This window comes from Chlamydotis macqueenii, chromosome 5 (assembly GCF_036417535.1).
Source record: "Chlamydotis macqueenii isolate bChlMac1 chromosome 5, bChlMac1.mat, whole genome shotgun sequence".
Lineage (NCBI taxonomy): Eukaryota > Metazoa > Chordata > Aves > Otidiformes > Otididae > Chlamydotis > Chlamydotis macqueenii.
In genome coordinates this window covers 16,829,836-16,901,924 of record NC_141560.1, presented here as the reverse complement: position 1 = coordinate 16,901,924, position 72,089 = coordinate 16,829,836, and the positions used below count along the sequence as shown (strand labels likewise).

The following is a 72,089-nucleotide window of genomic DNA, read 5'->3' as shown; positions in this document are numbered from 1 at the left end:
GTGACACTTGAAAGCATTCTTCTGATTGCTGATTGGTTTCATGGTAGCATTTATGTTCTCTGAGCAATTTTGTCCTGCAGAGAGATGTGCCATCTTCTCGTACCGACATTCTGTCTTTGATTTTAGAAAAATAAACTAATTTCTTCATCGCCACTGTTTCCTCCCAGTGCCACATACACAGCTAGCAGAGTTTTGTGGCTAGAGGGCTACAGAAAGTAAGCAAACTCACTGTGGAAAGGCTAAAGGAAGGGAAAAGGAGGATTAAATCTAAGACATGGTGAAACAAATTAATTATTTTAGCACCATGAAAGAAAAGGTACGATAGCCAAAAGGTAGCCAAACAAGTCTTGAGGCAGTCATTACAACACTGTGTTCCCTTCTGTCAGGTCAGAGAGCCTGCAGTTGCTTATCAATTATGCTCTGCTCTGACTTGTCTTGGGAATCACTCAAAACCCTGCTTTATGAAACCAGGACATTGTAAAAGAGGAGGTGATCTGATATTAATCTTTTTTTTTCTTAAAAATAATGATGTGTCCTCAAATATAGTAATCTATCTGCCTAGAGTTACCTGGTCTCAAGTTTGTTATCCCATTTGCAGACAGTTTCCTTGGAGAGAGCATCTTCCACTTGCTTCATCTTTCCATCATCAGGCAGAATGAGCAATGCTCGTGCAGTGCCCAGGTAAGGCAGCTCCAACACCTCGCAGGAGAGATCCCGGTCATAGTAACTGTCATAGCTGCTGTCACGCTGCATCATGTTGACTCTAACAGATGCATTTGTGTTCACAAAAAAATCATCCTCATATGTACGCAAAGGATCAAAAGACTTTTCCCAGGCAGCTAATGAGGGAAAAGAGAAGATATCGCACTCAAACACATGAAGATTATAAGAAATGGCTGATATAAATCAGACCAACTTAAATGTTAGGATGCTGGAGGAAAGTTTATGGGAGAGGAGGTTCACTAAATTACTTCAACCTCCTGCATAACACACAATAAAACATTTTAGCTGTGCAGTAAGTTCAGCATAGTTAGTGTAAGTCCTGTCTTGCTGAAAAGCAACCAAAGGTTGATGAGGACCAACTGAGAGAGTCCTGCTTCTATTGTTGGTGTTGTTCAGCCTGGAGAAGAGAAGGCTCTGGGGAGACCTCATAGCAGCCTTCCAGTACCTAAAGGGAGCCTACAAGAAAGCTGGAGAAGGACTTCTGACAAGGGCGTGTAGTGATAGGACAAGGGGTAATGGCTTTAAACTGAAAGAGGGTAGGTTTAGATTAGACATAAGGAAGAAATTCTTCACTATGAGGGTGGTGAGGCAATGGAAGAGATTGCCCAGAGAAGGTTGTGGATGCCGCATCCCTGGAAATGTTCAGGGACATGTTGGATGGGGCTTTGAGGGACCTGGACTAGTGCAAGGTGTCCCTGCCCATGACAAGGCGGTTGGAACTAGATGATCTTTAAAGTCCCTTCCAATCCAAACCATTCTATGATTGTTATGGTACATATATGTTCACATCATTTGTGCCTTTTATACTATTTAAATTCAACCACTTAAATATTCAGACACAGGATCTTGCTATGCCTTTCCTGTTAGGCCATACTCAATGCAGGCTGACTGCACTCAGCCTGGTGAGGAATTCATCAGCAGAAAAAAAGGATCCTAACATTCAAGCAGGATCCAGAAGCACAGGCCCTCAAAATGCTATGTCCCAAGTTTTCATGCAGCGTACCTAGTAGATCTACCATAATACTGCGGACCCTGGAAGTGCAAGGATGTTAGTCCACTAAGTCTGATTGACACATACAGTCAGCATAGAGATCTTTGAAATATCTTTAGTCATTATGCCCTCAGACCAGCAAGACTGTGTGCAGTGGGTTCCCGTGTATGAGCCAGTCTGCTAAAGTGGGACTTCTCTATCCACCTTTCAGGCAAACTCAGCCAAAATCGAGCAATCAATGTTTCTCAACAATCAGATTCTCTGCTTTCAGCCAGATTGAATCTTTACTTTGAAGGTCCTGCTCAGTTTAGCTCTTCCCTAAATAGCCACTCTGCTAATAAATCATCAAGAGTTCCCTACAATTTTTGTTTTGCATTAAAATAATCTATTGGAATATTACGTTAAATATCTTACCTTTAAAATAAATGTAGTTAACAAGAACCAATACAGTATTTGGATTAAGATGACTAATTAATTCAGGAATTTTCCCCTTGGTTTTCTCCTCTACGTATTTATTGATTTGCTTCTTAGCTTCTTCTGGGTTATGGAAATTGATAGAAAAAACATCTGCATCATAGAATTTGTTGATATTTTGTAAAAATGTCTCCTGTGGTTCATACCCAATAGCTGGGAAAAGAGCATTCCCTATATTTAATGTTATGTTAACATCAGTACAGTTCAGTACTGCTAAAACTTTATGAAAACTTTCATGTATATCATGTATGTGAGCCTCAGTCAGACTGCCAAAGCCCAGTCCTTCAAAAATCTGAGACAGGGTAGTTGACTTAGCACCAAGAGCCAGCATGGCAAACGCAGTGGAGATGCTCAGGGGAGAAAAAAAAACATTTTCATCAGCTTCTTTTGATATAACCTGTTTGTAAAATCTAAATACAAAATCTGCATAGTTAGAGCCTTGCTTGTCACAGTTATGTGTTAATAAATTCTCTGTTCCATCATGCAGATTAGTATTACTGACTTCATGGCAAATGTCTTCAAGGTGGCAATGGGTTACAGCACAAAGAACAGCAAGAAGTAAACACAGGAACAGGAGATACTTCATCTTCTTTTCAAATTGTTCTTTCACAAAATAAACAGTCATTAGATGAGCAGATGGTAATGATGAGCTTGGTAGAAAGAAATAATGAACAGTTTGTTAGCATAAATATTATATAGTACAATTGTAAAGATCTAATGTACATAGGATATTTAAAGTGCCCATGGACACAATGTCAAATGCCATTAAAAATTAAACCAAATTATAAATTAAAATATCAGGCATCATAAAACCATAATATTCCTTTGTAACTGCCCTGAAAAGGCAATTCTCTTCTTTGTTGGCAATGAAAGTATAGAGCCAAAGTCCATAATAATCTCTATTAACAGTGACATTATCTTCCCTGGATCATTGCCTCCTATGGTGTACATCTAAACAAGTTACCATGAGGTAAGACAGGATGTGGGTTTCAAAGACTTCAAATACTCCACAGTGCCTACCCAAATGCAGTTTGGTAAATGTGAGGAAATGTGAGGCAGCTCACTGGAAGTGGGATAAATTCCCTTACTTTCATCCAGGCAGCAGCACACGGACAGACGGCTATCACGGATTATCTGGTCTTGTTAAATTCACACCCCTGTTTACTTCATGGTTACTTACTCACATGGCCAATCATTGGCCAGAGCTGATAAATGAGGGATGAAAGTCATTACGTAAACTTCAAGGCAAAATTCAAGGCAAAATTCAAGGCAAAAAGCCTGGAGCATCCTGTGCCATGTGGGAAGCAGCAGGTTTGCACCAGACAATGAGGTGTATGTTTGGAATGAAGGGACTCTCCTTTCAGGGGCTGCAATAAGTGTTTGTAAATTGATAAATGGTGTTTTGCCCTTCACCATGGGTTGACCTGCGTGGGATGTGTGGCTCCTTCTAGAGTTTAACATTTCATGGATTGTTTTTCTTTAGTTATTTGAGATACTGTACACTTCGGTGAAAAAGAGGACGATTTTTGTCTATCCATAACCACTTCCTGTGTCCAAACAGAGCTTAGCCTAAATTCCAAAGAATTTCTGAAGCAAAGAGCATGTTTTTTCTGCAGCAAGCTTATATTAGACATGACTGTTTTTAGCTTCTACTATAACAGATCAGTCAAAAAACTTCTCTTAGTTTCACAGCTCACTACAGATGTATTATAGAAATTCACCTACCAGAAGCTGGAAAACAGTGAATATTGTAATCAAGTTTTCCCCACATACTTTTCCCTTTAGAGATGTTAACCACATAATTTCAACATGTTGAAATTAGAAAATTTCAGCCACAAATACTTTTTGTTACCATTTCAAAGCTAAGGAAACTGGAAAGGCTTTATTATATCTGGACTGTATTTTTAATATGCAAATTGGAAATTCATAAAATAATTCTCTGCCAGACCACAGATTAGTCTGTCTATGGGAATAAAAGGTAATTAAATTTAAGTTGTGACTTTCCAGCCACCTTCTACCCTCACCTCAGTCTTAATTAGAGAGCCTGGCCTTAGAAATTCAATGGTTGTTTTATACATTAAGTCACCAGAAGAGTTTTATAAATTGGACCTGGTTGTTCAGTCAGTAGTGGGATTATGCTAATTTCAAGTCACCGTGAAGGCTGTTTCCAACCTAAGAGGTGATTTCATCAGATTCTGCTTTAAGAGCTACTTAATAAGTCCCCATTACTCCAAATGTTATTTTATTCTAATTTCAGGCTAAGCATATTCCCCCAGAACAGCAGGTCCCACTGGTCCCTTGCATGTTTGCTTGATTAATATTTCATGGCAACATCCGCACACAGCCAAGGCGTAAGCAGACAAATGAAATTAACCTAACATGGAAGTTCCACCGACCACAGAAAACATCATTTGCAAGTCTCTAAGAAAAATGCATGTATGGTACTTACAAAATCAGAAGCCCTTCTGGATTCAGCTGGCCATGCTGTTATCCACACCCTTACTTATACTGCTACATCATCTTCTGCTTAATTTTCACTGTTAAACATTAAACAGACCTGATGAAAATCAGAGCTTATAAAAAAAAAAAAAAAGGAGGAAATTGAGCAAATATTGATGAAACAGGGTTTCCAAGGATGATCTCCACAATTCAGCCAATGGAGCTGACAGTCTTCAGCCATTTGAAGAATAGCTGTGACTTTCTGTCTGTGGCCTCTGACTGCCTGGAGGAGCTTAGCGCAAGCATTGTGTAATTAGGACCCTACGGGAAACCAGGAGGTTGTGCCTGGAACCACTGGAATGAGATGCTAACTCGTGGTGCCAGAAGTCAGGCTTTCTGTGCCATGCTGAAGCACACATGGAGCTGACAGCCACACATCACAGCAGCTGGGCGCTCTTCCAAAGCCTGACTAGAGCCAAATTTTCCTCCTGATCCTCAGCCCGAATATGGACTCTGAACTGATTGCCTGTACCTTCTGAATCTGACTGCAATTGCATGCCATTGAAAGCATACGGGATAGACATGTCTCCCTGATGGGTTTCCAACTCTGACTGACATGGTCCCTTCATATGTCTCAGTTCTGGGTGCATCTGTGTTACTGCCCTGGGCAAGCGGTGGGAATACGAGTAAGCTGTTTTCTCTGCTGCCACACGTGCAGTGTGTACACACTCGCTTCTCCTTGCCCCTCTTGCACAAAGTGAAATTGTTGGAATGAAAGAAGAGTACTGCCTGTTTCTCTTAACTTCTTCCAACAGGAATAAAATGCCAGTGGACCAAGCTGGCCAAATTTTTACAGCTAACAACAAAGACCATGACTGAGCAGTGACATGAAATAATGTTTCCCAATTTGTGACAACTCTTTTTCCCTTGTTCTCATTTACCTACTTTTGTAATTTTATTGTTGCAAACATAGATAAACATGGAGACAGAACGTATATAAACCTTATCTTGACAGTCCTCTCCTTTATTTTCCTCTTTGTTTCATCTCCCCTTTCCTTTTTACTTGTTCTTTCTAATTCTAGCTGTAAAAGGTCACAAACACAGTGATTATTTTACACATCAATGCCTAGGTGAATGACAGGTCATGGTGGTCAAGAACAAACTGTGTTACAAAAGGGTTATAAGCCTCTTGTTTTCTTTTTCATTTCTGAGGCCTTGTAATTACTATTTTGTTTTTAATACTGTTAAGCTACACTTTAACAAGGCATTTCCCTAGTATTTCATTGCAGCACCAGTAAGGTGCTACACCAGCTTTAAACTAAAATGATGAACGGATGCACGTGTGCCAGGTGTAACATGCACTGCCATGAGCCATCTACAGTCCCACCTCTCTACTGACCACAATTTCAACTCTAAAACTATATCATGAAACCACATTAACTAGAGTCATACTGGTCATTCATCTACTGAACCAGATCTTGCTTCTCCACTACTTACTTCTAAGAGAAATAGAAGTCCAGAATACTGAAGTAACCAAACAAATGTGATTTATTATTTCTGATAACTAAGACCTTGATCAGCTGGTGACAAAGTCTACATTACCTAAGTCTATGTTACTGCTATGTACTTCATGTAGCTCAGTATCTATTCCACACCTCAACTCACATTTTGACTTCTTTATAAGGAATAAACCCATACTATATTTCATACATTTACCAACACTTTACCACCAGTTTGTTTTGTTTTGAACAAATCATTCTGAAATAGGTTTAAAGAGATCTTAATTAACTATGGGCTGGTATATTTGATGATTACAGAATCATTCATCTTGTCCAGTGTTTTTGTTATGCTTCTACACCTTAGGTCAGGAAATTACAGGTTTTGTGTCAATTTAGCAACAATAACTGCACTGATCTTATGGGACACACAGGTTACTTCAAATATAAAAAAAAAATCTTTACCCCTATAGAGCTATCATATAATAAGTAACACAAAGATTTGTAAGTGTAAAGTACGTGAACCACAAGTATACAGACATAGCAGCAATATGAAGGAAATGGAGTGTGGAATTAGGAAGGAAATGGACGTTGCCTTCCCCTCCCTTCCTCGCTGATAGTTTTGAGTAATTTAGTAGTCATTGGGAAGGATCAGGCAGTCAGAGTGCAGCGAAAACTGTTAAGATTTAAGATCTATGCATGTCTGGTGAACTATGGTTCTTCTACTCTGGATGAGGTATATAATGAAGAAAAAAGGTCCAATCCACACACAGTGGTCATACAATGCTTTCAACCCTTCTTGGAGAATCTACTCCACTGTCCTGCCAGGAAGGCAAAATTCATTAGTTTAGAAAGGAAATGTGAAATGGGGATGAAATACAGCCTATATATAGTGATGAGAACATTCACGAGGAGGGGGAAGTTCTGCTCACAGAACTATTTTTCATTTGAATTAGTATCACTAACAATATGGGCAAACTAAGTAAACAGCAGGGACTAGAATTTTTTACAAAAGATACTATACCAATGGCAATGGACAATAGTTAACACCCATCATGACTTTTCGGGTGGAAAACCAATGCCAGCTACAAATTACCTACTAAAATGTAGCAGATACATTACATGTATGGTGCAGCAATAGCAACTAAACCTCCTACTGCTACTTCGGAAGTGCGCAGGTTGGCAGATATGACACAGAACTTAAGCCCTCCTGAAAAAGGGGCAGAAGAGTAGGCAGGTTGCTCTAACATTAGAAACTTTTATTTATACACCAGTATCATTCAAAAGAAGGCATGTTTTCCATTATTTCTGCTACAACAGCTTCACCATGGAGTTTCTTTTCAGACTTGAGTGTTTCTGTAATTCTAGTGCTAGTAACAAAATAGCTTTCTGAGATTTTCATACCTGAATGACTTCCAGCAGAGGGTCTTCTGTAGAATAGTATGCATTCTATTTCCTTTTCCTTTTAACCCCCAAAACAGCTGACAAAATAACCATGTTGCAATCTTATTGACTATAAAGATCTCCAAGAATATCTTATATTTCCTAAATACTGTTCAGGATACCAGAATGACTTCAGGATGCGATGGACTGCCTGATGAGAGAGCCACTGGGTTGAAAATTCCGGACAGATTTCTAGCTCTGTTGAATAGCTCAGCTTTAACCTTGGGAACATCACTAACACTGTCTGTTTGGTTTCAGTTTTCTCATCTGTAAGATAAAAATGACACATCTAACTTTCTCGCTGAGTTAAGATTACAGGAAAATGTTACTTTCAATGGCCTTGAGCATGATTTCAGTTCTCTACTCAGTTTAATGAAGACAGGATCCTCTTTTATCAGTTTGATACCATAGCACCTCCCTCAATAATGGCAATACACAATTTGAAAATCTGTGGTCTGCAGGGTGCAAAGTTATACAATGAAATTAAAAATGTTCCTTGGGCGCAAGGTTCCACAACAAGTCCTCTGGACCTTACAGAAAGGATCTTCTTTCCTGCTGTGCTTAGTACTTACATCCAAGAGTTTCTAGCTACTTAGGTACATTACAGCATGGAGAGAGGTGATTAAGCACACATAAATTGCAAGTATTAATAATCTGCATGCACCACATGACACTGCCTAAGCCAACGCTTTAACTAGAACTTTTTTTTCTTTCTTGACTAGAAAATGCGGTTGCCAGCACCTACAACACAAGAATCTTGTACAGGAAAATAGAGAAGGATAAGATCATTGTGCTCACTAGAAAGTTCTTTTTAACCTTCCACTTTGACCCAAGCACCATGCCAGCAGTGATTGTTTCACCTGAACCTCTTCATCTAGTGCTAGTCCAGTGCTGTGCTTTTAAAATAATACTATTTACCTATGGTAAGGCACCTGAATCCTGCTCTGATTATTTAAACAAAGAAAGGAAGGATGATCATCCTCAGTGGATAGCTATAAGCAGACAGGAAGTTAAGTTTATATAAAGTTAACCTGTGACTGAGCTGGGAATGGAAGCAGAAACTCCCAAGTCCCAGCCCAGTGCTGTGTAACTACTGGCCCATCCTTCTTTCCTAATAATGTTCTTGCGTTAAAGAAAGAAAGAAATTAATCAATTAATTATGGGTTTCAAACAGCAATATAGTACTTAAAATTGTAATAAATATGTGTCTATACAACATGAAAATATAGTTAACAAGAACCATCCCAATGAGTAATTCAAGACTTAAGCAACTAACATTATTTTGAAAGCCTTCATTAAAAAGTTCTTTTTCACCTTCCCATTTGGTCCACTGACCCTGCTATCTTTGGCCATCTCATCCGAACTGCTTCCTTTACCTCCTCTGTACTCCTGAGAGATACCAAAGCGAGTGCCTACCTTTAATCATGCAGCTGATCAAGTAAGGCTGATCAAAGTGGATTGAAGTAAACAGTAATGACATTATTCTGTGACTCAGAAGCTCAGCTGCCCAAGCACACAACATAGATTTTGGCTAATCCTCAAAGAAAGACCCAGAAAATGGTCTTGCAAGCCACAGAGGCAGTTTACCTTGTTTATTACTCCCCGTCAGTCTCTCCACTCACAGAGAACAGCTCTGTTCAAAATGAGAGTACAAACACAGGAGTCTACCAGGGAACAAACACAGAAGGGAGGCAGGTTCTAATTTCATTTTGAATAGATATAGTGTAGATTAAGCTTTGTCTTGGCCACTGCTTTTGACTATGTCGGGAGAAGATTTAAGTGAACACTACACAGCTTTTAAAAATCCTACTCTACATCAATATGCAGACAAGTAACAAAAGCCATTTTTCCATGCAATCAGCCATTACACAAGTATCTCAGATTTGTGAGTTTTAACTGAAAATTACTGGAATTGTGACTATTTCAGTGCAGATAAAAACCCTACCCCAAACTAGTCAATATCCTGTCTGGTGTTGGCTGCTACATATTGATATCTGTTCTGACATTCTTTTTCTGTCTTCCTTCACATCCCCCACAGTCACTTGCAAACCACTCTCATCTCCTCAGCACACTATGCCTCTACCCACTGTTTCTTCCAGCAGCTTGGAGAGCAATGGCCAATAGAGCCTGTTGAAGAATCATGGAGGAAGACATCCCCAAAAGAATCACAGTAAGATCCTTCATCAGAAGTCAACCTTTAGGGACCAGGGAAAGCCCAGATGGATTTTTACAGAACACCCAGGTGTCTTCTTGCATAAATCAGCAAAGTGTTATGGCACTCCTAGGGCTGGGGTCAACAAGAATGGGGCTCAGCTGTAGAGAGCAAAAAGGTTAATCAGGTCACAGGAACTTCTAGGTGATGATGTCCTGCTCTCAGGTTCATTGATCAGGCAGTGAGAGTATTTTTTTTTCCTTGATGATGTAACATTTTTAAATTAATGCCTTTGGTAGAACTTAGGTGGGTGGGGATTTTGAAAACCAGTTTGAACTGGTCTCTAGCCTTTGTGAATGCTCCAGCTCTCCTACTAATGATGATTGAATTAATCTCTTAACAAACACGTTTGTTTTTCTAATTCGCCTCCACACTCGTAATTGCTTTAACTCCAAACCCAACACCCAAATATTACAGCACAGATGACACTTAGCATCCCCTGCTCTTCAGAGATCTCTGAACTATTGAGATCCCTCCTGAGGCAATTTGTGAAGCACAGTGACTAGGATCTCCTCACCAGAAACAGAATCCTGCAAGCCAGGACTAAGCCTAAGAGGATTCACTGTCTCCAAAGAAGGCATTTTTTTTTACCAGCACATTCAAAACACACTTTCTATCATAGTTTACTGTAAAACCAGTGATTTCTACTACTGCTCCATGGGCACTCAGTGCACAACCAAAGCTAAGAAGTCCATTATTCCTCTGAGCTGGAGGTCCCACTCCATCCTGCTTCATCTTTGATGGTAATAGGGTTATAATTGAGCTACAACTTCAGCATTGTTTTTCTGTATATGATAAACTTTCCTAGGTTGTGCAAGTACCTAGATTCTTCCTCTAGCCCTTAAGGTCCCCCTTAAAAATCCTGTCTCAGAAAAACTTCTTGGAAGTTGTCTGAAAGAGCAATTTCCATGTAATAAAGTAGAGTCAGAAAAATCAGAACATTTTCAGGAATGCATTGGCTTTGTCAACATTTTCAAACAGTCATGATGAAAATATTCCTCATTAACTTTTATTTTATAAGATACTATCAAGTGATCAACTTTTCTACCATTTAGCAAGAAAATGGAAGAAAATGCCAAAAATATATTCAGGAAAATTTTTGAGATTTTAAATTTTTGTCACAAATTCAACATATTGAAATTTCTCTTGGGAAATACATGTCATTTATTGGATGTGAAGATTAAAAAAAAAGACTGACTGGAAAGAAAGTAATTGTTTACAATAAAGTTTAGGTCAAGGACTTATTTCTTCAAGTCAGGATGGAAAAGACTTCTTCATCAGTTGTAGGGGACCTGAACAATGAGGAAATAATTATTTTGCCATTCAAAGTTTTATTCTCATTTGCCTTTTTTTCATGGACTAAAAATAGATTTGTCATATACTGCAAGGTCATAGATGTAGAGGAAAAATAGTTTGGAACTGGTATACTGAGAGCTAATTCACATTAAAAAAATCTAAACAGGAAAGTTTGGTATGACTCTGATGGGAAAAACAGGCTACTAATGAAATATTCCTATTTAAAAAATAAATATATATTTTATAGAGAAATAAAAGAACAAAATTCAGAAACATTAAAAAAGAGATGTGATAGATCTGGTACACTGGTAAACAGCAAGGCATTCATGTGATTGTAAGAAATATGATCAATGATTGTAAAAAGACCAAAACTGCAAATAAGCATACAAATGTAAATTCACCTACTTCAATCATTCAAAGAAATTATAAAAAGACCCTTGTAAACTACCCCCAAAAAATGCACTTCTTTTTTTATAATTAATGTTTCTAAACTACAGTCATATAAGTTGGCATTGACTTTTAGACATTTCCTGCTGAACCTCTGTGCTGATAGAAGTGTTGCTGTTACTTAAGGAAATAAAAATACTCTTAACTACTGGCCTCATACTGTTGTCTCAGACACCTTCAGGGACAGCAAAAGGAAAAAACACCTCGGCTTTGGCTCTGATTTGAGCCCATAGATACACAGCATATGCAGAGATAACATTATCCCATAAGCCATATAAATGGCCACATTTAGCTTAGGCTAAAGGTTGATCTAGTTCGGTATCCAGCACTGCACATAGTGTTTACGGTGTGGGCATACCATGGCACAGGGGCTTACTGATGTTTCCTTTCTCTCTCTTCCTTTCTTCATATCTGCCACTGCACGGTTTCCTTTTTGACCAGTACTGAGCATGGAGATGACATATCCAGTGGCCTATCCAGCATCACTGCAAAATCTGTACTCTGAGTGGCAATGCCTAAGACATCACCACGCCGTATATAAAGCAAGGGCTTCTTCCCTTGTATTCTTTGCTTTGTATTTGCTGGCAGTGATTTTCCTCTGCCATTTTATCAGCCAGTCACTTACTACTGTGAGATCCCTGCCCATGAACAAGGTGGGATCACCAGCAAAATGTGTCACCGCACAATTTATTGAATTCCCACATGATCTCTGACTTCTCTGAATAACACATGCCTGAACGTATTGCTTATAAAGGATCTTCCTTCTCCTATGAGCTCAGGGTTGTTTTTTTTTTTTACTTTCTTGAGTAATCTTATATTTTTTTTTCTGGACTATGTGATATATATCAATCAAATCATTGTAATCCACAAATATATCAGCTCTTTCAAATAATCCTTTGGTAAAGTTGTGTTAGTTCTTCAATATTTTGTCATACTTATCCATACAACTACAAATTCTACAGTTTCCAAAATACCAAAGTTGGACTAACTGTTCTGCAATTCACTGCATGCTCACTTGCATCTTTTTAACTTACGTCACATTTGTCACTTCTTATTACTCTGGTACAGAGACCAGTCTAACTGATGCACGACAGTGGAAAGATTAACATTTTTATTCCTGAGACCGCTAAGAGCTCTTGCATGCATACTAAACAGTCTTGGCAATATATTGTTACTTGCTTTTTGATTTTTTTTCCCAAAAACTCTTGTATTGTAGTTCAACTTGAAATAGTTGCTCAGGCTGAACCACTGCAAAGGAAGTACACATGCAATGGATGGAGCTTTTCTGTTCTGTCATTACCCTCCTTGAGGACTTCTTTTACACTTTGAACATCTACTGGCACCTCAGGCTCTCTGGTAGGTTTCTTTGAGAAAGAATATATTATTATATGCTATGACTTCTGCAAGTCTGGGGTTTTTTTTCCTCAAAGTGGCCCTTGTCCTCTCTTACTACAGTTTTAGATTTAATGTTGTGGAGTTCTTTTTGGCAGGGGATGTTCACTGAATAAATCATGACTTCCATTTTCTGAAGTTTTTCCTCATAATTCTAATTCACTTTGCTGTGTAAAAATGCCTTTCCCCCCGCCCCCTTTTAAAATTAGGTTTTTAGGATTTACATCCAAATGCATGGCTATATATTTTTACAGGACAGCAAGCTGGTTATGTCAGAAAACTGTTTGTGACCTAGTAAGATCTGCAGTACCTCTAGATTCATATAAATTACGAAGATCTGTAAGAACCTGTAGAAAAATACCCTCTGTCAAGGTTTGCTATGGATTCAGTGACATAGTGTAAAGAAAAATGAGAACAAATTGAGTACATCTAGTTCTCAGTTTGGGAAATACTAAATTTATTCTTCCTTATTCCCTGATTTTAATGGCACACAGATAAGTTTTTCTTCACTGTGATTTTAATTTGGAAGTGGGTTCCTCTACAAAAAGCTGATTGATCGCTTCTAAGTCCTTTTTTTGTTCTCTCGCCATAATATATTTTTAAAAGTATGATTCAGATGCTCTGTATTTTGGTTATGGAATAACAGGAACCACAGCTCAAAACACATGCCAAGACTGGTAACATGGCTATTACAGGGAGTCAAGAGAGACTTTTTTACGAGAGAGATGATGAGAGACACATACGAGGCAATATACTTGGGAAGAGTAGAAGCTGCAAGCTGTCTGTAGCCTTTGAAATAAACATCTCTGCATCAAAGAAATGCCCAATCTTCCCAAAACATTCTCCTCCTAATGGATATAACCTACTATGTGGTGAGCAGGGATTTATTGCTCTGGCCAAAAGCAGAGGGCTTTCTAAAGCTCAGTACTGGCATTACCGTGCTGATCTAATGTACATGAGCAGTATATTCGTAACTGTTTGTTGACATCAGTCAAAAAAACCCACTTGAACCATACTTAAGCCTTAACTCTGAATTACAGAAATAAAATAGCAAAATTAGAAACTTTTTATTGTCATGTTTATTTATTGTTGTTCTTATACTGTAGTACATTTGTCTGCATATTTCAAGGCTGTACAAAGACCGGTGTTAATGCTTAATACCTATTAACAGACTAACCCATTTTAGTCAATAATTTACCCCTCCTGCAACCACAGATCAGATATATACCATGAACATGAGCAAAGAAATAGAATACTGATAGATACTGTGAAAAATAAAAGAAAAAATAGGTAGGAAAGTAAAAAAGAAAAAAATAAATAAGCATGTGCATTATGAATGTGACTTTTAGTATTGTATACCTTAATAGTGAAAACAGATCTTTATAATATTGTGGCTATACCATGAAGCAGATGAGAAACAGAGTACCAATGTTGTGTTACTGGACAGTCTGGGAACAGAAGGGGTTATGTCAAGAGACACAGTGTCACTGATGGGGTACAGGTGTTACTGGCAGGGTGCTTGATCCTACAAACAATACTGGAATGGTGCTTACTGCCATGGGTAATCTCCCAGGGCCAGATGGTAATAGCACAGGCAGTGGCACCAGGGGGGGATGGCTTGTGTTTCCTGCTGCTCAGGGCCTTTGAGGAGCTGGTTTAGGTGCAGGTGTAGACTAGAAGTAGTCTTCTGGCTGCTCTAAGCTGTGTATCTGATTCACAAAGGTCAGCTCTAGGGCACTGAACTGCAGAGATCTGACCTACTCCTTCTTTTCTTAGATCAAATTCTTAGACTCCCTAACATTTGCCCTGGAATGAGTCTGGATTGTAAAGTTCCACAGAAACAGTGGACAGGCCAGTATATATCTGCAGGGGAAAACCACACCTTCTTTGTGACCTCTTTGCAACAGCCTAGCTGGGATGACAGCTGAAAGGCAAGGGTGTCACAGACTCACGGGACAACAATGGTACTATGCAAGGTAGTAAGCATGATACGTGTTAAGATCTATGCTAGAGTTGAACTTCATGCTGGTAGGAAAATGGGGACAAGTAGTAAAGTGCCGTAACTTGTACCCATTTGTCAGTCAACGCAAAAAAAACGTGAGAAGACAGCCCTGACGGACGAAGTAGGTTTACACAACCCTCTCCACCCACGTGCTCCTCATCTTCCCTGGTAGAAGATATATCTATGCTGTCAGTATCACACAGGCCTTAATGACGGTTCTGCCTGAATGCAACCTTCTTTCAAAAAAAAGAAAAAACAAAAAAAACCAACAAGGCCCAAACAAACATGCAACTATGACAAGTTAAATTGATGAAGAGTCTCATCTACAAAAAACAGTGAATAACATCAGTTAAGAGGAGGAGAACCCTCTGTAGCCATGCGATACTCATCAGGTCAAACACTTGATTTAACAGCGGTGATCACCGCATACATAATGTGTACATCAACTTATTCTTTTTTCAGAGGGTTCACAATTTTTCCCATAAAGAGTATATTGCTCTTCATAGTTATGACCACTAGGAAGGGCCTATTGAATGTAATGGTAACCGGAACAGACATAGGCACTATTTCCATGCCTGTGGCAGCTGCTGCTTCGGTGCCAGTCTCATCCACCTTTACCACAGCCTTATGAATAGCCTGTGAAGAAACAGACATTTCACAAATCAGAAAGTACAAGACTAGTCACCTAAATAAGAACTTGAGCTAAAAGTATGGGAAGAAGTTATTGGTAAGAAACAAGCATCAGATGGGCAGGTGTGAGTCCACTGCATAAAGACAGTAAAACTGGAAAAAATTTCAGCAAGCTACACAAAGCAAAGCTTTCCTAGCCCCAGAGAGGAAAGTTCACCCGTGGTGGAGGGGCACGCCCCTGCTAGCAAAAACATTCGCTTGGTTTCTTTTTTTATTCCCTGCTCACGCTCGTGCAGAGCTGTGGAGCTGGACTAAAGGTTGAGAGAGCAGGATCACTTTTAAGTGTCTATTACAAGTTCACATAGTTGAAGAATTAAAATGCAAATTACCACATTGAATAGCATCCTGAAATTATGTTTCCCATGTTACTTAATGTCTTGGAAAAAATGGGAACAAAGGAGAAAGGCTAGAAATGGAGGGCTAGAGCAGAGAGATATCTAAGTTTTAGCTTGCAAAATCAAGACATTTACAGACCCTAATTCACCAGCTTCCATCTGAGGTCATGAGGGTAGTTGTTTTGTTCATATTAGACAACGAAATTTGCACTGATTGTCAGCTTTAAACTGTAGGTTTATTGAAGTATGACTTATCTGCAGCTTTTGCCTGGGCCAGGCAATAATGAGACTCATTGCTCATGTGCTTGAAGCCAAATGTTTTTAATAACTGCATTTTCCTTTCTCCCAAGCAGTTTAAAAGCAAGCACTGTTTTTCCTCACCCTTCCATAAAACACAAGCAATGATACATCCTACAGCTCCCTGCTTGCCCACAGCCAGGCTAAAGAACGTAGATGCAAACAGAAGCAGCAACATAATGACTGTAACAACACTCCATGGGAGGGTACTAAGGTGTGGAGAGACAATGATTTGGTCATATCTGTTTTATAAGGTTGTCCCACACATATCAAAAAGGCCTCCTAGATTAAAAAATTACAGACCTGTAACCTGCTCCAACTCAATTGCATCGACAGCATAACAGGTGAAGGACTCTGTATGCCAACAGCTGCCTTTTCATGTGAAGCAAAGCCTCTTTACATGAGTTCTTCATCATGAATAGTTGTAAAGAGAGTGATTTAAGTACCAATAACCAGTCCATAAAACAAAAAGCAGTATGATTTACCTGAGAAACTCTGTGCTGGGGCTGCCCAGTGATCCCAGACAGGTCAGCCTTATCAGTGAATACATCCATAATGCCCATTTTATATAACACATTTTTTAGGTTATATGTCCCATAAAGAGTGAATTTTGGAAGATACAAATTTGCTGAGCTGCAAGAAAAGAAGTGCAAGAACGTGGTGAAACTTTTGATCAGCTATCACAGTATATCACAGACTCCTGAGAGACAAACTCATTTTGCTTTTTCAAAGACATTTTGCTTGCAGACTCTCTCTAGCCTACACATCAGATGTATAGTGACATTAATTTGAGAAGACAAGAAGGTTTATAACAATGTTGGAAGGCTGGTTGAGAGGCTAGGCTTGTAGGTTGCTGACTCAGTCTGCAGTGAGCCAACACATGAACAGTGAGACTGACCCAGCAGAACAGTACAGCTGTACCTCCCTCAGGATCTTCACCCGACAGTTTCAGAAGTTAGTGATATTTTGTGCCTTCTGCTGGAACCACCGTAATCGTGTCCTGTTACTGAGGATGCAGAGGATGTGCCTTGTGAAAAAGTGATTCTTTTAGGTGTCTCAGGCTGGGCACAAAAATAATCCAACTTATACAAGTTTACTGTTTACTTTTGAGGGGAAAAAAAAAAGTTTGCCTTGTATGTTTATCATATAAATGAGGATAGAAAAGACAAAAAGATATAGCAAAGGAGCAAGACAAAATGTGGTGGTGGTTGTATGGATGACAAAGTGAAAAAAACAAAGCGCATTGACAAAATCTAGATACTCAACAGGTAATTCCTTTTCTATGTCAAGTCCAACATCTGATTTATCCAATTTTTTTTTTTTTGGAAAGCAAATAGTTTGCTGCTTTCCATAAATTAATCAAAGCTCCACAATTCTGACTTATTTCTTCCTTCCTCTTTCAGTAAGGATGTTTCCTTTTCAAAGGTTAAAACCAACATTTATAGCTACAAGTAGCACAATGAGACAGAGGTTAATGATAACGCTGACAGTAGGTACTGTTTTCTGGTGAGAAATAGGGTTCCAGGTCAGAGACATATGGAGCGCTTAAACAGTTGGCCAAAGAGCAGTCATCCAGTGGACAAGTGGGAAGGAAAGGGCCCATGCCTCTAGCGTAGTACAGCATCTAATGTCAAGTCTGGCTGGTGCCCAGAAATGAGAGTGCTAGTGGATTGATAACAGGTTGCTGATCTCTTACTTCTGCCTAATTTCTGACTGTGCTGATCGCTGTCTCAAGTGAGGATGCAACTCTAATTGAATCATTTGTCTTGCTATTACATAAAGAGACTCATTCACAAGCCCCCACTTGCTTTCAACATGCAGGAAAGGGAAAGCCGTAGGCACACAGCAACAATCCGACCAGGCAGGAAGCACTGGGATGCACTTTCCAGAAGAGAAAGTGATGTTTTCTCTACAGTTCGGCCACTAAATAGATCTCAGTTGTCTGTACTGCTAATACTTTGGCATTATTGTCCCTTCAGCAGCCAACAGTAATGAAAAATGTTCCTCACAATGCTTCTGCACCTTCTCTCAACATCATTTTGCAGACAGAGAAACAGGGACAAAAATAGTTTGCCCACAATCCTTAAATCATTCCATACCCTACATCAAACCCATCTATTAAGACCTCCCAGAGTCTCCAAATAATAGAAAAGGCAATCAGTTGCTTAAAAAAAATAGACGGAAAAGAAGGAGTTCGTGTCATTAGTTTGCAGTTTGCAATTCAACACATTAGTTTCTCATTAGTTTGTCACGATGCCAAAAGGGGAGCTACATGAAACAAGCTCGTCTTCAACAGCGATGCCTTTTTGTATTATATGTTTTACATCTCCCATTCATGGCTTTTAGGCAGATTATACTAGTTTGGGGAGGGGAGGAGAGGATAGGAAGAGGAAATACAAATCCCCCCAATTGTATTTAGTGTCTTTCTTGCTGATTTTAAAGACAATTGTGTTTCTTTGTCAATAGCTATTCATAAGTATCTTGATTCATCAACTTATTCATCCTATAGTGATTTTAGTCACCACCCACATAGATGTTCCTAGAAGCTTCAAAACTGTGAAGGTGCACCAATAATTACACCTTCCTGTCTTTTTTTTTTTAAATTGAAAAAGTTTTCAATTCCTTTGGTAAGATTTAACAGTGAATCAGAGTTAAGAGCATGACAGTGTTTTTGGTTTTCTGTATTAGGATGTCATTTTTGTCTTGGCAATTGATCACCTAAAATAGGATTTTAAAATGTGTATGTGTGAAGGTCTCTTAACGTGACACATCAGACTCATGAATGAACACAAGGGCTTGATTCTGTAAAAATGTTATGTCTATGCTTGTACACATATTTTGTCCCATCAAAGGCTACTACTACACATGACACTGAATGGAAGGAGTCTAAAGTTGTTTTTAGAAAGCATATAAACTTTCTGCCTTTTAGTCTCAAAGTTGAAGCAAGTGTAACTTATTCCAATTTTGCCTTCCTAGGTCTTCAGAAAGCCTGAATATAGTGGCTCTGCAATGTGCCAGCTGCTCTGTACCCTTACCATTGAGTTTTGTCCTCACAATTGCCAAGTTAAAGTCATTTCAGCACTAAGTGTGCACTTACTGGCAACTGTGATAGGCAGAAAGGAAGCAAGAGACAAGAAAAAAAGGCAGAAGGAAAGTGGTAGAAATTAACTTGTAAATAGGAGAAGGCAGGAGACCTTGCCCAAAAAAAGTGACAAGAGGTCTTAAGGCAGAAAACTGGGGGCTATGGAGAGTTGAAGATGGGAAACAAAACGCGGAAAAGGCAAAAGTCCTAAAGCTGTGAAGGTTTTCACTTTGTGCAGTACTGAATGTGAAAGCACAGGGACACCAGAGAGCCACATTTCAACTTTGGTCAGTGGGAATTCTTCTGTATATTAAACCAGAACTGAAAATAGCATCCTAATTCTGTGTCATAGCCCAGCAGATTGAAACTGATGTGTCTCCTTGCCTACCATCTGAACCAAGAACTGCAGAATTTTACCTTTTTGAGACTAACGTCCTCCACCTTGACATACGTTCACAAGACAGTCTTTTCTCCAGCTTCCCCATTCTTCCTTGATCAGGCAGAATAAAAAATGCCGAAGCACCTCCTTTGTAATCCATTTGCACCACAGTGGAAGAGAGCTGTTCATCATAGCCATGCTTGAATAGGCCCATTCCAAACATCATTGGGACTTCAACAGCATTGTTCCCATCCACAAAGAATTTGCTCTTTTTAGTGTATTTTGGATCAAAAGGTTTTTCCCATTCAGCTTGAAATATAAGACACAGAGTTACAGGATATTTTGAGGACTTGAAATCATATGACATATCACAACAGGACACATTCATAGGCGACAGAAACTGGTATAGCTGGATCAGCTTCAAAGCCAAACCAGTTTGCAATGAGCACTTGATCTTACTGAATACTTAGAGTAATTCCATAGTAATACACAGTAGGTAGAGTGTAATGTAAAAAACTCCCTCAGATCTTACAGCAGGCTGCAATATCCTTCATTTAGATGAGATACAAGGCGTTCTAGTGTGCACTTTTCCTCCATGACAACAGTTTTAAGGAGCCTATAAAGCCCACATATGATGCAGCCTTTAAATGAGAGCTCAGAAGAAGAAAGATTCTCTCCTTTCCTTATTCTCACACCAAAATAGTCTTGTGAAGGGTGATGTGAGGGATGGATTCTCCAGAGAAATGAAGGGATTCAGGTTACTTGCAGCAAGAAGGGTTTTATATGCCACTTCAGTTAATGGCAAATAAAGTCATGAAGAACTTTATTCTACTAGACTGCTGTGTTAAAAAACAAAACAAAACAACAACAGAAAACCTTTGTACTGTCATGCTCACAATATTAAATTTCCAAAGGCTCTTCACTTAGTCATAGTGAAACAAACTGTCTACATTGAAACACTGAAAGATTCTTATTCTCAGTGGAGTGGAATTTCTAATCCAAATTCCAGCTATCCACCTCATCCATTTCAGACGCTGAGCAGATTAAAAAAAGGGGAAAAGTTCAGGGGTTTTTGTTTTGTTTCTTAAAGAAAGAGCTGTTGCTCTGAAGTAAATTTTGCCTTCTAGAACAAAACTATTTTTAAATCAAATTTAGTGGGCAAAAGCTGAGCCACAATGCTAAGTAAAATAAGCGCCATCAAGAAAACCATGAAACGAGATGCAACCCCTTTTGAATTCTGATTTCTCTTGGAACAATGATTACTAGGCAGCTTGGTACAAATGAAATAATTATCAGCTGCTGTTCCCATCATCTGTGAAATAAACATAAACAGCACTTATTTAGTATTTGGAAAGAGTGAAATGAGACTTGGTGTATGTCTTGGGCTCTGAAAATATAAATTGACATCTGCCAATACTCTGAAGATGGGAAAAGTTGCTACTTTTATGTTTCTTCATTAACAGTGACTTTTTCTATCACCAGATACATAGCAGGCAGGACTTCTACCTTGATATACTTAAGGGAAAAAAAAAGCAGAATGAATCACAGAAACATAAATGACTCAAGTCCTGAAACACTCAAAAAACCTTTATCTAGTTCTTAACTCAGGGAGAACACCCACTGATTTCAGAAAGAGCTTTGCTTGACTAAAACCTGAGAAGGATGTTAGGATTTAGCACACAGATTAGACAGGGAGGATATTCACTAATTCTTTCCTCCTGTTTCAGAGGCGCTCTTATTCCTATGCTCCCTTCTCTCTTAGGAGGCCCGCTGGTAGGGATGGCACCTTTCTCAAATGTTTCCCAGTGTTCAAGTGGAAAAACAAACCTTTAAGTATGATACTTACTGGTGACCAGCTCACACAGGACATGATAAGGGACCGGCATACTGTAGTGGAATAGCATGCCCACTGGCTGAAAGCCAGGAAAATATTGCCAAACTTTTGTCCTTAGGGAAGGACTTTGACAGTACACTACACCACAAAAAAAGGGGGAGGAGAGTCACCAGTACTGTGCAAGGAAGACATGTAATGCACAGAGAGTGGACAAGAGCCTAGAAGTATAGTATACTTTCAATTTCAAAATAAAAATCCTTCTTATTGCTATTAATGCTATTCTTGAATCTATTTTATTGAAGAGCTAAAACTGAATCTCCACCATCTTTGGAGGAGCTGAGAAATAATTTCAGTAAAAAAAATGAACATCTAATTTTAAACAAAACTTGTTTTCAGAACATGAAAATGTTATCTGTGATACAAAGTTATCTTTAATACAAGGTTTCTCAGGCTTTTGTCCCCATTGTGCTATTCACTCTATTGCTCCTTCTTCAAACGCCTTTGAGTGAAAGAGAAATCAAGAGCTTTTTTGCCTGTTTTGAAATACATGCCTGATGCTAAATAAAAGCCTATGTTGAAAACATTATTTGAGACAAACAAGTATGTGTTCAAGATAATTAAGAAACATCAGTCATCGGTATTCCAAACAGCTCCATTTAGCTGTGGCCAAATCTTCAGAGATTAACACAAGGAGCAGATTAAAAGCAAAACAAAACAAAAATATGATTTTGAATTACTTTCAAGGGAAGCTTCATACTAGGGAGGAAAGTGGAAGTATCCATGTTAATAGCTTTAAAGAATAGCATTTCTTTTAAAATAATAGCATTTCTATTACATCTTCTCTGTTTCAATTAAAAAACTTAATGATATTTTGATCAGATAAATTACAGAATATCATTTTTCTGAGTACAGTTGCTTTCTTTTCAGAATACACTAAAATGAGCGTGAGAGAAGGTTTGAAAGAAGACACAGTATCTGTTATTAGACCACTGAATGAACCTTACAGCCTTGCTCTTCTTCTTCTCATTAGATCAGAAGTCTGAAAAGCTCTAGGAAGATCTGTAAAATGTATCTAAGCAGACTACACAAGTTAATTTAGAAAAACAAGCTTATTGTCATTAGGCTTGTATTTGATACTGGTGGGTCCATCTCTTCACTGGAAAATACTAGAATCTGCAAATCAAAAGAAAATGTTTGAAAACCTGTGCCTCTAGACACATCAGGACTACAGCCATACTATCAGTAAAGGCATAGTTAGTAAAAAAAAAGGAGAACATGAGTGTGAAACTAAAGCTACTGTCACATATTTAGCTGTGGATACACGAACATACTCAGTAGTAGCAAAACTACTGAGTAAACATATTTTCTTTCAGGTAAGATGCTAAGTTTTACTTTAACAGGGTTCTCCAGGTTTAATTCTGAACTTGCAAAACAAAAAAAAACCAGCTGAAGTGGATTTCAAATTAATTCCTAGCCAACAAAGCATTGAAGAAAGTGCTTAAATCCCACTAGTTTGTATAGGACTAAATGCTTTACTGAATAGAGATACCTTCCTCAAAGTATATTTCACTTAATCTTCAGCAGGAAAAAAATGTATATATTAAAAGATATAGGAAAATTTGCCATAAATTTTGCAAGGAATTATCATCAGTGTCAAGCAGAACATAATTTCCAATAGCTTTTGTTTATAAGGAAAGGAAAACAAAATATAAGTGCATCTGCAAAACAATATTGCAAAAAAAGGTTATGAAGTCCAAGACTGACCTGAGGAAATAATGTATGAAGGAGGAGAATATGATATGTATAACTTACCATTAAAATAAATATAGCTAACAAGGAGAATTTCAGTAAGTGGATCAAGGTTACTTATGAGGTCTTTGATTTTCCCATTGGTTCTTTCTGCTACATATTCGTTGATCTTTACCTGGGCTTGATCAGCCCTCTTGAAGTTCATAGGATAAACTTGTCCTTCATAGAAGTTTCTGAGATTACTTAAAAATTTATCTTGTGGCTTCAGTCGGTCAAGCACAAACAGAACATTTCCCATATTCAGCTGTAACCCCTCATTCTTTCTGTTTACCATTTGCATGAGTTGACGATAACCTTCATGTATTTCATTTTCAGAAATCTCCTGTGGGTTAAAGCTAAGGACCCTAAGAATCTGTGTCAGAGTGTCTGATCTGGCACCCAGAGTCAGCATTGCGAAGGCAGTAGAGATGCTCAAGGGAGAGAAGAAAATATTCCCACTGTTTTCACGAGATGAAATCTCTTTGTAGAAACAACATGCAAACCGACAAACACTCTTTCCTACAGTCCACTGTGGCATATTTTGGTTTTCTTGGCCTCTTTCATTTTGGTTTCTTACACCTTGGTGATTAGGGTCATAGAAATAACTGTTGGAATGAATTCCAACAATTAAAAGACACAGGAAAAACAACATCTTCATGTTTCTATAACTCTGTAAAAGAAGAAAAGAAAAATGACATTTGGGTTACAAATCTTTTTACCTTGTGCTTAGCAATAAGTCTATCCCTCCACTGTACAGAGCTGGCTTGGTACCAGTGATTCCAAGCCATTTGAATTCAGGGATATCAGCTTTCTCTTTCAAGTAAGCAGACTCCGGAAAATTACCCAATCTACTGAAGAAGTTATGAAAGAATAAAAATTAAAGACAAAGAGGGATGAAGTAATACCAAAGACGCCCTCATTAAGGTTAGGCTAAAATGCCTTTGAAACTCTTTTGCTTCCAATGTTCTTTTTTTAATGTGGTTTTAAGTGATAAAAAGCCGTAAGTCAAAAGTACAGGTCTATAGAGCAGAAAGTAAAGGGGGCCAGTCAAGGCTAGTTAGTTAAATTTAGCAAATCATCAAAGCAGAAGAAAGGCACAATATTCCTCCGTTGTGAAAATAAAAATATTGTACATGTTTTGAATGGGCTGCCTGTAAACATATAGGCAGACACTAGAGAGAAAGTAAATGCACTTATTAATGAGGAAGTGATGAACACTTACAGTGATTCCATAAAGCTCGAACAATTAAGCATCATTTTTAAAAAAAAAAACCCTTCCATATAACTAACAAAAGAGAGAAATATGCTTTGAGCAATTAGGAAGTTATCAAGACTCTAGAAATACAGTCTTGCCTATTAAGAAAGTGAAAATGAGCATGTACACAGAATAGCAAATGGAAACAAATGTGCCCGCTGCATGCAAAGAAATGTCCAGCCCAGTGACTGATACAAATAATCTAAAAATAATAATAATTAAAAAAAAAATTAGGAAACCATATAACAATCATGGTGTTTATTATCAGAAAGATAGCAAAGGGGGATTTTGGCAGAGAAGGCTGCAATGGTAAAATGTGAAGATGAATGAGTGAATTCTGGAGGAACAGAGTTATTAAAAGATACTAATAAAACAGGAATGCCTTTTCCAGAGCAGCATGGAAACCAAGCATTCCACATCTGTGGCAATATTTTTAACTCTAGAAATTAGTACTAACTGTGACACAGTTAGTTCAACAACTTTTGTTAACAGACAGAAGGAAGTAAAGATGTGGAATATCTGGAAATCTAGAACATCCTCCAGTGGTGTATGATCACTGTACCCTCATAATATTTTATAAAATAAAGTAGTCTTCAGAGGAAAATGTAAGGATTTTCAAAGGAGAGAAATATCTTAGGTTTCTGACTTGCAATGAGAAATTGTATTCATACTCTCATGTCTTGTAAATTAATTGAATCCTTTCCAGCTCCCATCATGACCCTGCATTTCTGTTCTCTACTTTCCAGCATCTTGGTTCTCCTAAATTCAGTGAACTCGGAATGCTGATCTCTACTTCAATTATGTATGCTATAAATATTCCTTAATTCACACCCTTTGAATATCAAAGTTATAGCAATACTGTTATCGCTAGGAAGGGCCTGAGCCCCACGACAAACTGCTTTCAGATATTTCACTTTCACATCTAGAACACATTTAAACCTGAGCTCTTTGATTTGTTTGTGACTTGCTCCACCATCACTCTTGCTCTAATTCTTTAAGACTTTACCTCTATCTACAGTCTCTTGTTTTCCAAACTCTCTAGAAGCTTTAGGGAGCAATTCTCAACCCCCACTTCCACTTCATTTCATGCCCTACATTTGTTATTATCATTCATTTACCGCATTTAACTCTCTAAAACATTTAGAGATGCAGTTTTCCTAAAGAGACTTATGCTATACAAATATGCCTATCTCAGAGAAGACTTCCCTTTTTTATTAAAAAAAAAAAAGAAAACCATAATAAAACAATAGAAAAAGCTTTAAATTGCAACTTGAATATGAACATGGTAATTTCTTAATTGATTATTCAGAAACTGTTGTCCTGCATATAATGTTTCAAGATTTTTTCCCAGAAAAAAAAATTGCACTACTTACAGCAGTCAAAAGGGTCCTGTTGTATTCACCAGGTCTGCACAGGTCCTTGCTCAGTTGTTTATGCTGCTGAACACAAAGCAGGGTATCCTCTAGTAAAGGTTAAGATCATCTAAGGGCTCTGACTCACACATTATAATTTTAGAGATTAGGTAGTGCAAACAATGTTGAAACTAGTTTTACTGGACACTTAACTTTGCTGAATATATGTTTCACACGTGACTTTTTATTATTCATGACTATCTGATCACCCTGGTTAGATTCAAACCAATTTTCCTCAAACTGAATCTACTGCTTCTTAATATTAAACATTCATACACATCTCAGTTGACCAAATCTACTATTTTATGAACAAGAAAGTCATCAGAAGTAGTAACTACAGAGAAGTATCTTGAACATAATTTTCAGTGACTATAGCATTGCTGCCACTAAGGCAGGAGGACAAGGCTTGATGCATTGGGACAATGTGCATTTTTGTGACCTAGCCTGCTTGTCTCCTGCATATCCATGCCCAGACTTGATTGTCTCTAGGTGAAGCCACTGATGATTCTAATAGGTGCAGAGCTTAAAACACTGTTTTGCTACATTAGCAAGTGCTGCCATAAATGTGCCTGACTATCCACTCCCACACGGGGAATCCGCTGGCAGCAAGAGCTGCAATAGCGACTCCTGGGCCACTCGCACGGCCCTGTGCCCGGGGAGGAAGGAATGCGGCTGGCATGCCATTGCACACAGGTGATCCCAGTTACAAGCACGGCCTGGGGACAGGGGGTGGAAGTCTAGGAACATGAGTGTTAAATAGAGCAAGTCTTTAGACCAGCTTACTATCTTGTGATCTGGGATGTGGGGGGCAGGCCCTTCTGATCATGTGCCAAGTTCAGCTGGGTCATATCAGACAGCCTGGTATCCTGCGCTCAGCTCTACTCACTACAATAAACTCCTGTGACTGCTGGGGCAAGCTGGTGGGCACAGAATGACAGAAGCATTGAGGAAGGGAACTCTGGAGACCACGTGGTCCAATCCCTCGCTCAAAACAGGGTCAGCTACAAGTTGCTCAGGATGGTGTCCAGTTGGGTTTTGACTTCCTCCAATGATGGGGACTCTGCAGTCTCTCTGGGCAACCTATTTCAGTGTTCGAGGACAATGACATTAAAAGAGGTTTTCTCTACCTTTAAATGCAATTTCTTGTATTCTAATCTGTGCTCATTGCCATTTGTCCTGTCACTGAATGACACTGAGAAAATGCTGTCTCTTTCTTTACTCCTCCCATCAAAAATCAGGTATTTATACACATTGGTAAGATCTCCACCGGCCTTTTCTTCTCTGAACTAAACAGTTTCAGCTCTCTCAGCCTCTCCTCATATGTTAGATGCTGCAATCTTTCAATCACCTTTGTGGCACTTTACAGGATTCATTCCAGTATGCCCATGTCCATCTTGCATTGAGGAGCCCAGGACTGGATGCAACACTCCAGATGTGTACACCAGGCATGAGTAGAGAGGAAGGATTGCTTGCCTTGACTGCTGGCGATGTTCTTAATGCAGCTCAAGATGTTGTTGTCTGTGTTTCCTGCAAGAGCTTATTCTGGCTCATGGCCAACTTGGTGTCCACGAGGAACCACAGACCCCTTCTCAAGTTTCCAATTCTAAAACTAGGATAATATTTTCTCCCATTTTTCCTTCAAAATGCAAGTATTTTCAGGGAGGGACCAACCCTTACAATGCACAAAGTAGATGGGGTGCTGATCTCAACGCTGTTTCTAAGCGCAATTGAAATACTAACCACAACAATAACTCAGCAACATTTTCTGGGAGGCAAAGATGCAACCAGTGAAAGTTGTTGATGATTACGATCTATCAAGCGACTCAACAGATTGAAAAAAAAACCTCTTAAACCAGTTGCTTATGAACTAAAGCTTGAGATATAGAAGGCTTTGCAGCAGTATAATGGACTCACACATAGTGTGTTCTTCACACACAGCACTCATCTGAAAGAGTACTTGAGATATTATTTTCACTGCTTCTTGTATAAATAAGAGCCAAGAATCTCACTTAGAGCTAACTTTTAATAATGGGCTGCAGTTTTCATGGTGTATAAAAACTGATTTCTGATGAAGGAAGGAAGGAAGCCCAATTAAATACAGACGCCATGCTAATGACAAGGTGACAGATGAATGACTAAGCTAGATTTGAACACACCTAGACCACACCTCAGGACACTTGCAGGAGAAAGCCTGCACTGTGATTGGAAAGTAAGAAGAACAAATCAATAAAGGATCAATTTACATGAATAATGTGAATCTTTGGACACTATTATTAAAGAAAGTCTGAATTTGTCTCTTGTGTCTTTCCAGTGACAAGCCATGAGAGGAAGAAGGGTAAAGGAAAAGGTTACAGTTCCTGACCTAACTGTATAATATCTGGATTTGATGAAAAAGCTCCAACAGCTATAAACAATAATTTATAACATAACTATAAGCAGAATACTGATTTACAAAGAATTCAGCCATTTTGTTCAATTTTGAAGACTGGGATACCCCAGAGTAATGTTGCATGTGTTGAAGATATGATATGGATAGTGAACAGGAAATTCCCTCACCTACACTAGGGACTTTTCTAAAAATTCCCATGGCTCTTAACACAGCTAGCACTGAATTGTTCACATGTCCTTAAGCCTCAGTTGGCAGAATTTAGTGTAAATATATCTGCTTTGAGCAATGAGGTTGCAAGAGGTTTGTTTATGCAAGGTTCCTCTCTTTGCTAGACCCAGCAACCAATGGTGGCACAAGTAGGGAAATCTACTGCATAAACAAGGCCCCAGAGCCTCTCCTCAGCCTGTGCTAAACCACAGATACCAGGTGTGTATATAACTTCAAAGAGATGAAAGAATCTCTTAATTTGTTGTCCCATTGAAACTAAAGCACTTCCTCATAACTGTAATTAAAAAGGGAGGCAACAGGGACCAGAAAACAAAGTTATATTAAGTTGTACTTTTCTGGAGCTGGTAGCACTTTCTCCTGAAAATATAATAGGTGAAAGTGTACAGCTCATATAACCCATGAGGTGTGATCCATCTGACTCAGGACACCTGTTTTCCTACAATAACAAAACTATGGTCTTTTATAAATGGTTCAGATCTTGAAGAATTTATCAAAAATAATTGCTTAGTAAGTAGACCATCATTAGTGATGACCTACCGAGATAGAAAGCACTCCACGGCATCTCTGCTTAGTTATGAGACTTTTCACAACCCCTTTAGTTCCAGGACTTCCTACCAGTAAATCCATTACACTACACAACAAACAGGTTGAAAAAAAATTCACCAAACTATTAATGATTGGGATAGCTTGGAGGGGGCTAGCATCTCCAGAAAGCATACAACTATACAGTTTCTGGTCCCAAAACTATCTGAAGCATTTTTCCACCTGGGAACATGACTCTGACAGGATCATTTGGGCTAGAGCCTCACCAGCATGCAGTGTTTGAGTCCAATATAATATATTTGCCTATATTAAGCTCCCACTAAAAAAAAAAATATAGGGAAACCACACCTGAACAATTGACAAACACCACCACCCCAAAGGCCGAAGTCTTCCCTTCCCACTCAATTGAACAGATAATAGTCCACACTTCTTTTGTCCCCAGCATCCTGGTTGATGATTTCGTTAACTTTCAATGTCCTTCTTCTCCAGAGCCCTCAGGTTCAGTCACACTTTACCTGCATTCACTCTTCAAGGACCTGTGCTAGTCACAAGCAAAGCAAATAAACACACTTTACTCTTCACATTTTCTAGATACACTTATTGATACCTAACCTATCACTGGAAATGTAGGGCTGTATGTAAAGACATGCAACTCTCTTGTAACACCACTACAAGCTTTTCTTTATTTAGGTCACTATTATCAATCCAAGCAGTGTTTTGTCAGAAATTAGAACACCTTTCACGTAAAGGACAGAAGTGGAAGTGGCTTGGCAGCTCTTCTCCCTCCTGCTTAGCTCCCCACCTCTCTTTCCCCAGAGAAGAGGTAGGGAAGGATCTCACCCAACTTCTGACATCCCTTCTTCTGCAGAGGACTCAACAGAGCCATACAGTATTCCTGAGTCTTCTCTCCTCTTTTGGCTTGCTCTCCTCCTTCTTGCTTTCCTAGCCAGAAGTAAGTGCTCCAGGAAATGAGACAGGAAGGCTAAGGAAGCAATGTTAGATAGGACAACCTCCTTTGTACAATACCTCTCTTGTGGACTCAGAGACCAAATGTCATTCCCTCACATACAGCTCTCCTCTGAAATTCAGTGTCCTTTCAGCCTTGTCTTCTCATGTCACTTTAAATCCCTCACCCACTACCACAAGCCTTCCAAGCACCAACACCATTCCAGTCACTACTTCCTCAAATGACCCATCACCAAGTCCCCTTTGGCTCCACTGACACCTTCTGTCCTCATCTGCAGCATCTCCTTTAGCCTTAATGTTACACAAGTGGGAGAGGGAGAGGCAAGGACAAAAAGTAGGTAGCAGTTTGCCTCAAGAAAGCTGAATCGTAGAATTGTTTGGGTTGGAAGGGACCTTAAAGATTATCTAGTTCCAACCACTCTGTCCTGGGCAGAGACACCTTCTACTAGATGATCACTCAAAGCCCAATTCAATGTGGCCTCGAACCCTTCCAGGGATGAGACATCCACAAGAGCCATCACACTGAAGAACTAATATTGATTTACTGCTCATGGCTTCTACTCAAAGCCAGGGAATTGTTTCTCCCATGAAATTAGCTCCCTTCCTTCTCAGCATGTCCTTCAGTTAAATATGACTTTCCTGCTATAAAAGAAAACTTCCCTTTTTCTCTTCCTAAGCAGTCTGTGCATCACTGTCCCACACCATATCTTTTGCAATTTTAATGGCTTGCCCTTGTAAATTTTCTTTGATCTGCCTTTGGTGAAATTTTACAGCTTTTAAGTTTCTGTCTGCTGAGAAAATCCACTTAATACTGTTTTCCACTTAGCTTCAACAATCGCATTGTCCTAAAACACTAACACCTTGATAGCAGACACCAAGGTTAGTGGCTTTCTGCTGTCAGTTCTTATCACCAGCTCTTGACATTTTAAATAAACGAGGAGGCAAAAACACTACAGAGAAAAAAAAAATCCTATATTTAAAATGAGATTCATAGCTGACAACAAAGAGAAAATTCTCAGTATTAAATTAATAAACAATACATAGACAACCATCCCAAGAATATCTTGATTCCTTTTTGTTACTTCCTCTCTCCAGGTTTTACTTCCCTTCTGAATGTCAGTCCTAAACGATAGTGTTTTTCCATGACACTAGAAACATGCACATGAAAAAAAAAAGTGTTTACTCAGGCACCAGACACTAGCATATTTTTCATCAATAAATCTCAAGGCACTTTGCATCATGAAAGAACCATCAACAGCTGTTTTGTAGAGAACATGCAGACAGCAGCTTACTCTGTCAGCACAACCAACAAAAATCAGGGAAGAGGATGACAGTCATCATAAGAGATCCTTTTAAATTTTTTATAAGATCAAGTTCTGATGCATTTCATTAAATGCAGTTATCTGAATACTGTTGAGTACCAATCTCCTAAATACTCTGTAAGAATTTAGTTACCAACTATTGCTCATTCAGTGTATTTGAAGTTGTTTCATCCATTAGCACTTATCATGGGGGCAGGGAGGAAACATGACAGATTAGCCTGAACTGCAGCATAATACTTTCTCAAACTACTGCTAGACACGCAGCGAGACCTCAGAGATTACAAACTGAGGAGGGCAAGTAAGAAGCTGTGTCTCAGAAAGCAAGAAGTACTCCATGTTGGTCTGAAACATGGAAAGTAGACTTTTCACTGCGGGATTAAAGGGAAAATAAAACTAAAACAAGAACTGTCAAAAAGTAGGGCTGGAAAGCAAACTTCTCAATTTTGGGAGCTAGCCCTAGAGATTGCTAAACTGTTCAACAGATCACTTCGTGGTCCCAGAACTGGAAGCAAGACAACAGAGGCAGTGACATGATGCTGAAACTGTGCAGACCTCTAGACATCAATCTAATTATGCTGATGTGGCTGTGCTACTGTTCAAACATGACAACTGAGCTCTGCACCACATGTTGCTTGCCATATATTCACGCCAGTTTATTCAGAACAAACTGAGGTGTCTAGCATAACATCACATTGCACAAATTGAACAGAAACACCGTCTCTCATCCAAAAAAAATCCTTCTGAATGGAGTTCAACACATAGAAAAGCTCCAAGAGAGTCTTCTGAATGAACTGAGAATTAACCCTAGGTAGCAGTTCCAACATTGCCCTAAGGGAAGTTGGTCCGGAATTAATCTTGCAGACAGTACCTCACATGCAGTGTGTCAGACATGCATGAGAAATCAGAATACTACCAAAATAGGAACTCCAAACAGAAAGACACATCCTGCACTGAGTGCCACATTACATGACTCCACCGCTTCTGATACCTGGCCTAGCTCATCCAGGGCTCCCTTAGACGTCTCTGCAAACAGCTGCTTTGCACAGAGCAGACATACTCTGGGAAGTAAGCAAATCTGGCAAGACTGGCTCATGATGCCTCCTGTGACAACCAACCCAAGGCAACAGAGATGTTACAATATGAAAAAAAAAGAAGCAAAAATGTAATGGTTTATACAACTTTGGAAGAATTTACAAGTCACAGCAGTTGTATAGCATAGTAAGGTCCTTGTCCTTTCTGACTACTAATTCAAAGGAATTTTTCATAGAAGCACTAGACAACATTGCACCAGGAGATGAATTACTGATAATTAGAAAACAGAGAGGTTATTGCTCATTGTAAATTGGATCCTGGTGCACAGTCCCATGTGATGATTAAAACCCTGAAACTGCAAATGAAGAAAAATTTGGGGTAGTGGAAATCATACAAGTGAAATTCAAAGTCTGCAGCAACAAGCAGATGCACACTGAGGAAATATGTGAATTAGAAGTATGGATAAATAAATATAAGGGAAAAAAGTGTACTCTTTCCTGAAAGCAGGGTCTGTAAAAATAAATTATACCCTCACTCTCCAATCTCAGAGCAATGAACTCACTGGAAAAGGAAATGAGATAAAAATATTGAGAAAAAACTTGAACATGTGTCCTTGAGCAAAGTAGTCCCTGTGTCCCTAGAATGCAGATTAGATCTGAGAGGTGCCCTTTAAATGGGACATACTTTGGACTTAAATGAACATGCTTCTTAATTAGCACACTTCATACTTTAGCAATAAGCAACTTCTTCCCTTCTGGAAAGTTGCAGGTGAAGATTTATTCACACTGATTGGAAAAATAATACTTTTGGGGTTTTTTTTTTTTTTGAATGATTACTTTTCACTCCTGTGAAATCGCCTTAGGGTGAAATATTACAGCTGCACATGTGGTTGTTCTACTGGTCCGTTGCACCAACCCATTGTTGAGGAGACACACTCTTTCCAGCTACACTATTGCAACTATTTGCAGTTGTATTCAGAATGCTAAACTCCATTATCTCAGCTCTGACAGGCTGAAAAGTTAAATTCTGATCTGGACTTTGCACTGTTTAGCAACAAGCAAACAAATGTGCAAAATTGGATTTGTCATGTGCAGATATTTAATTTAGCAGGAAACAAACAATCTGAATGCTTTTAATGTCTTTTAAGCTACGGCCACAGAAACTGTAGGCCTGCACAACTCTATAGAAATGACATGGTTTATTTGGGATGGTGAGTGCGTCCATCACTTCATGATCACAATAGAAATCACCCTTATTAAAGAAATTAATGATCATAATCATAGAATTGTTAGGGTTGGAAGGGACCTGTAAAGGTCATCTAGTCCAACCCCCCTGCAAGGAGCAGGGACATCTTCAACCAGATCAGGTTGCTCAGGGCCCCATCCAACCTGGCCTTGAATGTTTCCAGAGATGAGTCATCCACCACCTCTCTGGGCAACCTGTTCCAGTGTTCCAGCACACTCATTGTAAAAATTTTTTTCCTTATATCTAATCTAAATCTACCTCCCTATATTTTAAAGCCATTACTCCTTGTCCTATCACAACAGGCCCTGCTAAAGAGTTTCTCCCTGTCTTTCTTATAGGCCCGTGTTCTGGTTTTATTTAGTGAGAGGGGGCTATGGTGGCAGCTTCTGTAAGAAGCTGCTGGAAGTTTCCCCTTTGTCTAGTGGACTCAGCTGGGCCTAGGGCAGACCCGCTGCTGCCCAAGGCCAAGCCTATCGGTGGTACAATGTTCTGTGATAACGTCTCTGCAATAATGTATTTAAGAAGAGGAAAACAGAAAAAAAAAAAAAAAGGGAGAGAAGATGTGAAGAAGCTCAGGGGGAGGCACGAGCCTTGTGGGCCTTGCAGCCCTCACCCTCTGGCCTCCTGCCGGGCAGCTGTCTGGGCCTGACTCAGCCCGGCCTGGCTGCAAGAAGTGGAGAGGAGATGAAAAGCGATCCTGAGAGGCATCTGCCTGCTGGTTGTGAAGAATTTTTTTTTTCTTGTGAGAGGAAGGGCTGCAGACGCCAAGGTCAGTGAAGAAGGAGAGGGAGAAGTAATGCTGCTCCTGGCCAAGATGCCCCTACAGCCTGTGGTTACGACCATGGTGGAGCAGGTTGTCCCCCTGCAGCCCATGGAGGCCCACGGAGGAGCAGAGATCCACCTGCAGCCCGTGGAGGACCCCATGCTGGGCAGGCGGATGCCTGAAGGAGGCTGTGGCCCGTGGAGGGCCCGTGCTGGGGCAGCTGTTCTGGAGGGATGGCACCCCGTGGAAGAGATGACCCACGCCGGAGCAGTTTCATGAAGAACTGTGGCCCATGGGAGGGACCCCATGATGGAGCAGGGAAGAAATGTGAGGAGTTCTTCCCCCGACAATGAAGCAGCGGCATAAAACAACGTGTGATGGACTGACCGTGACCCCCATTCCCTCTTTCCCCCTGTGCTGCGGGGGGGGGCAGAAGGTAGTAGAGCTAATGTTAAGCCCAGGAAGAGGGAGGGGTGGGGGAGGTTATCTTGTTCTCTGCCTCATTATCCTGCTGGGTTTAGTAATAAATGAATAGTTTTCCCCAAGTTGAGTCTGTTTTGCCCATAACGGTAACTTTAAGGATTTCTCCCCGTCCTTATCTCAAACCTCGAGCATTTTTTCTTATATTATCTCTCCCTGTTCTCTCGGAGGGTGGGGGGAGTGAGAGAGAGACTGCGTAGTCTAGCCCAGACTGAGGCTAAACTATGACAGCCCCCTTTAAGTACTGGAAGACCACTGTAAAGGTCTCCTTGGAGCCTTCTCTTCTTCAGACTGAACAGCCCCAACTCTCTCAGTCTGTCCTCATAGGAGATGAGCACACATTCAGTGGCCTATGGAGATTATAATCCAAGGACAGATATATATGCTGAGCATTGAACAACATCTCCAAATTCTGAAAGACAGACAGACAAAGGACATAGAATTTGCTGCTCTTCCTGAAAATGCTTCTGTTAGGCAATGTTGACAATAGCCCACAGAAAATGAGCTCTAGGACAATAAACAACGGGAACCAATAGTAATGATATTGGAAGAGGGAGCTACATGTCCAGAAGGCAAAAGACCTCAGAGATATACTGAACTTAATTAGTCAGGGTAACCAGTAAACTGGTTCTAGGTGACTGGAACTGTTTGCAACATCATTGCATGGCTAATATGTCTGAGGTGGGGGAAAAAAGATGAAAATTGTACCTATAATGGTTTAATTCAGTGGACACAGAAAATGTCAGGTGTATCCCTGAAGAAGCAGCATGAGTTACAACTGTGGCACTAAACGAAAAGGGCATTGCCTTAATCATAATTGACATGTAACACATACTAGATGATGTATGCCCCAAATGACTCAGCTCAATTGTTCCACAAATATTTTTTTTTGGCAGCAATCTATGAAAACTTTCAAAAGCTAGATATGCCTTTAAAACTGTATGGAAGCAGAGAGAATATAACTGCATTGATGCTGGGCATGGGAAAGCTATCTGACTTAGGGTGTTCTGTAGAGATGTGATGGCAGATCAGCGGCACAGCACAGCTGCTGCACTTCACTGCTGGAAGCATCCTTATTCTGGGCATATCCGTTGCTCCACAAACAGCATGCCCTTTTTTGTATCCTGCAACTTGTCATGCTGGGCTCCTTTCTCTGTCACCTCCTCTATCTGCCAAGCATGGGCCTGAGCCGCCCAGCAAGCGGGCATATATTGCTTTGGACATACTGCAAAATATAAGTACAATCATAGAATCATAGAATCATAGAATCATAGAATCATAGAATCATAGAATGGTTCGGCTTGGAAGGGACCTTCAAAGGTCATCTAGTCCAACCCCCCTGCTGTATGGTGGCTTGAGTTATTTACGGAGATATTTCTCTCCTAACATCTTGTGACACAAATGTCACTCTGATGGAGTGGCATTTGGGACAAACCCTCTCTCCACAGGAAAGACTAATACATGTGGATACCAGAAATGTGAATTTGCTAGGAAAAATTCTAAAGCATCACAAAGGGAGAGACATACCTTCAAGAAAAATAAAACAAAAAGGAAATCAAGTAACTTTGTTCTCCTCAGGCCATAACAAGACTGAAACCTCCCACAGCTATGTGTCCCTTCTGCTTCTTCAATCAATGTGCAAGCTAGTCATTGAAGAATGTATATATTATAGATCTATGCATGTATGTATTTTTAAAGTTGCTTAATAATGGGCTGTGGCATGAAAGGAAAGAAAAAAGCAACAGTTGCTCAAGAGCAGTTAAGTGAAGAGACACTGCAACAGCTACTAAAGCAGGAGGAGCTTTGGTAACCGCAAGACAGAAAAAATATAAAGTATCTCACATTTTGGACTTGTCTGGTAGTGGCTGCTGCTTCTTGGAGAGGGTCTCATCCAAGCAAGCTCCTGACAAGAGGAGTCCTCCTCCCTGATTTCAGCAGGGACTGGATCAGGCCCCTGTTCCAACGCCTGCTGTGCTCCAGTGGGATTCCCAACCAAACACAGAGAAAAATGCAGACTCATAAATGGTTCACACAATGGCAAAATGATGTCAAGACTTTACATTCTGCCTCAGCTGTTCACAGCCTGCTGCAATCTCAAGACGTTATCTCTGAACTCTTGCAAGATTGCAACAAGCCTACTTTTGTTGCTGAAGGACAAAAGATGGGGCCTAATCCAAACTCAACTGAAGTCAGCAGAGAAAATGCCAACTGTTGCTGCTTTTTCAAGGCTTTTCAAAGGAGTCAAGTTTCAATCTCCTGGAGTTTCCTTCACATATCACAACCTTTGTTTACAATTTTGCCCATTGCAGTAGTTTCCTGAACCTACTTAATTAAATAGGCTACTGCAGGGTAAGCAAGGCTGTGAGTTTGTACAAGACAGACACTTTCTGGTAAGTCCCTGTATATGTGCTCAAATCCTGCAGTAAAAATGCACTAATCTACTTTTCTTTCATGTAGCAGCAGGTTACCTTTCATGTACTGCAAGGTAACAGTGGTCACTATATAGGACAGTGTCCAACGAGGTGGCTCTTGTACTCCAGTGCAAACAATACAACAGACGAAAAAAGCAAACAGCAGCTCCTGCTTTTGTTGTGAGATCAGTTCCAAGATTACTGGCTTAGTTTTCACCTGCTCCTTTAGAAAATGGGTTGTATATCACACATAAAAAGGTATAGCAGTGCTATTTTTCACATCAAATCATGATTAATTTGTATTACTAAATAACTCCAAGCACTAAAAGACATATTTTGTTCTTCACTCCTGCCAGTTTTAAGGTATTTATCTGATGGGTTTGGAAGCTTAATGGGATTCCCTTCATAGCTGTTCTAAAAATACCATTCAAATTTTTGCACTTTTCTAAAAGAAAACTTGTGCTTGCCAAAGTACACATTCTCTGGATAGAGCAATCATTGTCAGCAGTCTCTGCTGTTTGGCGCAATATGATAAATGTTGATGGGAAGGGATAAGGTAATATTTTCGGAAATGCCGTAATGTTTTTAGAGCTTATGTCCCATTTTCAAAAGTGAATTAAGTTCTAAGTAGTTAGATTTTCAAAGGAATTTAGCATAAAAAGAAATTTGAGTTTTCGTCACCATATACACAGGCTTGTAAACAATTTGAGCACTTTAGAAGCAAAGGGCAGTTATTTTTATGTGCATGAACATTTTCAAAAATCCTCTCCTTGAAAGGTACAGTTCCAATGCTTTAAAGAATTTGATTCTCAAATATTAAAATATTTTAATTGAGATTTTGCTGTACCTCTCGGAAGTAAAGAAGAACAAAGAAATAAAGAGAAAGAAAACCTGAACTTAGAAATACAGTTGTAGTAATTAGATACCCACAGAACATAAAGTTTAATAATTAAGCCATAGATACAGATATTTCAGCACTAACAACTATATGTATGGATTTAATTGGATTTCTTTTACTATGTCATATCATTTCAGCTCTCCTGCTTGACGAACCAAACAACACTGAGCAGGTGGTATAAACACATTTTAGGGGAAAACAAAGTGGAACCACTGAAAAGGTGAGTGACAGCAAGTTAGAGTGAATAACAGAAAAATAAGGAAAAAGTTAGAAGAAGTGGAGAAGACAAGGGGCTTCTGAAAATGAGGTTAAATACGCTAGCCACACTTCATACAGTCAGTTTTATAGCTATACAAAATAACATCAAACTATTCATAGTCCTGTTATTTTCTTTTTAAAAATCCAATGCAGAACTTTGTAAAAGGAGATAAAAATAAAATAAAAGATCACTCTCTGTTTGAGAGGCAGAAGTCCCTCCAAATCTCTCATTAATGCATGAAGTATAGTATTAACTACGTTCTTTGTTTTCCTGCAATAACTGAATAAATCAATGTATCTAACTTATGTGTAGAAAGACATTTCAGTAAAAAATCAACATAAAATACTGTTTGTCTAAAAATCCCTTCCCAAAATACTCCTGGTGGACATTCCACCCCACAAAGGAGTTTCACAATAACGAATACACTACACTACACACAAATACAAGTACACCTTGCCTCTTATGAAGACGATACTGAGTACTGGGTTGCAAGTCATACCCTTCTAAGCTCCCATTCTGTTTGTGTACAACCTTTTGCTATGGTGAATGTATACCACACAAACAAGTTGCTAAGAGATAACACAGATTGTGAAATTATGGTACATTAGCAGCTACTGTTTGGATGTCCATGTAATCTTACCCCCATTGAGTGTAATGCAGTTTGCACCTCAGCAGATGGGTGGCAAAGGCCTTACATGTACCATAAAGAGAAGCCGTTGGGTGGAGTAGGTAACATGCTGTAAATCCACACCCCAACTTGCCTCATGGTAATTTGTCCATGCAGGTATCCCTCAGGTTGCCTGGAGATGGATATTCTTTCCCTCCTCAAAGAAAACAAGGAAACTGTACCTTATGAAAGACAAAATGAAATGTTTTGAGAAAGCGCAAGATACTTCACTGTTTGCAAATAACTGAAAAGTTAGAAGCCATATGTGAAAATTTAGCTCTAAGTAGGAAGTTATTTGAAACAATATATTATCTTCTGTTCTGTTAAAATTGAAAATTGCTTTTACATTCTTCTAATGGAAATCCATGGTCTTATTTTTCAAAGTAAAAGAAAATTTTGAAATCTTTGTGAACTCATAAGTCCCTAGCATGAAAATGAGCTGAGATATGGAAGGATTATGGTACCAAACCCCTGAAAATGAAACAAAGTTATACTCTGAATGAGCTAGCACTACTCTCTGTAGTAAATTCAGTTTATGATTCTGGAACTCTGTTAACTAGGCAAACTATATAATTTTTCATTTTTCTTTTGATTTGTCTATATATTTTATCACGCAAATGGGCCAAAACCTAAATACTGAAAGAGTAATTTTTATTTGCTTGAGATTTGGGGTTTTCTTTTTGTTTTTTACTAAACTTAATGAATCTAAAAAAGGCTTTATTTTTCAAACACAGTTGTATTTTTAAGTGAAGCATTACAAAACACAACACGCACAAAAATGAGTGTATTTATTAGTATATATGTTCATTTATCTGTGTACTAAACTCACTTTGTATTTGAACTTACCTGCAGACATATTTTGTTGACACAAGTTTTATTCAGTTGATATTTAGTTCTAAAAGCATCACTCTCTTTTTCCCATTAAAGACCAAAATCCTGTGGTCAGCCATTTGACAGTGTGTAGATCCTCTTTGGACAGTTTTTACCCTTAAGATACCAAGTATCTCAGCTAAATAAGTGTTGCAGGAATCATCTTAAATTTTAGAAGATATTTTTAGGTAGAAAAGAGAGTAGAATGACCAAGTAGAAAACCAAGTGGTTTGAGGATGATGTGTTACTATATTCTATCCACTCTTCTTACTCAAAGACATAACCTGTATAGTATTACACCAATAAGTAGCTAACAGAGGAAGGAAGTCAGGGAAAAAAAAAATAAGAGGGAGCAGAGAGGGATTAGCAGAAAAGTAAAAGAGTGTTTATTTGAATGCCTGAACCTTCCAGCCCACACAATCTTGAACTGGCTGACTAACTACATCACTGCCTTCACTTGCTAACTTGATTATTTTTCCATGCGGATTAGTTTTGTATATTCCAAGAACTCTCTCTTTTTGAGCTGGAATTTTGTGGCTTGAAAAGCAAACAAATGTTTGGTCATTCAGGAAACTTCATGACGCAACGACATTCAACACAATAACCACTTTGAACTACACAGAGACTGGTAGTATGGAAGGCCAAAGAGAACAAAACCTGCCATGACCTACAATCATCTGCTTTGTGTCAATACAAGGCATACAGCAAGAAGCACAGAGCCAAGTTCAAGCTCTACAGTTAGACAGGCAATCCCTACGTATAAACGAAGGGCTCAGCTATAACTCCCTCCTGATGCAGGAGTGACAGGCACACCCACATCAATGACTGGAGAGAGATTTACTTAAGTGAGGCATGCAAGGCCAGTACAGCAGGATAGGTGCAACAGCACAGTATGCATCCCGCCAGACAAAACTCCATAGCTATTTGAAGAAGTTCCTATTAAACTCTTGCTTCATCCTCAGTACCGCCCTGAAGGAAGGAATGTGTTTATGGCACAAGTTAACAGGCCTGCCCACACCCTTGTCATGGGGGAAGGCACAGCCCAAGGAGCACAAAAAGAGGTCAAGCCGCAAGATAAAGCCCGCAACAGAAACAAATGGCAAAAATACATGCCGATATTAACTTCAAAGTAGGTAAAGCAATGTAAGGCACAAACAACATCAGGCCTGAAGATATCATCTGATGCAGAAAATGCCCATAACTTGCCTGTTGGCATTACGGTAACAGCAGAGGTATGTCACACACTTCCTACTACAGGGCTGCAGAGTTCTCACGAGCGATAACTCCAGACCAATAGGACTCTCACAGGGACTGATGTATATCTGGAGAGACGTGGGTGCTACGCCAAAAGCACAGAAAGAAAGACTGTTCAGGTCAGTTTGTAACAAGCAAACAGCTGGGGAAGCAGTGCTCCCTCTTCCTGTATGCTTCAATCTCCACCTGCTTTTATAGCATGGTCTTTCCTGATCTCCATCATATACTTCCTCATCACTTCCCTTTTATCACGCGTAACTTCTCACTCTCCCTCAGATTATTCCCTCACATGAGCTTGCTTTGACCACTCCCATCATAAAAACATCCCACCCTGAGCCAACTTGTTCCATCAGTATCACTCCATCTTCTTTTCATTCTGAAGGTCTTTGAACACAACCTTTATAGTTTCTACCTGGGGCTTCTCTCCTTGTGTGGTTCTTTCCTTTTGCAACTGAATATGTTTTTACCAGAATATTTAATAATATTTTTGTAGCCAAGAGGTACACTGGTAACTTGTGATTTATGGGAAAGGAGCGGGGTAATCTGTGTACAACTTATACATTCTAGTTGATGTCATATAGTTGTTATGAAACTCTTGAATCATGGAAGGCCTTATTATATGGGGAATCCACTATTTGTTTACAAAGGCTGCATCACATCCCTCTCAGACAAAGCACAATAATGGGTTGTTATAACTTTAATGATAACCTATTCAAAGAGCTCTGGCACAATTAGTTGGATGAAGTCTAAAGAAACCAGCTGAATAACTACTTTGTGTGAAATGCAGAGCAGGACAAAGGAAACCAGGCCTTCAAGGAAGGAAATAAAATTCAGGGACTGGATAGAGTGACATTAGTAATGAACAGGAAACTTGGGCAGGAGTGATGGGTTTTGTGTAGCTGCAGGAACTTAGCCGTAAATTAATACAAACTAAGCAAAATGTGAGGGTTATGGCTTCCAAGTGCTTGAGGGCAAAATATAGTCTTGTTCTCTTTGTATTTCTATGATTTCCTCTGGTTCTTTTCTGATCTCCTTAATCATTCCTTCAATATATTCCTCAAAGATAACATATAAGCACAGAATCATAAAATGGTTTGGGTTGGAAGGGACCTTACATATCATCTAGTTTGAAGCCCCCCTGCCCTAGGCAGGGACACCTTCCACTACAGCAGGTTGCTCAAAGCCCATCCAACCTGGCCTTGAACACTTCCAGGGATGGCACATCCACAACTGCTCTGGGCAACCTCTCCCAGTGCCTCATCACCCTCACAGTGAAGAATTTCTTCCTTATCTCTAATCTAAACCTACCTTCTTTCAGCTTAAAGACATTACCCCTGGTCCTGTCACTACAGGACCCCCAAGTCCTTCTCCTTAGGACTGCTCTCAATCCATTCTCTCCCCAGCCTGTATTTGTGCTTGGGATTGCCCCAGCCATGTGCAGGACCTTGCACTTGGCCTTGTTGAACTTCATGAGGTTTGCACAGGCCCACTATCCAGCAACAATGTCTAGCTGAACATCAGCTTTTAGGCTAGTCACTGAACTGACAGGTGAAGTCAGAAACACTTGCTCTTCAGCTAAACAAATCCTTGAAGAATCTAGTCAACATATCAAACTTCAGTTTTGGGTCTTTAGGCAAATCTGTGTCATACAGGTCATCCCCACAGTTCATTAGCCTGTCCTAAATGTACATGCCTTTAAAATTCTACTGTGACTTAAGGATACCATTTTCCAGACCCTAAGGGGTTGTACAAGCATTTGTGTTTACAGTCGAACTCCAAAGGCACAAGATAAACAAGAGAGAAGTTTTTTACTGAGCTCTTGCATATTATTGTTTTGCTTAACAGGCAAAACCCAGAGGTTACAAATCCTAGGAGAAACTTCCTGAATATGCCTCTTCTGCTGATTCTCACTTTCTTTGGGAAACCCAGAGTGCCTCTGTGATCAGCAAAGCTGTTTCATCCTTATGCAGTGAGCACCAGAGTAGTTTCCCCCCTCGTTGGAACTTGTGAAAAAAACACAGAAAGCAAACAGCTAAATTTTTTCCTAAACTTATTTTTTCTTCATATTATACTTGAATTTGCTTTCTGTTAAGAATATGGAACTGACATTTTGTAAGGTCAAAGTCAACTCACCATTGTGTCTCTAACTATGATTAGCACTGGTTCTTTAGGGATACAATATAAGAATGAGGTCAGCTAAAGGCTGACACTTGCCTCCCACCTTGTGGCAATGAGTATTCTAGGGATTTTCTAAGCCAGAGGTTGCCTCCAGAGTTGACTGGCCCTTGACAGAGGAGAAGCTTTTTTTTTTTTTTTTTTTTTTTTTTCCTCAAACTGTTTCTGAACCCATTTATACTTTTGGCATCCTGTCACAAGAAGTTTCACTATTTAATTCTTTGCTGCATGAGGAATTATTTCCTTTTGACTATTGTAAATGTGGCACCTAGTAATTTACTCAGTTCTTGCAGCAGAGAAAATACAAAGGGAAAGAGATTCTGAGAAATAGTGGTTGAGTGGAGGGAATGGGACAGCTTTCAAATTACACTCTTATCTGTCCTCGCACCTACTCAAACTTTCTCCTTCCTTTTGTAAGATGTTCTGCATGAAAGACCTGAACCATGAAAGATGTTGTCCATACCTCTTTACTCATAACAACTTAAAGAAATTGAATGTCTTTATCGAGAGATTCTGTCACATAATTTTTAGAAGTTCAAGTAGACTGTCAACCAAGTTATTAATCTGTGAAAGATGATTCACTCATAAATAAACTGTGCTGGCCCTTCCACCATACATTATAATTAGTTCTATGTCCACTAATTTTATCCTTTGTTATAGTTCCTAACAACTTGCTTGGTATAAAATTTGTACTTGGTGGTGCACACTTCCCTGGATCCTCCCCTACCCTTTAAAGAAGACTAGGATCACATTTGGATGAAGGCGTGGTGATGTTCCCATTTATTTTCCCCATTTGCTCTACAATATCTTCCAGATGACTCAGTGTTCTAAAATCTTTTCCTACAGCATGTTTAAGTGAATTTGTTTTCAGGAAGATTGCTCTCTTGAGAAACTAATTCTTCTTCAGAGAATCTGTTTCACTGTACAGGACCTATTTTAATATTAATTCTGTCTAACCATCCTCTGTTACTATGTTTGTGCCACCACCCTTAAGAACTTTAGCCCAACAGGAATCTAGGGAAATCACAGGAAGATCATGATCACCACTAAGCTAAAAATAAAGCTTGTAATCTCAGATATAAACATAGAGAGTTTGTGACATAATGAAAATACCTTATCTTGAAGAACTTGTCTGTGACCTTACTGATCACCCTTCCAATTGCTGATGGGGATTTTACAGAATACTGGCTTTGGTTTTCCTTCTCCTCTGTGTCTCATCCTGGGCAGCTATGCTATTACTGAATCTCAGGTCTGTTCCTTTTAGAGAAGTTGAAATCTTAGCCTGTCTTTATGTTATCTCTTCATTGCCTAGACTCCATATTGAGCTTAGTGCAGCAAAATAAAAACTCTTAAATATTCCCCAAAAGGAATTTTCACAACTGCCTACCATGCACATATCAGAACAGAGGCAGCTATATTCTGAAATGTCTACATAGCCATGAGGGCATGATGCTACTGGGAGACATGAAGGCACACACCACTCCACCTAAAACTAACGTGGAGATTAAAACTGTCCTGGTCTTTCCTTCCAGGAAATATGTGCCTGGACACCATTACAATCTTGTTTGCTTGAAAAACCTGTTTCTTTTCCCCCTACTTCCTTAAGGTTTTCACAAGCAGTCTAGTTTAAGTCCTGCAGATATTTTTTTTTTCTGAAATATGTCTATATATTGCCATTGTTGTCCATGTGCACAGAAAAAATTTTACCCAAGTATACCACCAAGTCCTTTCCTGTTCCTGACAAATGTACTCCTGCGAGAATTTTTCAAAAATGTCACAATGTCCTTCCCCATGCATCTCTTCACTCTCTCTTCATTTTAATTATATCAAATACGAACTCTTTATCTTCTTTTTGGAGGCTTTTCTAATCTTTCTACTCCCTAAATCTCTCATTCAGCAACAAAGGACAACTCTTGCCCCTTATGCCCCCCCCATCATTCCCATATTACATTTTCAAACATTCTCATATATTCTCCCATTTTGACCATTTTGAGGGAGTTCCCTATAATTATTGACACAGCCATTTAGTTATTCTTTAAAAAATCTTCCTTATACTTACCTTTGTTATGGTGCTTCTATGGTAGAGAAGAGCGATTACACTCTCCATAGGGTTGCAATGTTCATTCAGTGAGAACACTGCAAATCATCACACTAGACGGTAAGGTCACATTGCTGCCAGTGCTGCTCATCAGGCTGCCTACGTTCATCTTTCCTCTCTTGTCTAATTAAACCGAAAGTTCCTAGGCACAGTCTTTTGCGTGTGTGTATTTGTGATTAACAAAGTCAAAACCACAACAGTGATACCACTACACAGCACAAGATGCAAGGCCCGAGGAGCAACTAATTTGAGCAAGTATGCTAAATACATATGGCACAAGAACCATGTCGGATTTCACTGAAGATAGAAAGGGAAATTACTGATACCAATATTGCAAGATGGCATCCTTAAACACTCGAAAGCAGCAACAACATCCAGATGAGCAAGCATCTTTGTGATTCATTCCTACCTGCCTGTTGATAATGAATATTACAGGCAGCTATTGTGATTATCACCTTCTCTGCCAAAGGTCGGTAAGAATTCCAGGCTTGACAGTGAGTGAAGGAAACCTGAACATGAGAAGTTCTTACACTGCTGCAGTGAACCACCAAAAGGACCCTGGCTCCTGTGCACTTTCTGCTCCTCTATGCTTTGCTAAATACTTTGTTGTTTCCTATATTGCATTTTCACAGTTTTCCACATTGTGCATGTACAGGGGATATTGTCATATCCTTGTTCAATTCAGTACTATTTGCTCAGTTAGATCTTTCCTACGGCCCCACCTTCTCCATGCTATTAAAGAAAATAAACTGAGAGAAGAACAAGCAGTACATACAGTACATGTGGCAAAGCTCATTTAATAGATGGTCTATTCATTAAGCTTCATGTTTGTATTCCTTTCAGTTCTCGTTTTTCTAATTCAGTGGGGCACATGCCTAAAATTAGATTACAAATTCACTGGGTCAGCTATTTTGCACCTCTTTCGCCAAGTGCTTTGTGCAAATTCTAAGCAAAAGTTAAACATCAATCATCACCATAATATGAATAAATGCAAACTAAACACTGCTCCAGGAGCTATTCCCTCAGAACAGTAACAGTCAGCATTTATGTTGGATTTCCCCCCCCACCCCCTAGACTGCAAATACATTAGTTAATTAATTGAGGCTGAATGACAATGCCATAATTAGCCAAGCCCCGGCTGCTCTTAACAGCAATGGGGCTACAAAAATAATGAAGGCATTCATGATTCCAAGAAAGTATGCATTACCATTTCACTGGGATGAATTAAAATAGTGTTTATCTACAGTATGAATGGTTTTATGACAGCACCAAGTCCATAGAGAATTGTAAGGAACATAGGAAGTGAACAGAAAGATCTTGCATCTTCATTCAGCAGTTGGCAACCCTTACATGTGATCTATAGAAAGAGTATCTGAACAATACTGGAAGGTACAGTTGTTCTAGCCTTTCATAAACATAGGGACAACACACAGGGAGCTACAGACCAACTATTGTATGTAGCACACATTGTATGGATAGGGAGTTACAGTCATGAAGAACCGTACATCATTCAGGATACACACTAACCCCACCATGTGCTTGTTCCCATTGTGTTAACCACACGCTACTGATGACTGTCTATGCCAGCAAAGTCCATTCTTTTTCACATATCTTCTCTCTTAGGCAGTTAGAGGCTAAACAACCAACAAGCTGATGAGTCTAATAACTTTTAAGAAACTGGTCTCTTTAGTTACAAAGCTGATTGCGTCAAATCTGCAATATATAGATGATTGGGCTATATCAAACAGAAATTAAATTAATCATCTACTTGGAGCACCTCAGTGTCCAACAAATATACTCCATGGCAAGAATGTGTATATTGTGTACTGACACTATGCTTCCTCCTGAACTGAGTCTACACCAATCAGATGTGGAACATAACAACCACAAATAAGGAATACTGCAAAAAATTCGGAGAGAACAAGAGTGATTCAGTTCCTAATTTCTCACCAATACAAATGGTACAGTCTGCATTAGGGAATAACACTGTCGGTTGTGCTGTCATCACTTTATACACTATCCTCATGTTCAGTATATGCATGATTACACAGGTCCCAAGGAAGGTCACGCTGCTATGCTACTGCAAAAAAAAAAAAGGTTTCCTCTCCAGAGAATTTTTTTCAGTGTAACAGACAAATGAACTCAGGACCGCCCATGCACTGTCAGCTATGTGCAAACTTCCCAGTTACACCAACTTTGCTCAGAAAACTTGATGTGGCAGGCACAGGAGCTGTATGTCTGCCCAGTGAAGGTACGTGTGCACACAAGTGGCTGACGTGCCCCATTTCCTAACCCATCCATCATAGGCATACACATGCAAACCTGCTGAATCCCAGGAGACAGCATTATGGCTATGAGCAGAGACTCATAGTGTTAGACTGTTGGAGTGAAGGAAAAATGGTGCTATGCCTTAAATGATTGGAGTTAAGAAAAAAAATGTCCTAAAGCCAATATAACAGCTTCAGACTATCTCTTGCAGGTAGAGTGATCCTCTAGGATGATGAGGAGTCCTGAGGCTTTTCTCATTTACCACAGCATCAGAAAAAGCTATCAACCAAATGTGTCACAGTCTGCCTGCCTTTGCTTTTTTTCTGATACTTGCTTTTCTCCTCTCCCAGAGAACGGCGAGCTGGAAGCCAGAAGCAAGCAATGTTCGCCTCCTCCAGGTGCTCCTAATATTAAGAAATACTGCCAGGGGTGCAAGTTTTCAGGATCCTTATATGTGACCTGTAGTTCTGTAATTTGATCTTTCTGGTCTTTCATATAGCAAAAACATTCAGAAATTGAAGAAAAAGTTAAGTCCTTGCTGTCACTGGCATCCAGAAATTGAACCTATTCTGTTTAGTGCTTTACCAATTGGCTTCAGAATATGTCATGATATGGGAAAAAAAAAAAGCCAATAAACACTGTTAAAGAAAAGGAGTTTATTTTCATGTAGGTTAAAATCTTGCATCAAATGCATCAGGCAGTACCACTTGGAAAAGCTTGCAATTCTCAGCATTCCCATTGCTGATATTATCATCAAAAGCCTTGAAACAAGTCAAGTCTGGTGATAAGAGCTATGCCCGTCACTAGTGAAGCATCATACAGTTATCAAAACACCAAATCACTGCCATCACCAACTGATGTTTATCCTGGGCACACCAAAACTACTTCAGCAACCAGACCTGAGCTAACCACCATGCAAAAAACTAAGTTACATAGTTTGCATGCATCTACTGAAAAAAAAAAACCAAAACCTACTGAATATCCTGTCTACCAAAGAAAATGAACTGACTGAATATAAATACTACTGACTGAATAGAAACACTATGCACCAGAGGTTCATTTGTGCATGAAAACAACTGAAGATTAATCTATTTGCAGTTTGTAATGTATTCTCCTCTTTGCTGGTTTGCTTTATTTATCATAGTGCTTCCCCACTTCTCTAGCTGTGGGGGTACTAGAAATTCAACATGTCTTGGTGGCAGTCTGAGAGCTGTATTGGGAGATAGCAGAAAGAAAGATGATCTGTAAGGCAGTTTCAATGGAAACGTTTACCTTTTTCTTTGCTCTTAGTTCTTTCCTTCAGTAGAAGAAGGTATCTGGCCACTTTCCCAAGATCTTGCATTGTTCTGAACATCCCTTTTGCTTCCCAGAGGATGAAAGGAAATGCAACTACATTCAGCCACTATTAGGTGAAAGGATGATACTTGGCTCCAGCACTGGCAGCTAGAGACTGCTATGGCAAGAACAGAGCTACATTAATCTTTGTTAGCAAAAATGAGGTTTCCTGTCATCATTTGATGCATGAACATCAAACTATAGGTGATGAAGAAGTACAGAAGTGGCCTAGTGAATACGCTGGCCTTAAAAAATAGAAGCTCAGCAAGCAATCTGACCAAAACCAGTTAAAGCGATGCTGAAGGACAAGAAGTAGGCTCCTCTCTCACCACTCATTCCATGCACAGTTTTTTGCGAAACCTGTATCTGATCTGGCATGAGAGTCTAGACCACAACACAAACACAGAGACAATAATGAAGATGCTGATCACACACGTGTAATTTGATTGTCATTTGGATAACCACACCATCACAGTATGAATGAACTAATCAGAGTTGGGCTATTCATGAGGAATCTTGCTTGTCTCCAACGGGTCTCTCGGTTTGCTCCTAACAGCCTGCTGGGAAGGAGGAGCATGTGGTACCATTGCCAGACAGCATATAACATTGCACATCTACTATTTTTGAAGTCCAAGAGAGAAGGGATACACAGGGCACTGCAGAACATCTATGCCATTCTTATTACCACAATGTCTTGCCTTACGGTGCTCACAGTGAAAATTATTTTCTGGATGCTCTGCTGTCCTGCAACAAACGCTGGCACACCCATTTTGCCCACTGTTGCTCAGTTTTGCTTAATATCTCTTGGCACCCGCCATACAGTATGTAGGTATGCATGCATACCTGTATACATATACATATATACATACTTCCTACAGCACTTCCTATGAGTTCTGCTGAGTATTCCTGTCACATTCCCCTTCTTACACTCCCTTCTGCAAACCCTTTTGTTGCATATAGCACAGAAGGGACTTGCGGATATCCTGTTCAACTGGAACCTTTGGGTGAAGCAACACTGTTGGCTGTAGTGCCTCCTGTTTTCTCTCCTCCTTTAGGCGTAGTCCCATCTCTGGTTATCTACAAGGCTTTATCACTGCTATTCCTAAACTCTGGCATTGCTCATCTGCAGATGACTTACACACATGCCACTGCTCTCTTCTCAGTGTGCTGCTACACAACCCTTCTAACCAGAAAGTCAAGCACTGTTTGACCTTACTTCACCACTTTAGGGGCACTAGGAACCAATGTATTGCTCCCTGGATACACACCCTGAGGAAAGGACAACACTGAGGTGGGCAGCTCCAGAGATACTGAAGCTGTCCATCTGATAGGCACAATCACAGGCATGCTTGTTGCTGGTACTGAGGGGCTGAGGTGATCTGAAAATCCCAAGAGCATTTTCTGTACTTCTGACTGCCTGCTAGCTTGCTCCCTGCCTAATGTTCTCCATATCTCAGGCTTCCTCAACAAGCCCTCCTTCCACCCTCATGCACTTTTCCTCTACTCTGAATCACAGAACAGTTGAAATTAGAAAGGAGCTCTGGAGATCATCATGCCCAACCCCCCTGCTCAAGCAGGGTCATCTAGCCCAGCACTGTGTCCAGATGGCTTTTGAATATCTCCACATTATCTCCAATATATTCTTTACAGCTACCCTTCAGGTATTTATACACATTGATGAGATCCCATCCTGAGTCATCTCTTTTCCAGGCTGAATAGTCCCAGCTCTCTCAATCTTTCCCTTGGCCCTTTGCTGGACATTGTTCAGTAGCTCCATGTCTCTCTTGTGCTAGGGAGCCCAGAACTGGACACTGTTCTCCTGGTGTCAGCGTGGCCTCAGCATGGCCTCACCAGTGCTGAGTGGAGTGCAAGGATCACCTCCCTTGACCTGCTCTTTCTCTCTCTCTCTCTCCTTCCCTGCTCCACACACTCCCTCCTATACCTCCTATACCATCCTTCTTCCATTTTCTTCATGTCTGTTTAAATCTTTCTTAAAGACATTTGTAGAACTAGTATGCTGTCAAACAACCGCCATGCTTTTTGAAGGACAGTAAATTCTTCACAAACCATGCCACTCATTAGACACAAGAATTTCATATGCAATGAGTGACCTGATTTCAAGTAACCAATTTTTGTCGATGCTAGGCAATAAACACAGTTAACACAGTGTTACTATGACCCTCCATCACAACTGTTAGTAAAACCAAGCAGGAACAAAATCATACTCCCAACAGACTTTCACAATAACTACTTCTTCCCCTTTTCCTATGTTTGAAGTTCTTCATTGGCTTTACCAAGCAAACAAATAGGTAACGATGATGATGCATTCTAAACACTTTAAGAAACACAATGGGATTTTTTTCTCAAAGGTACAGATAGATAGAGTCCAGTATGACAACAGTTGTGTCTCTACCAGTGTCCTCTCCAGAACATTAAGTTACGCATTACCGATGTCCACTTCCACAAATGATAACTGGAATTAGAAGCATTTGACTGATTTCTAACAAATGTTGGGAGGTAACATAGATATTATTTCCAAATAATTGTACACTGTATGTATTACTGTACTACCACTGCAATAGCACCTAGGGGGGTCCTCATGCCAAATACAGGCAATGAAAAGACACTAGCCTGTACCGAAAAGCTTAGAGACAAGACTATGGGAGACGGCAAGTGGAAAAGACAAATAATCAAGCAGTAAAGATATGTCAGCAGTGCTGCTGTTAGTACCAGGCAGAGTGTATTGATTTCTTAGTCTTAGCACATATTTTTGGACTAGCAGACTACCTTAAAAAGCATCATATACTACTTTTTAATATGTAAAATACCTGCATTAATGTGTAAAGTACCTGTATTAATTAAAAAGTACTGGACATCAAAAGAATTATATTATTAATCTCAGTTGGTTAAGTATAGTGACATTTAAGCATAAGCCCATAGCATTTAAAGCCAAAATCACTACAATGTGCATGGCTGTTTTCCACTGTAATTAATCCACAAATCTTCCAAAGAAAGACTATATTATAACAAACAGAGTTTTAAAATAATAAATAGAAAAATGGGTTAAAAATCAAATACAATTTAAGAATATATATATATTAAGATTACATCATAATTAAGCAAAATTGTTTCTGGAGATTAGACATCAATAACAGACCAGGTGTGTACCTAACAGCTAAGCTATGCAGAAGCATTTTGTGTACTCACATCATGGGAACATTCAGAGCATGTCTAACACAAGATTTGTTTCACCACATAAACTTGTGTAGTTTTAAACATACCAGTAGAGCCTTTCAATGCACCTAGATGCGGCACAGTTGTGTAAGAGGTTGTACAGATGAAGTATATTTCTGTGCTGTTGTAAGTAACTTCTGACTTGGAATCTACCACTACAAATTTTGCCTTTTCTTATTTATTTTTAATTGTACCTATAACTAGCATAGCCCTAAAAATATTATATATAGATTAAACCTTAGAGTGGTAGAGATCATAAAAATAAACAAACTAAATATTTAAAATGAAAAACTTGAGAAAATACTGCATCTGTGAAACTAATACACTTTCACAAAATTCTTCAGATTTCTTCCAGAAAGGCTGTTGACTTCACTTTTTTCTTTATCCCTCTTTTTTTCCTTTTGCTCACTGAATGCAACAAATGAGTTTTGGGGAGTCAGCCTTCCTTGTTCTCTTTTTAGGCCAATAGATTTTGCATATTTTCTCAATTCGGATGCTTTAAACCAAAATAAAAAAAAAAAAAACCCTTAGGGAAAATAGAAACTAATCCTAAAAGGTATAAGAAGATTATACCTTTATAAAGGTATAAAAAGGTAAAAGAGTTGCAAAATGAGCGTTATAAAATTACTACTCCCTCTTACTACACTGTAGCCTTTCTTAAATCAGAAAAACATTTAAAGAATTCTTAAGCATTTTAGAAAGTTCCAGAAGAAGAAAGGTAAAATGAAGAGAGGACAAAGGAAAAAAAGGAGAAGGGAAGAAGTGAAAGAACGGAAAATAAGCTCACATTGTTTTGACAATACTCGCCTTATTACACTAAGGGACAGAAAGAAAAATATAAAAGAAACAAGATATTAAAATGCAGAAAACTCAAAATATTTGAAAAAACAATTTGTTTTTTCAAAAAACAATAAACTGCCCATTATCTGCCATTTTAAAAGAGAAACATTTATATTTGTTTTCCCCCTACAGTGTTTTGATCACATTTATAAATAAATACCTCCTGCCAGTGTCTCAAAACTGTGTCCTGTGTTCCCTCTCTCTTCTTATAAGGTGAATGGAGATAACTCTTTGCTAAGTGCTGGTTCCGTATAAACCTCTCAATTTGATGGCAGCTGAAAGAGAGAAAACCTCTAGAAAACAGTACTTGAGGGCAACTGGTACAGCCCAGGTTTAAAACAAACGACCATGAACAAATAGGCATAGAGTGGCTGCTGTCAGGAGGTCCTGGGAGATCATTTAGCAAGTGGAATCTCTCTCTGTTCCCAGGAGGAGCTCTAGTGGAGTTCGTCTGGTCAGTATTAGCTGGCTGGCTACTCAGGTATGGAGAATTTCAAATCAGATATTCCATCTTGGATGAAGAAATTAGTATTTACCCTTTGACATATATTCAATAACTTCACTGAAAAATCCCAGATCAGTTTGTAACAGGGCAGAAATCCATTCTGTCATGATCAGATAACCAGCACCTTGAACTCTAATGTATCTTTACCAATGTTATCATTTAGAACTGCCATAAACCTGGCCCAAAAACATGCAGACAGCCTTGAGCTACAAGTCTCGCAGTGCTAGAAGATACTCTGTTTCTCCAGATTTGCCCTGTGGCAGAAGCCTGGACAGCAAGTATTCAGAGGCATTAAAGTACAGCTGAGACAGCATTACCTTGAGAGGCAAACTCTTTGGTTACTCCTAACAGTTTTCTAAATGACATTTGGACTCTCAGGAGGTTAAATTGTTAATCCTTTCTTTTGACTGAAGTGTCAAAGGTGAAACTTCCCCAAAGGATATCTTAATACCAACCTCATACCACCCTACAAAACTGGTTGCCATATCAGTGTCTGGGAAAGACCAGGCTTAAGTTCATCACCACTGTAACTCCATACATTCCTTTAAACATACACCCTTGTAACAACTAGACTGCTAATATCTGGATTAACTCCATAAACATAACACTGCAGAAAAGTTGCTATGAGCATAATGTTAGAGCTGGGTGCCATGCTTATCATGAGTTCCCCTTTCATGTGTAAGGCATGCATGTAAGCTGTGCATGTGCCTAAGTAGTGTGTAAAAATTACGTGAGTGCTCAGCAGCAGATTTAAAAGGAAGTATCTTGTCTGGATAGCCCAGTCCGAATTTTTGATCATTTGGAAGGAGAATGAAGGCAGTACTTTTAGACAGAGCCAGAAATTTTAAGAGTGATATTCACACTCCATAGGAAAGATTAGATGAGTATGCATTTGCCTGGAAAACACCAGAGGCAAGAGGGAATCTTCCATACCCTGCACAAGTCCATCCCTGCCTACACCTCCGCTCTTAATTACTCCTATTCTTCATTTCCATTATTATGCCAGTGCCGCTGGCACCACCACTTCCTCGGTAACTCCCTCTGCCTCCGCTTCCCGCCTGCCTCGTACACGAAACTCCTTCTAGCTCACGGACAGGGAAAGGCAGACACCCTCTTTTCATCCTAATCCCTCCTAAAACACCCACTGCCTTTTACTGAGCTTGCCAATGCAATCAGAAATGGTGCTACACAACTAATAAAAGTAATTTTCAAGCTTTGATGATCATCCAGGATGGTTTTTATGTGTTTTCTCTCTCCATTTACACAGTAAGTCCCATGAGACTGAATTTAATATTCTCTGCTTGCTATGAGCATTTAAAAAAAAAGTTTCATCAATAAAAATTTACCAGGCTGAGCACAGAAAGGTTGTTCTCACATTTAAGCCCAGTCTCAGCCATCCAGGGTTTTATGCTGTGCAGACTGTATGCAGTGTCACAACAGTAATTAAATTTGCACAAAATCCTTCACTCTCAAAGAATCACAAAGTGCCTTTGAAGTTTAAAAGCACTGAAGTACAGGCTCCTGTTTACATGAACAGAAAGTCATTTTCCCATCCTTAAAATCCAGTCACAAAAGTAGCGACAAGGGCGGAGGTCTCCCTCGGGATACCTGCAGCCACCACCTCACCGTACTTTCAGAAGGAGCCAGGCAGGAAGCCCAGGAGAAACCTTCCCGTGCAGATGCACATCACCTCCATGACACGAGCATGTGCTAGTGCCATCTAGCAGCCACCCAAGACACCCACATTGCCAAAGATAAGCTTTATTGGCCTCCTTGCTTTCGCTCCCCCTAAAACACATCCTGTCTTCCTCTTTTATTTTAAGTATCTTTTTTAACTCAAGGTCCAATCCTCCACACCTAAGCCAAGTTGGAGTGGCCTTCCAAGAGCTGTGAAGCGTAACTCCTCAGCTGCAGGCTGTTGTCATCAGTAGCAGCCTCACCTCTGTGTTGTCTCTTTTGGGGACTTTGGAGTGGCTTGGATATGAACACAACTCCTGAGCACCTCTCCTTTGGCACCTGAGCTCCTCCAGGACAGTGTTTCACAGAGACACACAACTGGCAGAGTTCCTAACACAGCTCCCTGTAGTATTTAAGAATAAAAGAGCTTTCAAGCTAGACTATAACTCAGACCTGACTTTCACTTGCTGTTGACTAAATCCTGCTTTCCCCACTGACCTCCTTGGCCAAGGTGTAATATATTAATTACATACAGAGAAGTTAAAGGGAGTGGGATAAAGGCAATGATTTTGCACTTTTTTCTTCTATTATATAACATGATATGCCATTTTCCCTCATAAGGAAACCCCCTCATTTAACAGCTCATAACTGGGTAAATGTCTGTCCAAGTTATCTTGACTCACTACAGTTCAAAGGAGATTTTTTTTGTAATTTTATTTATGAGGGAAGAAAGTGGCTAAGAGGAGTTTTTTTACACCAGCTATAATTAGCTATTGATCAACTCTTCAGTTAATAAAATATAAAATTGCTTCAAGATCCTGTGTTGTTGTTCCAAGTCCTCCTACCAAAACAGTTTTTTTTCTTCCAATTACTGACAACCTTCAACAGCTAGGTTGAACTGGAATTCCTTTTGTGTGGGATAACAGAATCAAATTAATCCTATCAGGCTGACAAAGTCAACTTTCAAACATGGCCAGTTAACATATCCAACTTTTTTTCTTTCTTGCTTATCTCCTGCTGCAAAAAAAAACATCTTCAACTAAGTCATACAAAGGCTGTGGTTTTGTAAGGAAAAATCTACCGTCCTTACAAACTCTGAAGCATATGTGTTGTGAAGGTGCCTGCAAGGAACCTACAGTGAAGAGACATAATAGAAGAAAAAAGAGGGACAGAGAGAGACAGAGAGACAATGGGCCATGATTCCTGGTTGCCAGCAAGGAGGAGGTAACACCTGAGAGGACAGGGAGGCACCTGGCTGATCTGGGACTGCCTTGTTGCTCCGTAATATGGCCCTGTTTTGTAAAGTAAGGAGCCTATCTGTCCAGTCACCAGGGCTGGGATTTCCCATTAAAAACATGGCCACATGGTTGGCAAGGGAGGGGTGGCGGATGAGGCAGGAGTTTTGTCAGAATCACTCCTCCACATCTCAGTGTAGGATGTGCCTTCGAAGATACAGAGCTGCCCTCCAAAGTACCAAGTGCCCTGAGCTAAAATCAGCCAAGGTAAAAGGAGTTTCATCAATTTCATGGATGAAACTCTTCGCCAACTGGTATTTAAACAGCTGGAATGAAAGATTTAGTGTGACAGTGTATTCTCCCTTGGAAGAAAAAACAAACTACCCTACCAACAAAATAAACAAACTCACATCTGCACTCTGCACAGCAGTGTCCAGAGAAAACAAGAGTATTTACACTCATGAAATCAGGACCAGAACCAAACCCACTGACTGCCTTGGCACTTCTACTTAGTTCTGAATAGGCCAAAATTGGGTCAAAATCCATGAAGCTGCAAAGTTTAATGCACTGGCAGATAAATTATTTTAACGAAAAAGCCCATCGCGGCAATATAATGCAAAATATGACTGTTACTCTCCTGTTTATAATTTTTGCTCTCATATAGTACCATAAGCAGAACTTTATTACAATTTCAATTCATTATTTATTCAAAGAATTCTTTATGCATGTTCTGAAACCAAATCAAGCTAATTTGTGCCATCTACTGGTAAAGCAAGGTTTTCCAAATCCTAAGTACTTCAAACCTACGACAGAGAAAGTTTATTTTAAATCTGTTTCAGTTTATAATTCAGCCTACACAAATGCATTAGTTCATTGCAAACAATTTCATATATGCCCTGTCTAATAAAGAAGACTGTTCACATTGTCTGAAGATGATCAGCAACATCACGTAGGACAAATTAATTAATAGGCAGCTTTAATTAGAGTGACATTATTATGATTCTATTGAAAAATCTCAAAAGGCACATTTTAAAGTTGATGCAGTAATCTTGGACACTGGATAAAACCTGTTTCTTAGCTTGCATAATCTTTTTGCTTACAAACTGCAGTGTTCATATTGTGACAGCTGCAGACATGCTTTTTCACATCTGAGGTAACAGTTTAATTGAGAACCACTATTTTGGACCGAGGTGTTCACAGCAGAGTCAAGGCCGGGCTGCCTCTTTCGTCCAAGGCACTGGTATACTGTGGTCAAACCTTGCTATTCATAGTCAAAAGGGCTGAATTCAAACCATGACCAACTTGCTCAGAAAAGGGCATCCCTCAGTAATGGAGATGCCCTTACAAAAGAAAAACCAAAAGGACCCAGCTTGAATAGTGCAGCAGAATGAATAAATCAGACGTACTCTCTCCTGCATCAAGGGATTGAAGTGAAAGAGAGAGAAGAGGGTTTATTTCAGCTTCAGGACAGTGTTGGCAAAAGAACAAATGGGCGTCAGCTGGCCATGAATATATTTAGGTTGGAAATTAGAAGGCTTCTAACCATCAGAAGAAAGAGGTTCTGTGACAGCAAGCCAAGGGGAGAGGTGGGGACAAATGGCCTAACTAGTTTTAAGATAGATCTTGGTAACGTAATGAAAGGGATTATGAAATATGGATGTCTACAACAGTAGACAACAGTAGACTTGATGACCCAGGCAATCCCTTCTAGTCCTCTGTTCCCACATTTCCCAGAATGTTCTTCTGCTTTGACTTCAACATGGTGCCCAGTTTCTGACAGCAGTAGATTTAGCTGCCTGGCAGGAGGCTCCAAATTACCAGAGTTCTGTCGATCCTAAACCCTCTCATAACTTGGGATATGATTTGGTAGGAGTGGCCAATTGCCTTTTGTCTATAAATCCTATGTCAGATCTGCCTTCTAAAGCTTTTAAACATAGTTTGCACTCATTTTTATTGTAGGCTGCAGGCAACTGATGAATTACAAGTGAATTAAGTAAAACCAGCCATTTTTTAAGTACAATAGTCAAGAGATCAACTAAGATGTAATTATCTGTCATGTTTAACAAAAACATTACAACCCAAAAAAAAAGGGGGTGGGGAAGTCACTGTAAGTACGATTTGCAATGTAAGTAACTTAGTAAAAGATGATTATTTATTTCTAAATGACTTCATGTTGCTTTTAATTTGGGGTATACTTCAATACAAATGAGACACTAAAACAGCAGATAGACATGACCCAATATCTGCAGACATTGGATGGCTGCTGTTAAATGCCGATGACGTGCTGTTTAAAAAGGGACTTAGGGGGACTTGGCTGAGCCACCAGACTTCCAGCTGTCATTCACAGAAACAGCAAACATTGGGTGACCTCTGAATAAAATTAAAAAGCCCTGTTTCTCAAAGTGAGCACTCAAAATTGTAAGTCCCTTTTGAAAATTCCGTTCTAAAGTAAACATACAATTAAGTCTATCAGCTGATACCGTTAGGAGCAACCCTCTGCCTTCCTCTCCGGTCTCCGTTTCACCCTCCCCGGCTGCTGCCGAGATAATTTGTGTATAATAAAGTAGCAATGCAGCGCAGTGCTCAGGAAGTGGTATGGAAGTGTGTGTGCCTGTGCAAAGGGCAGAGGAAACGCCACACGTGCAGCTGCCCAGGCACCTTGCTGGAATTCCGCACCTCCTGCTGCCTGCGATTAAGCACACGGCAAAAGGTTTTTACGAGGATCCTCTGAGAATCGTTTAATTTTGTTTTCCTGAAGTAGGAAAACATCAAAGTTCTTGAACTTGTTCATTTAGATGTCCAAGTGACTCATATTTAAATCTGAAAAAGTGGAAATACAAGAAAGCCAGCCTAATGCACTTTCAAATTATATTTAGCTGATCTTCCTCTTTTTGGAAGGATTTGCTGTTTGGAAACATTTAGCCTGGTTGGACTCTATTTGTCAGCCAGAAAATACAGAAAGAACAATCAATCAGGCATCTTACAAAAACATTCCTCTGGTGTCTCCAGGTGTACTTTCTATATAGAGTGGAATAATTTGGGAAAGAAGAACACCGGCTCTATAGGAGGCCCTCTGCCAGTAACTCTCTATCACATGGGTATGTAAGCTTACTGCTTACCTGAATAAAGTGAGTGGGGTCAAGAAAGTCCCACTGAGCTCAGTGGGAAAACTACTACAAGCAGAATTTGGATTATAACATTACCTTTTTGCCCAAAGGTGAACACCCTCCCCACAGCCAACCAAGGGCAATAAAAGGAATGAACACATTAATGCCAACCTGGTCTTAGCCTCTGGGGAAGACTCCTGAGAAACAATGCAGATATATCTTCCTCTTCTTGATGAATTAATTCTTCCCTCCATTACACAAACTGCAAAAAGCTTCAAAATCTCAGCATTCCTTCCTGCTGGGTTTCTACCTCCAGCTCTTCAGACTTGACAAAGGAGGTGCCGCTGGGAAATATAACGTAGGCAACAACCAGGCTGTAAGTGTGCTCCCAAATGAGTTTTCAAAAAGGTTCTGTAACTCTGTCTGTTTTCCTCCATCAATGCAGGTGTAGAGTATGCCATTACCATACAGGTGTTGACTATGCGCAGTATATCCTGAAGCAAGCTCTAAACTTTTTACATTGGGCTAGATCATTATCTAAATGACAGGTAAAAGTTTCTACTGATGTACTGTTTCTTCAGATGGCCTCCCCAGAAAAATCAGAGCTTACTATTATTAGTTTGTATTGCTGACTGATATTTTAGATGGCATCAATCTGAATTGCTGCTTGGGGTTTTTTTTTAGACAATATAATAGACCAGCTTCTGTCAAGGGTCCACAGAATCTTAAAAAACCCCTAAACACCTTTTTTTAATAAGCAACAAAATCTTTTCTCCACCTTGCTCCCTACTTCTTCCCCTTAAAAAAAAATAAACAAAAGACCACCGAGTAGGGAAATGAGACTACACTGCAGCATGTTCAAATTTAAATACAAACACATATGGAACTATTTCAAGGCTGAGCCTATTAAGCCATGTGGTTAAGATTCTGGTCTTTCCGATGGCAGCGGGAGCTGTGCCACTTCCTTAAACAGGTTCATCATTTCAAGCATAAGATATCTGATTCCTATCACTACACCTTGCCCTCTTTCTCACTTGCCTGACCACTAATTCTCCTCTTGTCCCTCCTTCAGGAATTGTTTCTTTCTCTACTAAACATTCTCAAGCATGAATTTTTAATTGAAAATCCCTTTGGCAATGAGTTTCTGGAAAATACTTCACCCATTTTATTGTACTTTTCATATTGGATTTTGTGATGTTAACATTCAAGCACTTTGTGATGTCATTCTCAGTTTCATTTCATTTTTCTTCCGCAGTTTAGTATTGCTGATATTGGGTGGTTTCCTTGGTCTTTAGTACTACAGTAACCTAGAAGACTGATCATGCCATTTGCAAAATGGTTGTACCAGGGATGCTTGCATATGTGTAGATCTTATGATTTGATAAATCAATAAAAGAAACATACAGCTGTGATCTCCCTATATTTTGAATGCAATAATTTTAACCTAAGCCAGGGTAATTGCTACTTAATACATATTTAAACCATTAACTTCACTCCCACGCTATGATTACAGTAACAGCAGCTTCCCACTTTATAGCTCGCTTGCTTTTTTTACTTCCATGGAATTGCAAAAACTGGCAAAAGTGTGTGGGTTTGGGTTTTTTTTCTTTTTGGTTGTGAAAAAAACTCAAGAAGTTGCATTTTACAGATAGTTTTCCAATGTCTCAGATGGTGACTTTGGATTTCTTTATTCCACTACTAAATCAGTTGTTACCACTAATTCAATAACATTGCTTTTCACTTCAGATATTAAGACCCTGTAATCTTGGGGCACAGGCAAGGGATCAAAAGCAACTGAGTTATCCCAGTTTAACAACTTAGCACTCAGCTACGCTACCTGATCTTGTGCTCCTAACTCTTTGCATATGTGAGGAAAAACATGGTAGCTTAAATCTCATCAACAGCAATTCCGGACACTTGCTTTTGCAGCTCTTTGTCTTAAAAACAAAACACAGATTCTGGAAAATCACAAAATGAGAAGAGAGACTATAAAGAGAATGCTGCAATGATAAAAATAGGCCAAACTCTTCAGCAGCAGAAAAATAGTGGGATATGTCTCCAAAGAGCACTCACTTTCCAGGTGACACAAACTTCCTAACCCAAAGACGCACCCATCCACATGATATATATTCTGCCCCTTTGTCACCATAGTTGCTGAATGCATCCACAATCTTGTTACAGACTGAAAGAAACATTTTGGTGCCCCGACTCTGAGCACAATATAGATGCTAATGTACTTATGAAATTTATGAAATACTCACTGCACAATGTCAGTAGTCCCGATGGGAGCAGGGTATTTTGGAGATAGTTTCATGGGCAAACCTCTCTTATAGCATTTACTTAATTTAGACAATATCAGAATGTTTCTGCATGCAGAGAGGAAAAACACTCTACGTAACAGCTCCACAGATATCGGTTAAAAATTTCCTTGAACACATTCCATCTAACAGGGACAGGCTGTACTTGTAAGTATATGAAGCAGCTGTTTTGTGTGTACATGAAGGAACAGTGACTGTAAGTGAGGGGAAGCAAATGGATTCTTGTCAATGAGAGGTTTGCTAGATGGCACATTCTATCCGTATAGTATGGACCTGAAAGTTAACGAAATTCTGTAGCTTTACACATTCTCAAGCCATGATTTAAATGAGCAGAAACACAGCTGGAGTGTGAAGGTGTGGTGAGGCTGTTCACCACATAGAGCAGCAGAACTTGACAAAACAAGGGCCCCACTTCCAAATCCATATTGATTCAAATAATCACATTTTGCTAAACAGACCTACTGAAAAGGTGAGCCAAAACTTCCGGGTCAGGCTCCAGATAATTAATTTCCAGTAATTTGGCTTGGCAGGCACTGCTGATCTCCAGCCAAATACATGAGCAGCGGCCATTCGTCAGGGGGGAAAAAAAGGTTAAGATTCCTAATAACCCAGAGAAAGTGCTTTTTCGCCAGGGTTGCAGATTTACATAATGTTCAGTCAGCACCAAAGTAGAAAGCACTCCTACCGTAGGGTGCTCTTTGGAGTGGTGTGCCGAGCTGCAGCTGCCTCCCCCTGTAGCCACAGTATCTGCACAGTGTTTGCAATCACCAGTTCAAAGCACGTAAGGGCACACAGCACTCCCGTCTAGACAGGCTGCAAAACCAGATACAGCTGGGAGCTTGATGACTGGCTTCTCTTCAGCAGATTTCAGTGGAGAAATCTTACAGCTGCACACTTCTGCTGCATCGTAAGGACCGAAATATAGCACTTCACAAAAGTATTACTCACCTTGAGTGAAAACACTTTTGTGATAATACTGGTATCTTCACTCAGACCAGCAAAAAAAAAAATTGATGGTGAGAAAGATAAAATGAGAATCCAAAGTTTACCTAGGAGACTAACTGCTCCAAATGGAGAGATTTTATTGACATCATTATGTTAAAGAACATCACATTACACAATGACTTGCTACAGGACTGAAGTTGTACATTGATGGCTGAAAAATATGACAGATTTGCTTTTTGCCTGCAACATGTCTAAAACTCACAAAAAGTGGAGAACCATCTTTGTTTCTACTAAGTACATGGGAAAAGTCAACAGCAGGAATATACGAACTGTAAAAATGCTGGCATGGCATTATTTGCCTTCACTCACCTTGAAATCTGTGTTTGGAAGATGCAGTAATTTCCATCCAAACACCTGAATTTAAGGAAGGCTGATTTTTTCCACTTACTTTCCATTTTCTCCCATATGTGCCTGCATTTTGGGACCACACATGATCCCTTTTCTAGCATATGGACAAAACAGAAAAAAGGTAAAAAAGCTTCCATCTATTGCTATTGATATGTTAAATTTGACAATACTCATGTGACTTTGGGGCAAAATTCTGCTCACATTTTCACCCAAGAAGCTACTTTCTACTTCAGAGAAGTTATGGAAGTATAACTTGGAGCAAACTTTCCCAGAGGTTGGCGCTGAAACTCTGTTTCAGATGAGTCTTTTCCTCAGCATTCAAGACCTCCTGGTGGTTTCTGGAAGAACTTGTATGGTACAGTTGTAGGAAAAATGACACAGAAAGTGCCTGCCCTGGTGTAAGACACAGTATAGCAGGTTTTTGATGAGAGTGTTTGTCAGTACACTATGGTCAACAGACACTATGCAAAATTTATTACCTGTCATTCTCATTTTCTTCATTCTTAAAAATCTAGTACCAGAAAACAGATGAAACACTGCTCTGCCCAGAGAGAAATTTATTCCAGCAATTAGGAACTCCTGTCTAATCCAGATTTTGTGCCTCCACAGCATTTCCACTTTCCTTTATATATAACTTAGGGTTATTTCCATTAAGTCACAGAAATATTTTGAGTTTTAATTCACATATGCTTCTAAGGAGCAGACAGCCATGGAGAGACTGTCTTGTGTAATGACAAATAAAAGCCCAGAGCGGCGCAGTGGCTGCCAGCAGGAAATGGAAGTTGACAGATTTGTACCAAAACCAGCACGTAAAAGAGGTGAGCAGTTAGTTGTGCATTTGCATTCCCTGTGCCAAGAAGGGAGGGTAAAGTGTCTCCTCAGAAACGGTATGAAATGCAACTACTTTCATCTAGTTAGACAGGTGCAGTGCCATCAGGCTCAATTCCATCAGCCCTGGCCAGACAGAAAGAATATCTCTTGGTATGCCTGGTACACTTCCTCTAGTCGTGGCAAGCTGCACTAATAGCCATGGGGAACATCTGGCTTGGCACTGTAGAGGTACAAGAAAAGGTGAAGGACCATACAGAGGTGTCAAGCCAGTACCCAAAAGCAGCCAGCATTTAGCTCGTCATTTTCATATATCCTAACCAAGCAAGAAAGGGGCGCAGGACATGAATTCTGGAGAACAAAGAGCTTTTACAGATGCACAATGAAAAGATGGTGTACAAGTGAAAAATGGAAGGGCAAAGGACAGCATGGTTTTCTGGCACATAATTTTTATTTTTTCAACTGTAAGTGGATCTATATGCATTGAGAGATTTATGTGGGGTTTGGAACGAAATAGATAAATATAAAGCAAATTAGCATTCACAGAACTCAAAGGTAGGTCAAAATAAATTGCTTCCAGAGAACTATGTAGATCAGAAGACCATCAGCAGTCTTCCTGCTGCTTAGTAGCTGCCAACAAAATGGTTGGTGGGAGTTTGCCAAAAAGAGCCACACTCTGTTGCTGGAAAAAATCTTTCACAACTGAGCTTGGCATATATATCTGGGACTGCCAGGGAGCAGGAGAGACTAGCTAAACTGCACACTTTTCATTGACCACAATTAGTATGAATGCGCTTAAAATTAGGAATGCAAGTGCAAGCTACCAGCAGCCCTGCACTTCATCTGTATGCACCTCAGTCTGTAGTTTAAGCACTGTCAGGGTAACACCCAGGGAAATTAACTGAGAGATACAGCAAACGAGAACTCAGGCCAACAAGCTAGGTGACACGACAGTGCCAGATCCCTATCCACCCTCTTTTGAGAAACATATGGTCTGTGTTTCAGCTGGGAACTGGCAAATAGTGACAAGGACATGCAATTGTTGCTGTGTGAGAACAGAACATTTTCTCTGCTGGCATCCAAAGAGGACACTGGCTGGTAACGCAGACTTGGAGCCTGTGGTTATCGCAGCTTCCACAGAAACACGTGTGTTTTCAGAGGTGGGCGCACGTCAGCTGTCATCCAGGGACCCAAGCCTCATTCTTAGTGAAGGGGCAGCCAGAGTGCAGATGTCAGCAGAGGTTCCAGACATCAACAGAGAAACTTTTTTTTTTCATTATATGAGATTGGGATGAAGAGTTAATTCTAGGCAGTTGAAAGCTTGCTTTCTCATTGATATATAAATAATCTCCTGAACTATGCAATAGTTTGAAATAATCCATTTAAAAATGTCTGAAATACCAAGAATGTTTTGCATCCCTAAATTTTATTCCTTTGGTACTATTTGAAAGAACTGTCCCCACAACTAACACAGGTTATATTCCTGTAGCAGCTGCTCTGTTCACATTCCCTAATGTGGGTGGAAATAAGCGTATCCAAAATACTTTTCAAATAAGCAACACAATACCTTTGATTATAACGAAGACTTGTAATCTGTTCCCTGGATACAGAAGTTTAATGGGAGTCACATGATACAGATATTACTTTAGATTTAAAATCCTTGAGATACACAGTCAAATCGTAGGCCACTTAAATGGAAGAAGACCATAGATTAGGTCATTGGGGAAAAATCTAAACAAAGACCACCTATATGAGGTGTATGTACAACATTTTCAAATTACCTTAATAGGAAAAATCTTTTTGGCTCTGTCTCACAAGCAAAGCAAATTGAAAATCTAACAGGACATTCAGTTTCTTACACTTGTCATGAACTTTTGCACACTGAAAGGCCAGAATATGGTACTTGCTCTGCCTAGACAGAACAACTTCCACTGTTACTAAGAGGAAACAGTCATTTCAGGTTCCCATCTCAGGAACATCAGTCTCCAAAACCTTTCTCCAAAACAAATTATTCATGCATGACATTCAATCAGCAGTACCCATTTTTCTTGCAGAATGTTCCAGACATAACTTCCAGGTCTCTTTTACCTTTTGGAAAGAAATTGCTTCAGAATAGATTAGTAAGTTCTGGAAATCATCTCAAAATAGTCCTGAATGTTCTTTCCTGGTTCTTTTGACTGTACTCGCAAGGAGTGCCAAGTCCTCACTCAGAAATTGCTAAAGAATGCTCTCAAAGAGGGCCATCAGCTACCATTCCAGGAACCGTATGAACACAGATCCAAGTACGTTATAATACTTCCAAATAATGAAATTATTGTCATTTATCTTTACTTGTGTTCTCACTTAAAGACTGGCGTAAAAATCAAGATTCAAGGGGTTCCTGGCCTTAAGTTTGGATGTGTTTAGAAACTAGCTTCACTTCAGCTGATTTCTATTACCAGTTATTTTAAATGATTACCATGAAATGAGGTGCCAAATGGATACCAGAAGATGATTGAGTACAATTATATACCTAATAATCCACATACTTTACTAAGCTTGCTGAAGGTTGGAAAGTAGATACAAAAATGAGCCCATATTTTTCCTTTCAAAGTTTCCAGTGCCTTTCTTCTTCTAACTGAGTAGATATTACCACTAAAATATTTCTGCTGTAATATTTGATATAAAGGAAACAGATACACAAGAAACAGTGGATTTTGGTTAAAACCACAAATGGTAAAGCCAGTCACAATACAATAGGCAATGGTTTCTAGTCATCATCATATTGAAGGAAACATTCACACTGATGACCTCACTCTGAATTAAAATAACCAGATCTATGAAATGCAAATTTGCATTCTGTTAAACATACTGTTCTCATCTGGAGTGTTTGCCTGGCTGAAGAATTCAGTGTGATGTTTCCCAGACCCATGCACAGGGACTTCTGCCCTGTAAGCACTTCTATAGCTGAATTGCAAAAGTCAAGCAAAGACCCTTCTTATTGAAGTCCTTGCATACCTGCTCTAGTACTACTGATACTAGTAGTACCTAACTTTCTGCTTATGCCCTTGTCTCTTTGGTCTAAGCTAGAAAGATTTTAAAGTAAGCACAAGAATGGAACTTGGAGGGGGAAAAAAAAAAAAGCTTTGCATCAATGATTACAGATCTTTAAATCCTTAAAAAGCAAAAGATAAGAGTGGTAATAACTGTATTTTTCATCTTTAAAGCATCTCATAGTGCTAACATTTTTAGCCGCTGAAACGTCAGGTATAGCAGACAAAAACAATACCATTGATATTTAACACTTAGTGTAGAAGAGAGAGCTGAAAGTAATTTGAGTCCCTAAGTTATTTTGGCAAGCCATGACTAGAATGCAGGAGTTTCCAAGACCGTGCACAGCACTTGCTATTTAGGCTCCTCTGTTTTGGTGCTTGTTTGCAGAGCAGCTAATTAGAACAGTAAGAAAACATAATAGACATAAGCTGTGATACATTTTCTTCCTAGACCAAGCAACTAATCCTACTTGGCACAATAGAAAAGAGAAGAAACAATGGTGGGTTGGGCTCCCACTTATTACATGATGATTTGGGGCAATTTCTCACCAAAAAAAAAAAACCTCTTAAGTTTCATTGTTATCTGAAATAGCAATGTTAACCCAGACAATAAGCTTTATTAAACAGAAGTAATGGGGGAAAAAGAAGGGAGGTGAGATTCCAAACAAGATCGACCTAATTAATTCCATGTAGCAGAATGAGTATGGTAAGAGATGTACCTATCTGATAAAAACAAACTAACAAGATTATTTACAAATTGCAAGATTAATATTATAAAAATATGTTGAACCCTTCAGAGGAACTCTGCAATTAAATCACTCACATGAAAAGGTAATTCAAACAGAATTTTTGTTGCTTACCAAGTGTATTACGCAACTTGCTAAGCACACCATAGGCATAATAAATTCACAGCTGCCTTAAATTGATCTACCAGAAGGCTACTGCAAAAGGGTCAGTCCCACCCTTTTTTGCAGGCCCTCTTGCAGTCCTGGCCCATGCTTTGTTTCAGCCCTAGAAATATTCAGTTTCATTGCACATCAGATCGTCTCACTGATCTGATTTAAAACACTTCCTAATTTTCAGTTAAATTTCAGGTAGATGAGTTACTTCTTCCATGACCTCATGAGTGCTAGAACTCATGAAGGCAGAGGCAAGCATACACAGCCAGGGCGAAGCTGGGCCTGCACACTGCAGACAACACGGCCTTACATCAGCCTCAGCTGTTTATGAAACCCTCTGAGTGTATGAAGGCAGTGCGGTGACAATGAGAGGACAGATAGATGTGAAATCAGGAAGATCAATTCAAAATCAGTCTTAATTGATCTTAATAGCTTCTGACTAAATATATTTTATGCTACTGAAATATTGATGAGTGTTTGCCTATTACTATATTATAGTAGGTTTGGAACTGAGTCAAGGTTTTCAAACATTTGGTTGCTTTACACAAGAGCAGGCTCCTTGAAGTCCTGTTGATGTACTTTTATAAGCCACCTCCCTGCTCTACCTGCCCTGATTTTCATTTCTTCACACAGCCTTGCAAAATCATTATTAAAGTGCTACTTATTTAAGGTGAAGCAGGAATTAGTTTCTAATGAGACATTCACAACAATAACTCACCTTCTGCTGAGAAAGGCTCTCACCTCAGAGATAAAGCTATTGCAATTTTGAACAGCTGGTTTTAAGAAGATTGGGGTTTCCTAAGTTATTTAATACATGTTACTTAGAGTTAATGTAAGACCTGAGCCACTAAGTAGAAGAGATCATAATTTTATGTATGTCAGCAGTAAAGAGAGAACATAAAAAGGAATAAGGACTATTCCAAAGGGAAGGTTATGGTAAATACTTAGACACAATGAAGATCAACTTCATGTATAACTCTGAACAAGTCCAGAAAAGAACCAGATATGAAACAAACAAACAAAAAAAATTATGATCAATGGAAAACCTGCCAACAACAAACAACATCTGAGTCATTAGCAACAAATCATCCACTATAGCTTGCATCACTGAGATCCAGCTAGATGACATTTCAAGCTTTGTACTAACCAATCTATTCTCCACCCCACACAGGCAGGACAACCCATCTCCCAACACACTGTCTATCTTCTCCATAAACATCACATTTGAAAAGATAGGTCCCGTATGTAAGACAAATACCACTGGATTCATTTACTTAGCAACAGAAACAAATCTAATGTAAAGTCACTTTTAGTTATAGACAAACATAAAAATAATCTAAAGGTGAGGTCAGTGGTACTTTAATGGGGATATTCAAGAAAGACCTGCCATTTTGGGCAAATTCAACACACACATTATGTAAGACAGATGTCTTTACAGATGTGTAAACTCCAAAATTCACTTCTCTCCCTTTTACTTGCAGGAGCCACCTCTAGTCCAGCTCATGAACCTTTTGACACCTGAGTCTTTTGACAATGTTACATCTCAAGCACAGTCTATCATAGGCCTTTAAAACATCAAGATAATAGAGACAAACCACAGAAACGTTAGGTGGGAAGGGACTGCAGCAGATCTGTTTTAACTTCTAGCTATGAAAAAGGAGTGAGCAAACTTAGGCTATCCCTGACACTCATCTGTTCTTAAAGAAACTTCTGGTGATGAGGATTCCACAACACGCAAAGTCTCAGCTGTCCCACTGCTAAAATGTCCCACAAAAATAATTTTCTAGTATTCAGTCTGGATATCCTGTGTCCATTTCAACTGATAACCTCTGGCCTTATCCCAGACAACACTGGTAACAGTTTACTGTTGGCCTTCTTGTCATAATATTTAAGAATTATGATGTCTTTCATAATTAGTCTCTTTCTTAGACTTGAATAGGGTAAGATTTTAGAGTAGATCTTTCATTTATTTTATTTTCACCTCTGGACACCCTAAAATTTTTCTAGTCATTCTCAAAGAATGATGTTCCACACTGGACAGTGCTCCAAATGAGGTCTCACCAATGCTAAATTAGGAAAATAACTATTTCCTATTCTTACATATGCCTTCCTGCTATATTTATTCCAGAATTGCTTTTGGTGCTTTTGCAAAGACGTCACAGACTTCACTTAAATTTAAGCTGTGAACCAATAATCCAAGGTCCCTCCTGTTCTACTGTGGTCTATTCTGTTAAGATACTTATTGTATCTCTGTGTTTGATTTTCTCTGACCTAAGTGTAGGATTTTGCACTTTTCTCACTCCGTTTCAGCATATTTCTTTCAAACTCTTTCTTCGACTGGTAAGAATTATTTGTCATTAGAATCTTGTTTTCTCCCAGTTTTTTTGCTGGCGCATCAGCTTCATCCTGGTGAAACTCTGATCTTTCTTGCTGTTCTAGGAAGAGACTGCATTAATAGATGGCACTAAGAAATCATCTCCTGTCCAGCAAGAAACATTCAAAACCAAATTCACATAATGACTTATGGACACTTCTTAAGGCTCATTTCAAGGAAAGCAGCACACTACAGACATGACAAAGAGTGCGGGATACTCACTCTTACGTCAACTTAGAGGACAGAAATACAGAATTCACACGACAAGGAGTTGATAATCTGGTAAATCATTGTTATTGTGTATTAGTCACACAAATTGGCTCCCAAATCCACCCTTTCTCCTCGTCAGCCACATAGGAGCATTCCAGCTGAAGGCAAATGATTATATTCAAGTGGTAGTGGCAGAGAATAAGAGCTGAGACAGGCACAATAAAATACACTGTGTGTTGGGTTTTGATAGAGGGACAGTGAGCTGCAGGGGTGGCTTCTGTGAGAGGCTGCTAGAAGCTTCCTCCATGTCTGACAGAGCCAGTACCAGCTGGCTCCAGGGCAGACCCACTGCTGGCCTGACAATGGTAGTGTCGCTGGGATAACATAGTTAAGAAGCGGAAAATAAAGAAGTAATGTGGGGAGAGGAGGGAGGCACAGACCTCACCCCTGGCCTCTCACCGGGTGCCTGTCTTGGGCCAGACCTGACCCCGCAGTGGGGAGAGAGAAGTGAGAAGATCCGAGAGGAACAACTCTGCAGACACCAAGGTCAGTGAAGAAGGAGGAGGAAGAGTAATGTTGCTCCTGGCCAAGATTCCCCTGCAGCCCATGGTGCAGCCCATGGTGAGGCAGGCTGTCCCCCTGCAGCCCATGGAGGTCCATGGAGAAGCAGAGATCCACCTGCAGCCTGTGGAAGGCCCCAGGCCAGGGCAGATGGATCCCCAAAGAAGACTATGGTCCTGTGGGAAGCCTGTACTCAAGCAGAGTCCTGGCAGGACTTGTGATCCTGTGGGGGACCCAGATTGGAGCAGTCTGTTCCTGAAGGACTGCACCCCATGGCAGGGACCTGCCTGAAGTAGTTCATGAATAACTGCAGCCCATGGGAAGGACTCATCTTTGGAGAATTTTATGGAGGGCTGTCTCCCATGGGAGGTACCCCACACTGGAGCAGGTGAAGAGTGTGAGGAGTCCTCCTCCTGAGGAGGAAGGAGCAGAAGAGACAATGGGTGATGAACTGACCACAACCCCCATTCCCCATCCTCCTGCTGCATTGGCAGGGAGGAAGTGGATAAAATCAGGAGTGAAGTTAAGCCCAGGAGGAGGGGCGGGATGGGGGAATGTTTTCTTAAGACCTGGAGTTTTTTTCTCATTATGCTACTCTAGTTTAATTGTTAATAAATTAAGTTAATTTTCCCCAGGTTCAGTCTATTTTGCCCATGACGGTAACTGCTGAATGATCTCTCCCTCTCCTTATCTCAACCCAAAATCTTTTTGTTATGTTTTATCTCC

General features: G+C 39.7%; 2 protein-coding genes across 2 annotated transcripts in view; both read right to left on the bottom strand.

Moving 5' to 3' along the window:
* Positions 1-4,683, bottom strand: part of LOC147600506 (alpha-1-antiproteinase-like) — a 6,783-nt gene extending 2,100 nt beyond the window's left edge. The window contains exons 1-3 of the mRNA XM_086750250.1: positions 4,638-4,683; positions 2,129-2,838; positions 569-839 (exon numbers count right to left, since the gene is read on the bottom strand). Coding sequence (XP_086606376.1) covers positions 569-839; positions 2,129-2,813 — 956 coding nt within the window. The 5' untranslated portion in view covers positions 2,814-2,838; positions 4,638-4,683. The remainder of the gene's footprint in view (positions 1-568; positions 840-2,128; positions 2,839-4,637) is intronic.
* A 10,679-nt stretch (positions 4,684-15,362) lies between these two features.
* LOC104479252 (alpha-1-antiproteinase F) lies at positions 15,363-23,978 on the bottom strand. Its single transcript, XM_010119847.2, has 4 exons — positions 23,345-23,978; positions 19,737-20,007; positions 16,723-16,870; positions 15,363-15,551 (listed from the first exon to the last, which is right to left on the bottom strand). Exons 1-4 carry the CDS (start codon positions 23,976-23,978, stop codon positions 15,363-15,365), a joined length of 1,242 nt encoding a protein of 413 aa, XP_010118149.2.
* Between the last annotated feature and the right edge of the window lie 48,111 nt (positions 23,979-72,089).

Coding starts and splice junctions, on each gene's coding strand:
- LOC104479252 (XM_010119847.2), bottom strand. CDS start 23,978: ATGAAGATGTTGTTTTTCCTGTGTCTTTTAATTGTTGGAATTCATTCC. Junction 16,871..19,736: donor AGGACGTTAGTCTCAAAAAG/GTAAAATTCTGC, acceptor CTTTTCTTGCAG/CTCAGCAAATTTGTATCTTC. Junction 15,552..16,722: donor CCCAGCACAGAGTTTCTCAG/GTAAATCATACT, acceptor GTTTCTTCACAG/GCTATTCATAAGGCTGTGGT.